Raw genomic sequence first — 72,089 nt, 5'->3', positions numbered from 1 at the left:
TGGTGCTTGCCTACGGAGCCGTGAGGGGAACGGCACCTCCGTACCTTCAGGCTCTGATCAGTCCCTACACCCAAACGAGGGCACTGCGCTCATCCACCTCTGGCCTGCTGGCCCCCCTACCTCTGAGGAAGCACAGTTCCTGCTCAGCCCAGTCAAAACTGTTCGCTGCTCTGGCACCCCTATGGTGGAACAAGCTCCCTCACGACGCCAGGACAGCGGAGTCAATCACCACCTTCAGGAGACACCTGAAACCCCACCTCTTTAAGGAATACCTGGGATAGGACAAAGTAATCCTTCTAACCCCCCCCCCCCCCTAAAAGATTTAGATGCACTATTGTAAAGTGGTTGTTCCACTGGATATCATAAGATGAATCCACCAATTTGTAAGTTGCTCTGGATAAGAGCGTCTGCTAAATGACTTAAATGTAAATGTAAAACCCCAACGGAAAAACAGGCACTTATGTGTAACTCCCAATCAGCAACAACATTCTACAGCTGTGCCTGATTGGAAGCCACACGGCCAAAATCAACGAAACAAACCCACATAGAAAAATGCACATAGAACGCCCACCCAATGTAACACCCTGGCCTAACCAAAATAACGAACAAAAACCCCTCTCTATGGCCAGGGCGTTACACTATGTCAGTTAGTGGATAAAGTGCCCGTCACGACTTCCACCGAAGTCGGCTCCTCTCCTTGTTCGGGCGACGTTCGGCAGTCGACGTCACCGGCTTTCTAGCCATCTCCGCTCCATTTTTAATGTATCCATTTGTTTTGTCTTGTTCCCTGCACATCTGGTTTTCATTCCCCAATCAAACTACATGTATTTATTCCTCTGTTCCCCATCATGTCTTTGTGAAAGATTGTTTGTGTTACGTGTTATTTGTTGACGCGCCAGACTGTTTTTTTTTATTGTTAAACATAATGCTTAGGACTGTTTTGCGCGTTTTGCACTTTTACCTCAATAAAGTGTGCGCCTGTTCACAAATCTCTGCTCTCCTGCACCTGACTTCGCTACCAGTACGCACACGCTTGACAGCGCTGTTACCCTCCATTCTATTGGCGAATGTGCAATCACTGGAGAATAAACTGGATGAGCTCCGTTCTAGACTATCCTATTCACGTGATCTGAAGAACCGGTCTCTGATATTAAGGAAGTCTCAAGATACTGCTCGCCTGAGTTAGAATACCTCATGATAAGCTATAGTCCATACTATTTACCAGGAGAGTTTGAATCTATATTTTTCGTAGCAGTCTATGTACCACCACAAACCAATGGTGGCACTAAGATTTCACTCAGCGAGCTGTATAGGGCCATAAGCAAACAAGAAAATGCTCATCCAGAGGCGGGGCGCTGCTAGTGGCTGGTGATTTTAATGCAGAAAAAACTGAAATACATTTTACCTCATTTCTACCAGCATGTCACCTGTGCAGCTACAGGCAAACAACTCTAGATCATCATTACTCCACACACAGAGACAGATACAAAGCTCCCTCGCCCTCAATTTGGGAAAATCTGACCATAACTCTATCCTCCTGATTCCAGTGTACAAGCAAAAACTCAAACAGAAAGTGATCTGATGAAGCGGATGCCAAGCTACAGGACTGTTACGCTAGCACAGACTGAAATATGTTCCAGGATTCATCCGACGGCATTGAGGAATCAGTGACCGGCTTCATTAATAAGTCCATTGAAGACGTCATCCCCACAGTGACCGTACGTACATATCCAAACCAGAAGCCATGGATTATAGGCAACATCCGCACTGTTCTAAAGGCTAAAGCTACAAGTAAGCAACACTGAACAACACATGAAAGCAAAAGCTGTTCCGGAGGACTGTGTGATCACGCTCTCCGTAGCCAATGTTAGTAAGACCATTAAACAGGTCAACATTCACAAGGCTTTAGGGCCAGACGAATTACTAGGACGTGTACTCAGAGCATGCGCTGACCAGCTGGCAAGTGTCTTCACTGACATTTTCATCCTCTCCCTGACCCAGTCTGTAATACCTACATGTTTCAATCAGATCACCATATTCCCTGTGCTCAAGAACAGCAAAGTAACCCGTCTAAATGATTATCGAAGGTAATTAAATAACATTATGAGAACATGATTCAATAAGTCTTTTAATAACACTATTATCTTTTCTTGGGTTAACTGTTTTGAACTCCTAACACAGATAGGACACATGGAAATTAATTTGCTTAGGCACTAATCATGAAAACACTTTTTTTTGCACACCGTAAGCTAAACTTTCCCTTCCGTTCACAGAACGTTTTAAAAAGCTTTCGATTTGGATGAGGACGTCAGGCTTGGTTCCCAGAATCAATGGGAAACCCCCCAAAAAATGTACATTCCCCTCATCTTACAAGGAACCAAATGTGCTAGCTGGGACACACATACACATGCCAATACACACATCCTAGATCTGGGTGAGCCCCGGTGAAAAGACGAGAGAGCATGTGATAAGCCCTCAGGGTGGCTGTCCTAGTTTCACATACTGCAGCAGATTCATCATACACACACACACACTCAGACACACACACACACACACACACACACACACACACACACACACACACGCACACACACACACACACACACACACACACACACACAGACATTCATCATACCAGAGAAGGAGGAATATGATGATTCATGGAATGAAATGATCCTATCGCGTTGAATCAGATCATGGATTATCGGCAGACGCTGAAGAACAACATTCATTTACTTGTGTCACTGCCAACATTGGCTCCATATACCGGCTACAGTACATGTGTTTCATTCAAAACTCGTGGTCTGGTGATTTCATATTCTACTTTCCTCACTTACTCACTTATTCACTCTATCACTTATTCACCCTATCACTTATTCACTCTATCACTTATTTAACCTATCACTTATTCACTTATTCACTCAATCACTTATTCACTCAATCACTTATTCACTCTGACTTGTTCACTTATTCACTTATTCACTCTATCACTTATTCACTTATTCACTCAATCACTTATTCACTCAATCACTTATTCACTTATTCACTTATTCACTTATTCACTCTATCACTTATTCACTCAATCACTTATTCACTCTGACTTATTCACTTATTCACTTATTCACTCTATCACTTATTCACTTTTTCACTCTATCACTTATTCACTTACTCACTTATTCACTATATCACTTATTCACCCTATCACTTATTCACTCAATCACTTATTCACTCTATCACTTATTCACTCGAACTTATTCACTTATTCACTATATAACTTATTCACTTATTCACTATATCAGTTATTCACTTATTCACTGTATCACTTATTCACTGTATCACTTATTCACTGTATCACATATTCACTATATCACTTATTCACTTATTCACTGTATCACATATTCACTATATCACTTATTCACTTATTCATGTATTCACTCTATCACTTATTCACTTATTCACTTATTCACTCTATCACTTATTCACTTATTCACTCTATCACTTATTCACTTATTCACTTACTCACTTATTCACTTATTCACCCTATCACTTATTCACTTATTCACTTATTCACTCTATCACTTATTCACTTATTCACTATATCACTTATTCACCCTATCACTTATTCACTCTATCACTTATTCACTCTATCACTTATTCACTCTATCACTTATTCACTACTTCACTTATTCACTCTATTTTTAACAAGTGCTTAGTTTATATGGGGCGGTGCCAACTCATCTTAGATACAACAAGGCCCTGTTTGCATGTTCACAGTTGGGCGTGTCCTTAGGGATACCTGAGTAAAACTCCAGTCCCCAAGCAATGGAACATTAGGACCGCTGCTGGTTTTTCATACGTTAATTCATGACGAAAGACGAGTGATTCTTCTTTCTTCAAACGTATTTTGAAGAAATACTAACCAAACTTTGTGCTTGCATCAACATCGTTTTTTTATTCGAAAAATACCCCCCAACTCAAACAACCTTTATGTAAAACCAGGAAAATCTAAAATGATTCTCCCTCTGTCTTCAGTAGCAGCTGCCTCTGACTCCTCAGCATCGTTACACAAACCAAAGAACACTCATATTCAGAGAGGGAGAGGGAGAGACAGAGGGGGGGAGGGAGGGAACGGAGAGGGAGGGAGGGAGGGAGGGAGAGAGAGGGGGAGGGAGAGAGAGACAGAGAGAGGGAGGGAGGGACGGAGAGGGAGGGAGGGAGGGAGAGAGAGAGGGAGGGAGAGAGAGAGGGAGGGAGAGAGAGACGGAGAGACAGGGAGAGGGAGGGAGGGAGGGACAGAGAGGGAGAGAGGGAGAGAGGGAGAGACGGAGAGGGAGGGAGGGAGGGACGGAGAGGGAGGGAGGGAGGGAGGGACAGAGAGGGAGAGAGGAAGGGAGGGAGAGACGGAGAGGGAGGGAGGGCGAGAGAGAGGGAGGGAGAGAGAGAGGGAGAGAGAGAATACCTGACTACTGTGACTGACCCAAAATGAAGGAAAGCTTTGACTATGTAGAGACTCAGTGAGCAGAGCCTTGCTATTGAAGAAGGCCGCCGTAGGCAGACCTGGCTCTCAAGAGAAGACATGCTATGTGCACACTGCCCACAAAATGAGGTGGAAACTGAGCTGCACTTCCTAACCTCCTGCCAAATGTATGACCATATTAGAGACACATATTTCCCTCAGATTACACAGACCCACAAAGAATTCCAAAACAAATCCAATTTTGATAAACTCCCATATCTCTGGGTGAAATACCACAGAATTCCATCACAACAGCAAGATTTGTGACCTGTTGCCACAAGAAAAGGGCAACCAGTGAAGAACAAACACCATTGTAAATACAACCTATATTTATGTAAACACATGTTTCCCATGCCAATAAAGCCCCTGAAATTGAAATTGAGAGAGAGAGAGAGAGATAGATGTGATAAACAAGAGAAAGGCAGAGAGAGAGAGGTGTGCAAAACAGGAGAGAGAGAGAGAGATGCAAGAGAGAGATGGAGAGAGAGAGAGAGAGAGAGATGCAGAGAGACAGATGCAGAGAGAGAGAGAGAGAGATGGAGAGAGAGAGAGAAAACAGAGAGATAGAAGCTGGGGGGGTAGTGTGTGTGTTAAAGAGCTAAACAGGTGTGACAGAACAGAAAGGTTCCTGTGTCCTCGTAGCGATGCTAAACTAAGCATGACCCCTCTCCTGACCCTGGCTAGTGCTCTCACTGCTATGCCTTTTTGTCCTTCAGTGGGAGGTAAAGGGGAAGACTGTGCTTATTCTTTATTTTTCATACAAATTTCAAATTCAAGAACATTAACTTTTCCGTCTGCCTCCTAGCACCCTTGCTGACTTCTCTGTGAGGACCTAATTTACAGAGTGAAAGGGAGTGAAAGAGGATCATTAAGGGCAGACTGAAGTCAAAGGAGAGATTTATCTGATTTTGGGACTGCACCCACCTGCCAAGAAAAAGTAATTCCTCGTTTTATGAGCCAATTGAAATTCAGTTCCAGCCCAGGCCACCCGTGATACAAGGAAGACCGGACTAATAAATCATAACTCCCCCACCCCTCCTCACGGAACACCATAACAGTCTGTAAACAAATCTGTGTCCCAAAATGTATTTTGATGCATGGTAAATGTAGCAGTTGAATAAAAAGCCCCTTTATAATAAAACCATAGTAACATGTGTAATGTGACATAGCCTACAGTTTTTAGGATTTCCACACATGAGCATTTTAAAGACATTTACATTTTACATTTACATTTAAGTCATTTAGCAGACGCTCTTATCCAGAGTGACTTACAAATTGATATCCAGTGGAACAACCACTTTACAATAGTGCATCTAAATATTTTAAGGGGGGGGGGGGGGGGGGGTTAGAAGGATTACTTTATCCTATCCTAGGTATTCCTTAAAGAGGTGGGGTTTGAGGTGTCTCCGGAAGGTGGTGATTGACTCCGCTGTCCTGGCGTCGTGAGGGAGCTTGTTCCACCATTGGGGTGCCAGAGCAGCGAACAGTTTTGACTGGGCTGAGCGGGAACTGTGCTTCCTCAGAGGTAGGGGGGCCAGCAGGCCAGAGGTGGATGAACGCAGTGCCCTTGTTTGGGTGTAGGGCCTGATCAGAGCCTGAAGGTATGGAGGTGCCGTTCCCTTCACAGCTCCGTAGGCAATCACCATGGTCTTGTAGCGGATGCGAGCTTCAACTGGAAGCCAGTGGAGAGAGCGGAGGAGCGGGGTGACGTGAGAGAACTTGGGAAGGTTGAACACCAGACGGGCTGCGGCGTTCTGGATGAGTTGTAGGGGTTTAATGGCACAGGCAGGGAGCCCAGCCAACAGCGAGTTGCAGTAATCTAGACGGGAGATGACAAGTGCCTGGATTAGGACCTGCGCCGCTTCCTGTGTGAGGCAGGGTCGTACTCTGCGAATGTTGTAGAGCATGAACCTACAGGATCGGGTCACCGCCTTGATGTTAGTGGAGAACGACAGGGTGTTGTCCAGGATCACGCCAAGGTTCTTAGCACTCTGGGAGGAGGACACAAGGGAGTTGTCAACCGTGATGGCGAGATCATGGAACAGGCAGTCCTTCCCCGGGAGGAAGAGCAGCTCCGTCTTGCCGAGGTTCAGCTTGAGCTGGTGATCCGTCATCCACACTGATATGTCTGACAGACATGCAGAGATGCGATTCGCCGCCTGGTTATCAGAAGAGGGAAAGGAGAAGATTAATTGTGTGTCGTCTGCATAGCAATGATAGGAGAGACCATGTGAGGATATGACAGAGCCAAGTGACTTGGTGTATAGCGAGAATAGGAGAGGGCCTAGAACAGAGCCCTGGGGGACACCAGTGGTGAGAGCGCATGGTGCGGAGACAGATTCTCGCCACGCCACCTGGTAGGAGCGACCTGTCAGGTAGGACGCAATCCAAGCGTGGGCCGCGCCGGAGATGCCCAACTCGGAGAGGGTGGAGAGGAGGATCTGATGGTTCACAGTATCAAAGGCAGCAGATAGGTCTAGAAGGATGAGAGCAGAGGAGAGAGAGTTAGCTTTAGCAGTGCGGAGAGCCTCCGTGACACAGAGAAGAGCAGTCTCAGTTGAATGCCCAGTCTTGAAACCTGACTGATTAGGATCAAGAAGGTCATTCTGAGAGAGATAGCAGGAGTGTTGGCCAAGGACGGCACGTTCAAGAGTTTTGGAGAGAAAAGAAAGAAGGGATACTGGTCTGTAGTTGTTAACATCGGAGGGATCGAGTGTAGGTTTTTTCAGAAGGGGTGCAACTCTCGCTCTCTTGAAGACGGAAGGGACGTAGCCAGCGGTCAAGGATGAGTTGATGAGCGAGGTGAGGTAGGGGAGAAGGTCTCCGGAAATGGTCTGGAGAAGAGAGGAGGGGATAGGGTCAAGTGGGCAGGTTGTTGGGCGGCCGGCCGTCACAAGACGCGAAATTTCATCTGGAGAGAGAGGGGAGAAAGAGGTCAAAGCACAGGGTAGGGCAGTGTGAGCAGGATCAGCGGTGTCATTTGACTTAGCAAACGAGGATCGGATATCGTCAACCTTCTTTTCAAAATGGTTGACGAAGTCATCCGCAGAAAGGGAGGAGGGGGGGGGGAGGGGGAGGAGGATTCAGGAGGGAGGAGAAGGTAGCAAAGAGCTTCCTAGGGTTAGAGGCAGATGCTTGGAATTTAGAGTGGTAGAAAGAAAGACATTAGCAGATTGTTTTTTTTTTTGACCATACGATGAGAGGCTATTCTGAGAAACTGAGATCAATCTGGTCTTGAATTCAAACAAACAGTAGCCCAGGATAATAAAGCGGCGCACTGATTGTACAGTATCCAGAGGCAATATGCTGTGTATACAGTAGCAGTCAAAAGTTTGGACACACCTACTCATTCAAGGGTTTTCCTTTATTTTGACTATTTTCTACATTGTAGACTAACAGTGAAGACATCAGAACTATGAAATAACACATATGGAATCATGCAGTAACCAAAAAAGTGTTAAACATAGCAAAATATATTTTATATTTGAGATTCTTCAAAGTAGCCACCCTTTTCCTTGATGACAGCTTTGCACACTCTTGGTATTCTCTCAACCAGCTTCATGAGGTAGTCACCTGGAATGCATTTCAATTAACAGGTGTGCCTTTTTAAAAGTTAATTTGTGAAATTTCTTTCCTTCTTAATGCTTTTGAGCCAATCAGTTGTGTTGTGACAAGGTAGGGGGTGGTATACAGGAGATAGCCCAAATTTGGTAAAAGACCAAGGCCATATTTTAGGGCTCCCGAGTGGCGCAGCAGTCTAGGGCACTTCATCTCAGTGCAAGAGATGTCCCTACAGTCCCTGGTTCGAATCCAGGCTGTGTAACATCTGGCCGTGATTGGGAGTCCCATAGGGCAGTGCACAATTGGCCCAGGGTTGTCCGGGTTTGGCCTGGTAGGCTGTCATTGTAAATAAGAATTTGTTCTTAACTGACTTGCCTAGTTAAATAAAAAATATGTCAAGAACAGCTCAAATAAGCAAAGAGAAATGACAGTCCATCATTACTTTAAGACATGAAGGTCAGTCAATCAGGAACATTTCAAAAACCTCAGGTGCAGTCGCAAAAACTATCAAGCGCTATGATGAAACTGGCTCTCATGTGGACCGTCACAGGAAAGGAAGACCCAGAGTTACCTCTGCTGCAGAGGATACATTCTTTAGAGTTACCAGCCTCAGAAATTGCAGCCCAAATAAATGCTTCACAGAGTTCAAGTAACAGACACGTCTCAACATCAACTGTTCAGAGGAGACTGCATGAATCAGGCCTTCATTTAATTAGAATTCAATGCACATTTAACCAGCATGGCTACCACAGCATTCTGCAGCGATACGCCATCCCATCTGGTTTGCATTTTGTTGGACTATCATTTGTTTTTCAACAGGACAATGACCCAACACACCTCCAGGCTGTGTAAGGGCTATTTGACCAAGAAGGAGAGTGATGGAGTCTTGCATTAGATGACCAGTAGCCTACAGTAGGTTACAGTAGGTTACAATAGGCTAAATTAGATTACAGTAGGCTACAGTTGGCTACAGTAGGTTACAGTAGGCTAAAGTAGGTTACAGTAGGTTACAGTAGGATACAGTAGGTTACAGTAGGCTAAAGTAGGTTACAGTAGGTTACAGTAGTCTATAGTAGGTTACAGTAGGCTAAAGTAGGTTACAGTAGGTTACAGTAAGTTACAGTAGGCTACAGTAGGCTACAGTAGGCTACAGTAGAACACAGTAGGTTACAGTAGACTTGGGTTGGTTACTGTAAGTTACAGGCTACAGTAGATTACAGTAGAACAAAGTAGGCTACAGTAGGTTGCAGGAGGCTATAGGCTACAGTAGGCTACATGAGGCTACAGTAGACTACAGTAGGATACAGTAGAACACAGTAGGCTACAGTAGGCTGCAGTAGATTACAGTAGGCTACATGAGGCTACAGTAGGCTACAGTAGGATACAGTAGGTTACCGTAAGTTACAGGCTACAGTAGGTTACAGTAGGATACAGTAGGCTACAGTAGAACACAGTAGGCTACAGTAGGCTGCAGTAGATTATAGTAGGCTACAGTAGGTTACAGTAGGTTGCAGGAGGCTATAGGCTACAGTAGCTACATGAGTCTACAGTAGTCTACAGTAGGATACATTAGGTGACAGTAGAGTAGTTTCATGGTCCACGAGCACAAGGAAGACAGGACAATGCCAAAGGACCAGCCATCCCTTCCCCCTCTGGGGGGCTAAAATGTATCTCTCTGTTACAGTGTCCAGAGGACTGACTATTGAACGGGTGATAGAATAATACTGCAGTATCCATGTTTAGCATCTATCCATGTTTAGCATCTATCCATGTTTAGCATCTATCCATGTTTAGCACCAATCCATGTTTAGCACCAATCCATGTTTAGCATCTATCCATGTTTATCATCTATCCATGTTTAGCATCTATCCATGTTTAGCATCTATCCATGTTTATCATCTATCCATGTTTAGCATCTATCCATGTTTAGCATCTATCCATGTTTAGCATCTATCCATGTTTATCATCTATCCATGTTTAGCATCTATCCATATTTAGCATCTATCCATGTTTAGCACCTATCCATGTTTAGCACCTATCCATGTTTAGCATCTATCCATGTTTAGCATCTATCCATGTTTAGCACCAATCCATGTTTATCATCTGTCCATGTTTAGCACCAATCCATGTTTAGCATCTATCTATGTTTAGCATCTATCCATGTTTAGCACCTATCCATGTTTAGCATCTGTACATGTTTAGCACCAATCCATGTTTAGCACCAATCCATGTTTAGCACAAATCCATGTTTAGCATCTATCCATGTTTAGCATCTATCCATGTTTAGCACCAATCCATGTTTAGCATCTATCCATGTTTAGCATCTATCCATGTTTAGCATCTATCCATGTTTAGCGTCTATCCATGTTTAGCACCAATCCATGTTTAGCACCAATCCATATTTAGCATCTATCCATATTTAGCATCTATCCATGTTTAGCGTCTATCCATGTTTTGCATCAATCCATGTTTAGCATCTATCTGTATCCATGTTTAGCATCTATCCATGTTTAGCATCTATCTGTATCCATTTTTAGTGTCATCTGTATCCATGTTTAGCATCTAGCTGTGTCCATGTTTAGCATCTATCTGTATCCATGATTAGCACTTATCTGTATTCATGTTTAGCATCTATCTGTATCCATGTTTAGCATCTATCTGTATCCATGTTTAGCATCTATCTGTATTCTTGTTTAGCATCTATCTGTATCCATGTTTAGCATCTATCCATGTTTAGCATGTATCTGTATCCATGTTTAGCATCTATCTGTATCCATGTTTAGCATCTATCTGTATCCATGTTTAGCATCTATCTCTATCCATGTTTAGCATCTATCTGTATCCATGTTTAGCATCTGTCTGTTTCCATGTTTAGCATCTATCTGTGTCCATGTTTAGCATCTATCTGTATCCATGTTTGATATCTATCTGTGTCCATGTTTAGCATCTATCTGTATCCATGTTTAGCATCTATCTGTATCCATGTGTAGCATTTATCTGTATTCATGTTTAGCATCTATCTGTTTCCATGTTTAGCATCTATCTGTGTCCATGTTTAGCATCTATCTGTATCCATGTTTGATATCTATCTGTGTCCATGTTTAGCATCTATCTGTATCCATGTTTAGCATCTATCTGTATCCATGTTAAGCATGTATCTGTATCCATGTTTAGCATCTATCCATGTTTAGCATCTATCTGTATCCATGTTTAGCATTTATCCATGTTTAGCATCTATCTGTATCCATGTTTAGCATCTATCTGTATCCATGTTTGATATCTATCTGTATCCATGTTTAGCATCTATCTGTATCCATGTTTAGCATCTATCTGTATCCATGTTCAGCATCTATCTGTATCCATGTTTGATATCTATCTGTATCCATGTTTAGCATCTATCTGTATCCATGTTTAGCATCTATCTGTTTCCATGTTTAGCATCTATCTGTGTCCATGTTTAGCATCTATCTGTGTCCATGTTAAGCATCTATCTGTTTCCATGTTTAGCATCTATCTGTGTCCATGTTTAGCATCTATCTGTATCCATGTTTGATATCTATCTGTATCCATGTTCAGCATCTATCTGTATCCATGTTTAGCATCTATCTTTATCCATGTTTAGCATGTATCTGTATCCATGTTTAGCATGTATCCATGTTTAGCATCTATCTGTATCCATGTTTAGCATTTATCCATGTTTAGCATCTATCTGTATCCATGTTTAGCATCTATCTGTATCCATGTTTAGCATGTATCCATGTTTAGCATCTATCTGTATCCATGTGTGATATCTATCTGTATCCATGTTTAGCATCTATCTGTATCCATGTTTAGCATCTATCTGTATCCATGTTTAGCATGTATCCATGTTTAGCATCTATCTGTATCCATGTTTGATAGCTATCTGTATCCATTATAGCATCTATCTGTATCCATGTTTAGCATTTATCTGTATCCATGTTCAGCATTTATCTGTATCCATGTTCAGCATCTATCTGTATCCATGTTTGATATCTATCTGTATCCATGTTTAGCATCTATCTGTATCCATGTTTAGCATCTATCTGTATCCATGTTTAGCATCTATCTGTATCCATGTTTGATATCTATCTGTATCCATGTTTAGCATCTATCTGTATCCATGTTTAGCATCTATCTGTATTCATGTTTAGCATCTATCTGTATCCATGTTTAGCATCCATCTGTATCCATGTTTAGCATATATCTGTAACCATATTTGATATCTATCTGTATCCATGTTTAGCATCTATCTGTATCCATGTTTAGCATCTATCTGTTTCCATGTTTAGCATCTATCTGTGTCCATGTTTAGCATCTATCTGTATCCATGTTTAGCATGTATCTATATCCATGTTTAGCATCTATCCATGTTTAGCATTTATCTGTATCCATGTTTAGCATGTATCCATGTTTAGCATCCATCTGTATCCATGTTTAGCATCTATCTGTATCCATGTTTAGCATGTATCCATATTTAGCATCTATCTGTATCCATGTGTGATATCTATCTGTATCCATGTTTAGCATCTATCTGTATCCATGTTTAGCATCTATCTGTATCCATGTTTAGCATCTCTCTGTATCCATGTTTGACATCTATCTGTAATCATGTGTAGCAATCTATCTGTATCCATGTTTAGCATCTATCTGTATCCATGTTTAGCATCTATCTCTATCCATGTTTAGCATTTATCTGTATCCATGTTTAGCATCTATCTGTTTCCATGTTTAGCATCTATCTGAGTCCATGTTTAGCATCTATCTGTATCCATATTTGATATCTATCTGTATCCATGTTTAGCATCTATCTGTATCCATGTTTAGCATCTATCTGTATCCATGTTTAGCATCTATCTGTATCCATGTTTATCATGTATCCATGTTTAGCATCTATCTGTATCCATGTTTGATATCTATCTGTATCCATGTTTGACATCCATCTGTATCCATGTTTAGCATCTATCTGTATCAATTTTTAGCCTCCATCTGTATCCATGTTTAGCATCTATCTGTATCCATGTTTAGCATCTATCTGTATCCATGTTTAGCATCTATCTGTATCCATGTTTAGCATCTATCTGTATCCATGTTTGATATCTATCTGTATCCATGTTTAGCATCTATCTGTATCCATGTTTAGCATCTATCTGTATTCATGTTTAGCATCTCTCTGTATCCATGTTTAGCATCCATCTGTATCCATGTTTAGCATATATCTGTAACCATATTTGATATCTATCTGTATCCATGTTTAGCATCTATCTGTATCCATGTTTAGCATCTATCTGTTTCCATGTTTAGCATCTATCTGTGTCCATGTTTAGCATCTATCTGTATCCATGTTTAGCATGTATCTATATCCATGTTTAGCATCTATCCATGTTTAGCATTTATCTGTATCCATGTTTAGCATGTATCCATGTTTAGCATCCATCTGTATCCATGTTTAGCATCTATCTGTATCCATGTTTAGCATGTATCCATATTTAGCATCTATCTGTATCCATGTGTGATATCTATCTGTATCCATGTTTAGCATCTATCTGTATCCATGTTTAGCATCTATCTGTATCCATGTTTAGCATCTCTCTGTATCCATGTTTGACATCTATCTGTAATCATGTGTAGCAATCTATCTGTATCCATGTTTAGCATCTATCTGTATCCATGTTTAGCATCTATCTGTATCCATGTTTAGCATCTATCTCTATCCATGTTTAGCATTTATCTGTATCCATGTTTAGCATCTATCTGTTTCCATGTTTAGCATCTATCTGTGTCCATGTTTAGCATCTATCTGTATCCATGTTTAGCATGTATCTATATCCATGTTTAGCATCTATCCATGTTTAGCATTTATCTGTATCCATGTTTAGCATGTATCCATGTTTAGCATCCATCTGTATCCATGTTTAGCATCTATCTGTATCCATGTTTAGCATGTATCCATATTTAGCATCTATCTGTATCCATGTGTGATATCTATCTGTATCCATGTTTAGCATCTATCTGTATCCATGTTTAGCATCTATCTGTATCCATGTTTAGCATCTCTCTGTATCCATGTTTGACATCTATCTGTAATCATGTGTAGCAATCTATCTGTATCCATGTTTAGCATCTATCTGTATCCATGTTTAGCATCTATCTGTATCCATGTTTAGCATCTATCTCTATCCATGTTTAGCATTTATCTGTATCCATGTTTAGCATCTATCTGTTTCCATGTTTAGCATCTATCTGAGTCCATGTTTAGCATCTATCTGTATCCATATTTGATATCTATCTGTATCCATGTTTAGCATCTATCTGTATCCATGTTTAGCATCTATCTGTATCCATGTTTGATATCTATCTGTATTCATGTTTCGCATCTATCTGTATCCATGTTTAGCATCTATCTGTATCCATGTTTAGCATCTATCTGTATCCATGTTTATCATGTATCCATGTTTAGCATCTATCTGTATCCATGTTTGATATCTATCTGTATCCCTGTTTGACATCCATCTGTATCCATGTTTAGCATCTATCTGTATCAATTTTTAGCATCCATCTGTATCCATGTTTAGCATCTATCTGTATCCATGTTTAGCATCTATCTGTATCCATGTTTAGCATGTATCCATGTTTAGCATCTATCTGTATCCATGTTTGATATCTATCTGTATTCATGTTTAGCATCTATCTGTATCCATGTTTAGCATCTATCTGTATCCATGTTTAGCATCTTTCTGTATCCATGTTTAGCATGTATCCATGGTTAGCATCCCTCTGTATCCATGTTTAGCATCTATCTGTATCCATGTTTAGCATCTATCTGTATCCATGTTTTGCATCTATCTGTATCCATGTTTGATATCTATCTGTATCCATGTTTAGCATCTATCTGTATCCATGTTTGATATCTATCTGTATCCTTGTTTAGCATCTATCTGTATCCATGTTTAGCATCTATCTGTATCCATGTTTAGCATCTATCTGTATCCATGTTTAGCATCTATCTGTATCCATGTTTAACATCTATCTGGATAACTCTGGTGCTATCTACGGTATATGGATTTATGATCTCTGTGGTTACTTGTATCTGTACAGAGTGTACTCTGAATTAGTATATGCAAGATGTTTTATGGTCATCTCAGGAATTCTGTCTTATTTACATTGGTCTCATCCCCTACACAATCCTTTAAATGCTGTGACGCTATAGGTTTCGGTTGTGTGTCAGCAATATTTTTGCTATTTTCAGCATCATAATTATCGGCGTACTTGCTGGCGTTGGTACGAAAAGGCTGGGTTTTGATGAATTAACAAGTTGTCTGTGTGTCAAGTCTTGGGCCTCTCACTGGCCAATCAGAATGTGCTCCACGGCGAAATGTGTGGTTGCTTCAAGTTGTGTACTTACTGTGTTTTATGTAATACATTGGAATCAACTCCCATTCCAATGTTATTCAGTTATAGTTTGTTAAATGGCTTACTGAAACAAAATAACAAAATGTAGACCTATCTTGGCTAAATACAATAACTTGAACCCATTTGCAGTCCACATTGTTCTTAGTTGTTAGAGATAGGCAACTTTGATGGAGGTTGGGGCCACAAAAAAACCCAAAAAACAACGTTGTGAGCAAAACAGTTTACCACACTGGTCGGTAATTCGACCATGCTTACTACAAGTTTAGATAGCTGGCCGCTAGTCTAACTCACCAATCAAAATATATATCTCACTGGTCATCCCCAAAGCCAACACCTCCTTTGGCCGCCTTTCCTTCCAGTTCTCTGCTGCCAGTGACTGGAACGAATTGCAAAAATCGCTGAAGCTGGAGACTTACATTTCCCTCACTAACTTTAAACATCAGCTATCTGAACAGCTAACCAATCGCTGCAGCTGTACATAGTCCATCTGTAAATAGCCCACCCAATCTACCTACCCCATCCCCATATTGTTTTTATTTACTTTGCTGCTCTTTTGCACACCAGTATCAGAACTTACATCTATTGGTCTGGGGGTGTTTCCAAGGGTATGGAAGTCGGCCATAATAACGGCCATCTTTAAATCGGGCGACCCTACTGACGTGAGTAACTACAGGCCCATTAGTATACTACCTGTTTTGTCGAAGGTTGTTGAAAAGTGTGTAGCAGAACAACTGATTGCCCACCTCAACAACAGCCCCTTCACATTACACTCCATGCAGTTTGGCTTCAGAGCGAAACACTCCACAGAAACGGCCAACTGCTTTTTTCTGGAAAATGTGAAGTCCAAGATGGACAAAGTGGGTGTTGTTGGGGCTGTGTTTCTAGACCTAAGGAAGGCTTTTGATACTGTAAACCATGAGATTCTCATCACAAAATTGTCCAAGTTCAACTTTTCCCCCGATGCCTTGAGATGGATGAAATCATACCTTGAAGGCAGAACTCAGTGTGTCAGAGTGAGCAATGAGCTGTCGCCCACTCTTAGCTATGATGTGGGCGTGCCCCAAGGGTCAATACTGGGGCCCCTCCTGTTCAGCCTGTACATTAATGATCTGCCCTCTGTCTGTACTGGGTCTGAAGTTCAAATGTATGCAGATGATACAGTGATATATGTGCATGCAAAGAGCAAACAACAAGCTGCACAAGAACACACTACTGTAATGGTCCAGGTTACAAAGTGGCTCAGTGACTCCTGTTTGCATCTCAATGTGAAAAAAACTGTTTGCATGTTCTTCACAAAGAGGGCAACAGATGCTACTGAGCCAGATGTCTGTGTATCAGGGGAGAAGCTCCAGGTGGTATCTGATGCTACTGAGCCAGATGTCTATGTGTCAGGGGAGAAGCTCCAGGTGGTATCTGATGCTACTGAACCAGATGTCTGTGTATCAGGGGAGAAGCTCCAGGTGGTATCTGATGCTACTGAGCCAGATGTCTATGTGTCAGGGGAGAAGCTCCAGGTGGTATCTGATGCTACTGAACCAGATGTCTGTGTATCAGGGGAGAAGCTCCAGGTGGTATCTGATGCTACTGAACCAGATGTCTGTGTATCAGTGGAGAAGCTCCAGGTGGTATCTGATTTGAAGTACCTTGGCATCATACTTGATTCCAACCTCTCTTTTAAAAAGCATGTGAAAAAGGTAATTCAAATAACCAAATTCAACCTAGCTAATTTCCGATTTACACTAAATTGTTTGACTACAGAGGTAGCAAAACTGTACTTCCAATCTACGATACTCCCCCACTTAACATACTGCTTGACTAGTTGGGCCCAAGCTTGCTGTACAACATTAAAACCTATTCAGTCTGTCTGCAAACAGGCTCTCAAAGTGCTTGATAGGAAGCCCAATAGCCGTCATCACTGTTACATCCTCAGAGAGCATGAGCTCCTGAGTTGGGAAAATCTTGTGCAATATACCGACGCATGTCTTGTATTCCAGATCCTAAATGGCCTGGCTCCGTCTCCACTCAGTATTTTTGTTAAACAGAAAACCCAAACATATGGCAGCAGATCCACAAGGTCTGCCATGAGAGGTGACTGTATAGTTCCCTTAAGGAAAAGCATCTTTAGTAAATCCGCTTTCTCTGTGAGAGCTTCCCATGTCTGGAATACGCTGCCATCAGACACACATAACTGCACCACATATCACACTTTCACAAAATGCATGAAGACATGGCTAAAGGCCAATCAGATTTGTGAACATAATCCCAAGCTGTGTATTGCTGCTTTCCATGTTGTCTGTTGTCTGTAGCATATGAGGTGTGGAAACACTTTGTTGCTTTTATGGGTTTTGTCTTGTTGCTTTTTGTGCTGTGATGCTCTGTCTGCATGCTATGTCTTGCTTGTCCTATGTTGCTCTGTCTGTATGCTATGTCTTGCTTGTCCTATGTTGCTCTGCGTGCCCTCACTGCTCAATGATTGTCTGCATTTTAATTGTTTTTAATAACCTGCCCAGGGACTGCGGTTGAAAATTAGCCGGCTGGCTAAAACCGTCACTTTTACTGAAACGTTGATTAATGTGCACTGTCCCTGTAAAAATAAAATAAACTCAAATAAACTCAAACTTACACACCATCGTCTGCTCATCATCATCTGCTCATCTATCACTCCAGTGTTAATCTGCTAAATTGTAATTACTTTGCTACTACGGCCTATTTATTGCTTTACCTCCTCACGCCATTTGCACACACTGTATATAGACTTTCTATTTTCTTTTTTTTCTATTGTGTTATTGACTGTTCGCTTGTTTATTACATGTGTAACTCTGTGTTGTTGTTTTTGTCGCACTGCCAGGTCGCAGTTGTAAATGAGAACTTGTTCTCAGCTAGCTTACCTGGTTAAATAAAGGTGAAATCATTTTAAAAAAATTTGTCATTGCCGACATGGGCTAATTGAGTGAGTGCTGATGTACAACCAAATGTCAAAATGGCGCCTTGTGTATTCTAGTATTCTACCTCTCAACAGGAAGTTGAGACCCCGGCTGAGTTCAAAAACAAAAACAAAAATGCCTTGGCAGCAGCTAATGGGGATCCTTAATAAAATACAAAGTTGCCTATCCCTGTTCTAAGTAATTGCTTGGCTTCAATAGCATTCACAGTGATATAAGGGCTAGGCCTACTGTAAATTGCATTATGGCTGAGCATGGACATGTAAAAACATTGTCAATAAGCAAGATTAAATTCATTATTGATTAGTCCTAAAAAGTGGACGAATAATTCTAAACAAAACAAAACTACAACTTCCCCCTCGAGACTGAAAAGATTTGGCATGGGTCCTCAGATCCTCAAAAGGTTTTACAGCTGCACCATCGAGAGCATCCTGACGGGTTGCATCACTGGCAACTGCTGGACCCTCTGACCGCAAGCTGGACAAAGATCCAGTATAAAGAGGAAGGGAGAACGTCCACTCCCCGGTATTTATTATTTAACTAGGCAAGTCAGTTAATGACAAATTCGTATTTTCAATGACAGCCTAGGAACAGTGAGGTGTTCAGGGGCAGAACAACAGATTTTTACCTTGTCAGCTCGGTGATACAATCTAGCAACCTTTTTGGTTACTGGCCCAACACTCTAACCACTAGGCTACCTGCCGCCCCATTATACTGCTCCCCAATAGGCCTGTGTTGTATAAATACAGGAGAGCGAGAGCGAGAGTGAGAGAGAGATCTGATCACATTCACACTTCTCCATACGTTGCATTGCGAGCGCTCCACGGACGTTGTCACCATAATACCAGGAAGGTGATTCATTCTAATTGCACTGGTGTTGGAATTCCCTCCAAGCAGACCTAAAACTACAGGACCTGGTGTCCCTGGACGAGTTCAAAGAACAAATACATCAACGGGTTGTTGAGACATGTAGCTGTTTCTAGTTGTCACTAGTTTGCGTTGCCTTATGTAAGGAAGCATGTTGTTTTACTTCTCTCTCTCTCTCTCACACACACACACACACACACACACATCCACTGTTTGTTTCCTGTTGTATTTGTGCAGTTGTCTTCTGTTCGCTGCTCTGGCACCCCAATGGTGGAACAAGCTCCCTCACGACGCCAGGACAGCGGAGTCAATCACCACCTTCCGGAGACACCTGAAACCCCACCTCTTTAAGGAATACCTTGGATAGGATAAAGTAATCCTTCTAACCCCCCCCCCCCCCTTAAAAGATTTAGATGCACTATTGTAAAGTGGTTGTTCCACTGGATATTATAAGGTGAATGCACCAATTTGTAAGTCGCTCTGGATAAGAGCGTCTGCTAAATGACTTAAATGTAAATGTAATGTCTTCTGTCTGTCTTGTCCATTTGTCTTACGTTGTTTTTATTTTTTTTTAATTGTTTTTTTTTTATCCCAGCCCCCGTCCCCACAGGAGACCTTTTGCCTCTTGCCAGGCCGTCATTGTAAATAAGAATTTGTTTTTAATTGACTAGCCTGGTTAAATAAAGATTACATTCAATTAAATGTAACTGGGGAGTAATGACTGTTTTGACCACACAGTGGCAGCATGCATTCTAAAATGAATTTTGTTTGAGGCTTCCTGGTCAGGCCCCCAGTAAAACTGTAGCCTACCTTGACAACACGCTTATTATCTATTTCACTTGTTTTGACAATGTTAACATATTTTTCCCATGCTAATAAAGCCCATTGAATTGAATTGAGAGAGAGAGAGAGAGAGAGAGTGAGAGAGAGAGAGAGAGAGAGATTGAAAGAGAGAGAGAGATTGAAAGAGAGAGAGAGATTGAAAGAGAGACAGAGGGAGACTGAAAGAGAGACAGAGGGAGACTGAAAGAGAGAGAGAGAGATTGAAAGAGAGAGAGAGATTGAAAGAGAGAGAGATTGAAAGAGAGAGAGATTGAAAGAGAGAGAGAGAGAGAGAGAGAGAGAGAGAGAGAGAGAGAGATTGAAAGAGAGAGAGATTGAAAGAGAGAGACAGAGAGAGAGAGAGAGAGAGAGAGAGAGAGAGAGAGAGAGGAGAGAGAAAATTGTTCTGAGAGAAGGAAATATTTGAAATGTTCTAAATGCTGCACATGCCTAAACACCCCCCAAGGCATTCAGAGCCCTATATATACAATCAATGTTTGACTTGAGCTGAACCAAGGTGCTAGGTCCATCCTGAGGAGCTGCTCTCTGAGTATTCCCTGGACCTGACTGTGACATTAGAGTTGACTTGTGGCTTGGAGGTAGAGTTGACCAGTGGCTTGGAGGTAGAGTTGACCAGTGGTTTGGAGGTAGAGTTGACCAGTGGCTTGGAGGTAGAGTTGACCAGTGGCTTGGAGGTAGAGTTGACCAGTGGTTTGGAGGTAGAGTTGACCAGTGGTTTGGAGGTAGAGTTGACCAGTGGCTTGGAGGTAGAGTTAACCAGTGGCTTGGAGGTAGAGTTAACCAGTGGCTTGGAGGTAGAGTTGACCAGTGGTTTGGAGGTAGAGTTGACCAGTAGCTTGGAGGTAGAGTTGACCAGTGGCTTGGAGGTAGAGTTGACCAGTGGTTTGGAGGTAGAGTTGACCAGTGGCTTGGAGGTAGAGTTGACCAGTGGCTTGGAGGTAGAGTTGACCAGTGGTTTGGAGGTAGAGTTGACCAGTGGCTTGGAGGTAGAGTTGACCAGTGGTTTGGAGGTAGAGTTGACCAGTGGCTTGGAGGTAGAGTTGACCAGTGGCGTGTATTCATGCTTCCCCAAAAAATAATTTCTGTGATGTATCTCACCAAAGAACGCATCCGATCGAGCGAAACAGCGCCCCTCTCTCTGTATGTGTAGGACATCTATCTGATGCTGTCTGGTCAAAATGAGTATGTTACATTCAATATGTTTTCTGGACTTCACGGACAGAGGTTGCTCTCCGGTTTGGTTGAATTTATTCTGCCACTTTGTCTTCATATTGTCTCATGGTGTAAGGACAGACGCTGGGAGACGAGAAGCAAGTACAGGGAGTGAACATTTAATGGATAATAGACAAGAAACAAACAAGGACAGCGTCTGGACAGGGTAAAACATAACGACATCAATGCTGACACAGGGATGAAACACAGGAACAGACAGATATATGGAAGGCAATCAAAATGTGAAGGAGTCCAGGTGAGTCCAATGATGCGCTGATGCGCGTACCGAAAGTGACATGGGTGCGTAACGATGGGCAGCCTCATTCAAGTTAATTTCTTTATTTTTATTTGTTTTACTATTTTCCCCATTGTATAATAATATTGAAGACGAGGTAAAGGGTAGCTACTTTTTAAAGAATCTCAAATATAAAATATATTTTGATTTGTTTGTTTGAGAGAGAGAGAGAGAGAGAGAGAGAGACTCTTCTTCTTCCCACCCACCTCCCTATAGGTAGACCATGAACTATATAGACTACGACTAGGCTACCTGACCATCTCCACTGGTCAGGTGTAGGTTGTACCAGACTCGAAAGCCATAAATAACCATTATCCCACAACCTATGAAGCCATAAATAACCATTATCCCACAGCCTATGAAGCCATAAATAACCATTATCCCACAGCCTCTGAAGCCATAAATAACCATTATCCCACAGCCTCTGAAGCCATAAATAACCATTATCCTACAGCCTCTGAAGCCATAAATAACCATTATCCCACAGCCTCTGAAGCCATAAATAACCATTATCCCACAACCTCTGAAGCCATAAATAACCATTATCCCACAGCCTCTGAAGCCATAAATAACCATTATCCCACAGCCTCTGAAGCCATAAATAACCATTATCCCACAGCCTCTGAAGCCATAAATAACCATTATCCCACAGCCTCTGAAGCCATAAATAACCATTATCCCACAGCCCCTGAAGCCATAAATAACCATTATCCAACAGGCTCTGTGTAGAAATTACCTTTAAAAATTGACATATTTATTCTAATAGAGACTCCCGAGTGGCACAGCGGTCTAAGGCACTGCATCTCAGTGCTAGAGGCGTCACTACAGACCCTGGTTTGATTCCGGGCTGTATCACAACCGGCCGTGATTGGGAGTCCCATAGGACGGCGCCCAATTGGCCCAGCATCGTACGTGTTAGGGTTTGGCCGTGATATGCTGTCATTGTAAATAAGAATATTTTCTTAATAACTGACTGTCCTAGTTAAATAAAGGTTAAATAAAAAATGTAAATAAACAGACACCTTATTGCATACATTGAAATTATATTAGGCTATGTAAGCTGAATATACAAGTAAAACATATATTAAACAAATATCCTAAAGTATAATCTTTTCGAAAGTACTAAAGTTACTTAAATCCATGTAATGTTGTCCTTGAGACATTTAAATGAACCGCTGTAGAAGTCCATTCATTCCTATGGGACTGTGGGACTGTGTTTCTGAGGAGTGACAATATGGCCGTCGACTGGGTTTAAAGCCTCTCATTGGCCAATACACGAAATCAGCAACCCATGGTTTATATACATCATTGGCTGCATCGCGCTGAGCTCACTTCCGTGTATTCTTTATTCCACGGGCGCGTGCTTCCGTGTCCATTTTCACAAGTCAAGGCGCCGCGACAGGAGCACTCATCCGCCGTCGTCCGTAGCCGTGCGGTATAGCAGCGAGAGCTCTACATGCGAAGAAGTGGACATTTACACACTTTTGCGTACACAACTGGACTATTTCTTCTTCTGTTTATTTGTATTTTTTCTATCCACTCAAAGCTTGATTTTTAATTGCACATTTTGTATTACGAACTGATTTAAACGCCAAAATGGAGAATCAAGAAAGCAAGTATCTCCCGGAGCTTCTCGCGGAGAAGGACAGTATGGACGTGTCGTTTACGCACGCTATGAAACTTTTATCTGCAGGTAAAAACACGTTTTATTGGCAAATGTCCTGCCTCGACCAAAATGATTGATATTTTAGCCATTGCGATAAGATATTATTTTTTTATTCGTGCGTTTTGAAAACGACGCACATTGGCTAGACGGGACTGCTAACGTGGGTCTGCAAACAGACCCTTTTCATGGTCTGTGCTACGACCCGTCACCCCACTGCACCTACACGGTCTAGACACGGTTTAACAACCCCGTTGAATGAAACCGTGAAATACTAGCTCTCATTATCGAGTTTGTGGATTTCCATGCGCACATGGTAACCTATCTGAAATCTCTCCCTATCGCATGCTCCAAGCTGCCACCGCTGTATTGTCATAGTGGTCTTTCTGTGCCCTCAAACCAGAGAGAGAGAGAAACCAGAGAGAGAGAGAGAGAGAGAGAGAGAGAGAGAGAGAAACCAGAGAGAGAGAGAGAAACCAGAGAGCGAGAGAGAGAAACCAGAGAGAGAGAGAGAGAAACCAGAGAGAGAGAGAGAGAAACCAGAGAGAGAGAGAGAGAAACCAGAGAGAGAGAGAGAAACCAGAGAGAGAGAGAGAAACCATAGAGAGAGAGAGAGAAACCAGAGAGAGAGAGAAACCAGAGAGGGAGAGAGACCCAGAGAGAGAGAGAAACCAGAGAGACAGTGAGAGAGAGAGAAACCAGAGAGACACAGTGAGAGACAGTGATAGGACGTTCTGGCGTCTTTGTGTGGCAGATAACTCCCTTATTGTGTGGTCGTTGCCCCCCAGTAAACAAGCACAAAATACCATGTTTTCTGTCCCCTCTGCAGGCTGTCCAGAAACCCTTTGTATTTCCAATGTGGGTGATTGCACAGAGGGAGAAACTAATCCTAGTTGCATGTAGGTCGCTTTAAAACGTAATGTATGTGATTTATAAAAAAACAATTGTGATGGGTTTATTTTGTGTAGCCTACTATGGAAGCAAAAGTTGTGGGTGTGGTGAGACAAGCACGTTTTGTTCTGACTAGCAAACAACCGCACAAGGGTAGATTTATTCAAGTTTACCCCGTAAGAGAAGAAAAATGAAAAAAAGCATTTCAAATATATTTCTGGAATGTATTTTACATTTAAAAATGATTAAAAACATATGTTAATACTTGACGTACATCTGTAAATGTATTTGGAATACATGTGTTTGGTATGGAAATGTATCATTTGTTTTACAACGGCAGGGTTCGAGGACAGTTTAATACAGTGTAACTGTGTGACGATACCAGTGTAAGAATTAAGCAGTTTGTCTACCTGAACACGGTTGTTGTAGTTATTCGGTCAGTTTCGAGATGCTACCATTTCTGGGTTTATTTTTTTTTATTATTTTGTCTTTTTTTTGGGGGGGGGGGGGGGGGGGTGCTGGTTTCACGAACACATTTTAAGTCTAGTCCTGGACTAAATAGCATGCTCAGTGGGGATTCTCCAAGGAAATAACGGTTAATCTGTGTCCAGGAAACGGGCCCTTTTCAGTTCAGTCAAATGTGTAAAATATTACAGCTAAATTCTATTTTGAAAGGCAGAAATCCGGAGAAGCACAGCGATCAGTGGTTTAACATGTCTGAAATGTGTATAGTCTGGTGTTCCAGCTGGATCTGATACACTTTTCCATGGTGAAATTTGTTTTTATCCTTGGTCCTTTCCACCCATGTGTTTTGCATTCTAATACAGACCTCCTGGAATGGAAATCTAGTACAGTACCGTAACCTACCACTTGGTGGCGGTAGTTCATAGATATTGTTTAGCCATCTGACCTTATCAAGACCTTTTGGTGGCTGACAGTCAGTCAGTGCCTTTTTGAGATCACAGATGAAGGAATTTTATTTTTATTTATTTTTTATTTCACCTTTATTTATCCAGGTAGGCCAGTTGAGAACAATGTCTCATTTGCAACTGCGACCTGGCCAAGATAAAGCATAGCAATTTGACACATACAACAGAGTTACACATGGAATAAACAAAACATACTGTCAATAATACAGTAGAACAAAAGGGAACAAATAGTCCATATACATTGAGTGCAAATGAGGTAAGTTAAGGCAATAAATAGGCCAGGGAGCGTTTGACAGTGATGAGGGATGGTTGTTTGGTCGAAGACTTATTACGGATGCAGGCAATGAGGCAGTGATCGCTGAGATCTTGGTTGAAAACAGCAGAGGTGTATTTGAAGGGTGAGTTAGTTAGGATGACATCTATGAGTGAGCCCGTGTTTACGGATTTGGGGTTGTACCTGGTAGGTTCAATGATAATTTGTGAGATTGAGGGCATCAAGTTTAGATTGTAGGATGGCCGGGGTGTTAAGCATGTCCCCGTTTAGGTCACCTAGTAGCATGAACTCAGAAGATAGATGGGGGGGCAATCATTTCACATATGGTATCGTGGGCAGAGGGAGGTCTATAGCAAGTGGCAACAGTGAGAGATTTGTTTCTGGAAAGGTGAATTTTTAGAAGTAGAAGCTTGAATTGTTTGGGTACAGACTTGGATAGTAATACAGAACTCTGCAGGCAATCTTTGCAGTAGATTGCAACACCGCCCCCTTAGGCAGTTCTATCTTGGTGGAAAATGCTGTAGTTAGCGATGGAGATTTCAGGGTTTTTGGTGGTTTTCATAAGCCAGGATTCAGACACAGCTAAGACATCCGTGCTAAAGCAGTGAGTAAAACAAACAACCTAGCGAACCTCTGGCTCCCGGCTGCTAGCGAACCCTCTGGCTCCCGGCTGCTAGCGAACCCTCTGGCTCCCGGCTGCTAGCGAACCCTCTGGCTCCCGGCTGCTAGCGAACCCTCTGGCTCCCGGCTGGTAGCGAACCCTCTGGCTCCCGGCTGCTAGCGAACCCTCTGGCTCCCGGCTGCTAGCGAACCCTCTGGCTCCCGGCTGCTAGCGAACCCTCTGGCTCCCGGCTGCTAGCGAACCCTCTGGCTCCCGGCTGCTAGCGAACCCTCTGGCTCCCGGCTGCTAGCGAACCCTCTGGCTCCCGGCTGCTAGCGAACCCTCTGGCTCCCGGCTGCTAGCGAACCCTCTGGCTCCCGGCTGCTAGCGAACCCTCTGGCTCCCGGCTGGTAGCGTAGTTGACACGTTTGCACGTGGCATTCTGAGATGCTGTCATGACTTAAGGCTCTTTCATGTGTATGACTTCTAATGCTAACTACATTGTAGCTCAGTTGGTAGAGCATGGTGTTTGCAACGTGTTTGCCATGCCAGGGTTGTGGGTTCGATTCCCACGGGGGGCCAGCACAGAAAAAAAATTGTGAAATGTATGCATTCACTACTGTAAGTCGCTCTGGATAAGACCATCTGCTAAATGACTAAAATGTAAATGTGTAACATGGTAAGATTTTGTGTTTGAATCAATTGAATTCTCCCTTGTAGAAATCGAGAGAATCCAGAAAGGTGAGCCCAAGAAGGAAGGAGGAGATGCGTACCTGGACCTTTTCACCGTCAAGAATATCAAACTGAAGGAACGCGTGCTCATACCTGTCAAACAGTATCCGAGGGTAAGTCTTTTTCCCCTTTTACTCCTGTCCTTCATTCAGCAGCAGGGCTTAAATTACATGGGTGTCTGGGAGTATGCAAGCTCTCAGCCATGCTTTAGGAGACTCCAAATCAAACTTTATTTGTCACATGTGCCGAGTACAAGTGTAGACCTTACCGGGAAATGCTTACTTACAAGCCCTTAACCAACAGCTCTGTTTTTAAGACGAGTTAAGAAATGACACTGTTGGTTAAGGGCTTGTAAGCATTTCAGGGAGGTAACACATGTCACAGTAAAATGTTTCTCCCCGAGGGACAATGATCAGCGTTTTTAATAGATTTCCTCCACCCTCATTATTTAAAGTGGTACTAAAACCTCTGTATTTACATGGTGATTACACGGCTGGCAGAAACTTTAGTGTGTCCACAACCCTTCTACCAGTCTGCCGCTTGCATAATTGTTTCCGTTATAGCTGCTTCATGTTTCAAGTACTTTGATTGCCTAGTTCCTTATACTAGTGAAGGTCTTCCACATTTTGTATTGGGAAAGGCGACGTGACCCACTCTGAAACACTGTGCTTTAAGCAACAGGTACAGAAACAGTACAGCATCTTTTCAATACTCTAGAAGCCTTATTCACAGTGACCCATCCGCTGGACCCCCCCCCCCACACACAAAAAAAAACGGTTGAATCAACATTGTTTCCATGTCATTTCAACAAAAACATTCAATGTGCTGACGTTGAATTAAATTGGAAATCTGATTTAGATTTGAAGAAAGTCATCAAACTAAGGGAATTTAGTATTGTTTTCCCCCAAGTTAACTAGAAAATCCAATGATGTGAAATATTTTGTTGATTTCACATTCAATTCACGTTAGTTGACAACCAAATGTGTAAAAAAAAATACAAAAGTTAAAATGACGTCTGTGCCCAGTGGGATGTAGAAATCACATTGTTAGTCTATGATTCATTTTTTTTGGGGATGTCCTGTAATGTTTAAACTGGTTTCATTTGTTGGCTGACCTGGTCTTGTTTGTCCTGTCCCAAGTAACATACCTCATACCTCAGACTTTTGAAGCCGTATGCTGTTACACAAGGAACCATGTTCTGTAGTATAAAGCTGTCTTGTTTTCCTGTTTCCAGTTCAACTTTGTGGGAAAGATACTTGGCCCTCAGGGCAACACAATCAAACGCCTTCAGGAAGAGACTGGGGCCAAGATCTCTGTACTGGGCAAAGGCTCCATGAGGGACAAAGCCAAGGTGAGAGAGCTGGCATATATATACTTCGCACATCTGCTATCCACCTGTTACGCGCGCACGTTATCCACCTGTTACGCGCGCACACACATTATCCACCTGTTACGCGCGCACACAAATTATCTACCTGTTACGCGCACATCTGAGGGAGGGGGTCTGGCCACAGCTGTCCTACAGCGGAGGGAGGGAGGGGGTCTGGCCACAGCTGTCCTACAGCGGAGGGAGGGAGGGAGTCTGGCCACAGCTGTCCTACAGCGGAGGGAGGGAGGGAGTCTGGCCACAGCTGTCCTACAGCGGAGGGAGGGAGAGAGTCTGGCCACAGCTGTCCTACAGCGGAGGGAGGGAGAGAGTCTGGCCACAGCTGTCCTACAGCGGAGGGAGGGAGGGAGAGAGTCTGGCCACAGCTGTCCTACAGCGGAGGGAGGGAGGGAGGGAGGGAGAGAGTCTGGCCACAGCTGTCCTACAGCAGAGGGAGGGAGGGAGGGAGGGAGGGAGAGAGTCTGGCCACAGCTGTCCTACAGCGGAGGGAGGGAGGGAGGGAGGGAGGGAGAGAGAGAGTCTGGCCACAGCTGTCCTACAGCAGAGGGAGGGAGGGAGGGAGAGAGTCTGGCCACAGCTGTCCTACAGCGGACGGAGGGAGGGAGGGAGGGAGAGAGTCTGGCCACAGCTGTCCTACAGCAGAGGGAGGGAGGGAGGGAGGGAGGGAGAGAGTCTGGCCACAGCTGTCCTACAGCGGACGGAGGGAGGGAGGGAGGGAGAGAGTCTGGCCACAGCTGTCCTACAGCAGAGGGAGGGAGGGAGGGAGGGAGGGAGAGAGTCTGGCCACAGCTGTCCTACAGCGGAGGGAGGGAGGGAGGGAGGGAGGGAGGGAGAGAGTCTGGCCACAGCTGTCCTACAGCAGAGGGAGGGAGGGAGAGAGTCTGGCCACAGCTGTCCTACAGCGGAGGGAGGGAGGGAGGGAGGGAGAGAGTCTGGCCACAGCTGTCCTACAGCGGAGGGAGGGAGGGAGGGAGGGAGAGAGTCTGGCCACAGCTGTCCTACAGCGGAGGGAGGGAGAGAGGGAGAGAGTCTGGCCACAGCTGTCCTACAGCGGAGGGAGGGAGGGAGGGAGGGAGTCTGGCCACAGCTGTCCTACAGCGGAGGGAGGGAGGGAGAGAGTCTGGCCACAGCTGTCCTACAGCGGAGGGAGGGAGGGAGAGAGTCTGGCCACAGCTGTCCTACAGCGGAGGGAGGGAGGGAGGGAGTCTGGCCACAGCTGTCCTACAGCGGAGGGAGGGAGGGAGGGAGTCTGGCCACAGCTGTCCTACAGCGGAGGGAGGGAGGGAGGGAGTCTGGCCACAGCTGTCCTACAGCGGAGGGAGGGAGGGAGGGAGTCTGGCCACAGCTGTCCTACAGCGGAGGGAGGGAGGGAGTCTGGCCACAGCTCTCCTACAGCGGAGGGAGGGAGGGAGTCTGGCCACAGCTCTCCTACAGCTGTATGAAGGGATGGTTAGTTGCACCTGCCTCGCCCTGAAAATGAGGGTAGATTTATCTCACCTAGTTGACACCTTTTTTAGATTTTCAACTGTCCGTGGTCACCTGATAAAGGCCATGTTGACTAAAAGACTGTCATAGGTTACATAGACCCAGACCAAGGTGCCTTGTCTTCCTCAATAAGCTCTCTAACTGTCCTGTGTTGTGTTTCAGGAGGAGGGTCTGAGGAAAGGTGGTGAGGCCAAGTACGCACACCTGTCCATGGAGCTGCATGTCTTCATTGAGGTGTTTGCCCCCGTGCCCGAGGCTTACCTACGCATGGCACACGCCATGGAGGAAGTCAAGAAGTTCCTGTTTCCTGTGAGTGGATTAGACTCTTAAGTGTGGTGGTTCTGTAAGATGCTGTGTTGTATTTTTTTTTATTTTAATTTTTTATTTTAATTTTTTTCCTCTGAAGAAGCACGAATTGTGCGCAACGTCAGGAATTTTTTCTTCCTAAATTTTAACATGTGTTTCATGTCCTTGTCCGACCCTGCAGTACACTCTCTTAAAAATAAAGGTACAAGTTGAAACCAAATAGGGTGCTGAGAGCGATGCCTTAGGGAACAATTCTTAGGCTCTCCGAAGAACCATAAATAGGATGGTTCTTTTGAAGAACCATAAAAATAAACGTTTCTGCCCTCCGGAATTGAATAGCCCTGCTGTAGGGTTTTTAGTCTTATTTGCATATTTCCCAGGGTGCCTTTGGAGTGAATTTTAGAGGTACCAGTCTTGACTGTGTTTGTAGAATTCATTCATTTTCAGTCCTGGTGCTTCACCAAGTGAGATCCTAAGTGAATGTTATCATTAAACTGACATTCTTTAAGACGATACAGTACATCTCATAAGGCCCTCTTTTGAGGGTGTAGTTTTACCCTAATACAGTGGCATAAAACTGATTAGTTTACAGGCCACATCAAACTACAAGTCCCATTATGCTTGCTTATACAGTGCTCTGTGATTCCTGTTGGAATCCGGCCAGACTGGGGATATTAAACATTTAGACTTTTCATTCACCTGCATCCTGCATTCAGAATTACTGCCAGGATTAGGAAGACTAATGTATGAAACGAACTAAACCATATCATCTGGAACAAACATTTCAGAATGATTTAGATAAATGTGTATTATTTATATTTGAGTAGCATAAGATGGCTCTAGCAATCAATTTCCATGCAAACAAAAATAAAATATTGAAACAAACAATTCAAAATATCTACCTGCAATAGATAATGCTGGGAAATATAATAATGATGGGTGTTGGTTTTGTTTGACCACTGGTTATTAACATCAACACCGGGGCTATTTTACACCACTGAGTGTTAATGTAACTAAATCCACACTAGAAAAATGACACAGAAAAATCAACAATATTTTACACTGACCCAATATGCTGTGTGCTATGAAAGAAACACATCTGCATACTTCTGAAGAACTGTAGATTCCACGTCAAGAACCTCACACTTAACTAAAAAAAAAGGTTCTTTATCGGGCAAGAATTTTCGAAGGAACCTTAAGAGCAGAAGAACCCTTTAAGAACCTTTTTTTTTATTTATTTTTTTCAGTGTACCTTGTCATGGTTGTGATCAGTTGAGGAAACTAGCTTTTATTTTGTATTAGGAAAATGCAAGTTATTTTTCAGGACACAAATATATATATATTTTTTGTCATGGTATTGATTGGTCTGTTTGAACAATACACCAAGCAAGCACCAAGTCAGTAGATAGACTGGCCGACGGTGCTTGTTTACATGGAATAAACAGTTTGGATAGGGCAGCGAGCCTAATAAGCAATCAGCTTAAGAAGAATTGGGTGACTTTCCCAGTGCCAGCAGGGTGGCACCCATATTGCTCTAAATGTCCGTTAGCCTCCTGCGTTAAACGAGGACGAAGAGGCGTGAGATGCTGCCCCCAGACACTCATCTAACTGCTGTGGTACACTGTGGCATCGGAAAAACAGTAGGTGAATTGCTTCAATGGACTCGTTACTACGCCAGCATGAGCTGAATTCTTGAAAATAGAATGGAGTGTAATTTTCCACTGAGCAGTGTGAAACTGCTCTGCCTACCTCCACTTTTCTACCCTGGGACAGGGGATCTATAGAGTGTGTAGGTTTTTGTTCCAGCTCAGCATGAACACAAGTCAGGTCTGCAGATGGCGGTAGTGTTGGGACCTAGAGAATGTGCAGGCTTTTGTTCCGGCCCAGCACTTAATTTTGTCGTGCACCAATAGAAAATGGTATTGGTGCATGTCCTAAGTTTAAAAAAATTTAAAAAAATTATTTAGCAAAGGTTTTTCATATAGAGGTTGCTACAGATCTGTACCTGAGGGAAACCTCGAGCTACAGCATTCTAGGGTCACCAGCTCAACTCTGGTGGCCCTTTCCTAGAGCATTGGGGACTGCCATGTGGCCTCTAATGCATTGGAGGGATACAAAGTTTGGTAAATTAATAAAACTGAGTCGGATTTTACTGAATTCTGTTACCAAACTTTGCATCTGTGCAGTTTTTCCAGTAAATGTTTTTATTTTATTTATGTAAATTGTTCATAGTAGTCATTGTGCATAGAGTTGTGATTCATTAAATGTTTTTTGTTTGACTTACATTCTAAAGTGAAATATTTGAGAACTCGTAATTCTGTTACTGTGTAATTATTCTAATTGCTATACTAGCCACTCCCTCAGATGTCTGGTTGGTAACGGCAACAATGGCTGACTGTAAAATACTATGACGTTGTGCACTGCAACATGCCATACCATACCGCAGCATCCCGCTAGCTGTGCTGCCGTACTTCCATTTATTATGGATCCCCATTAGTTCCTGCCAAGGCATCATCTGCTCTTCCTGGGGTTTATTATGGATCCCCATTAGTTCCTACCAAGGCAGCAGCTACTCTTCCTGGGGTTTATTATGGATCCCCATTAGTTCCTGCCAAGGCATCATCTGCTCTTCCTGGGGTTTATTATGGATCCCCATTAGTTCCTACCAAGGCAGCAGCTACTGTTCCTGGGGTCCGGTAATATTAAGGCAACATTTTATTTTTTTTTTTAAATGTAATGTTACATTCATAACAGATTTTCACAACACTAAGTATGACGCATCTTTTTAAATGAGGACCCACTGTATGCAGTATTTCCATAAACTGTTGTGGTGGGTTACCTACAGTACTATATCATCGGCAGGACTTGTTTGGTTATTGCTTGTCTAGCTATGAAGTAATTGCAGCACTTAATTTCCCTGGAAAGACTATGCATGAATCATGGAGGTTAGACTGGTTTGTTTGGTTCGTATGGGTCAATGTAAATCAGTGATTTTGTTTGTGATTTTTCACCAGACAAACCTGTTTAGAAGTTATTGTAGTGCTCTGTATTACAATCATTTTCCCCCAAAAAAAATAATTCTAGGTTAGCGAGCTTCATTTGTCTGGGTTGATTTTCCTAAGCTGGGGAATGTGTTTTGATATGGCTGTTGCTCTGCAAGGCAGTCTGTTCTTCTCCTTGGCCCCCAAAAAATCTTTCCATGTTAGTTGGCTTAGGTAGGAATGGTTTAATGTTTAGCAGCATATTAACGGTCTATCTTGTTAAACGAAGGCGACGCCGTGTTGCTCTTGCTGATTGCATTAATTACGGAATCAGACTAAAGGTTGTTATCTGCGCGTTGTCACTCTAGAGATGAATGGACGCCAGCCAACCTGCCTGCGCTGCATATTATATAGTGCTCTACTTTATACTCGATCTCTATGGGAAACAGGGTGCCATTTGGGACAGAACACTGAATATTTCCTTTTGGCTGTCGGGATCACTAGAGGAGAGTCAGGCTCTCAAATAGCACCCTATTCCCTATTAAATAGTGCACTACTTTAACCCAGGGGCCCCTGCATCGGAACAGATTTATGAAAAGCAATTGATCGGGGTCACGGTTTAACATCCAGGCTGTATCACATCCGGCTGTGATTGAGAGTCCCAAAAGGGTGGCATACAATTGGCCCAGTGTTGTCCGGGTTTGGCCGTGGTAGGCCGTCATTGTAAAATAATAATTTGTTCTTAACCTTTCTAGCGCAGGCATTCCGCTAGCGACCTACCTCGACAACATCCGGTGAAATTGCAGAGCGCGAAATTCAAAGTACAGAAATATAAATATTTAACCTCTATGGGCTAGGTGGGACGTTAGCGTCCCACTCTATTCAACAGCCAGTGGAATCGGGCGGTGCGAAATACAAATGCCTCAAATGCTATAACTTCAATTTCTCAAACATAGGACTATTTTACACCATTTGAAAGATAAGACTCTCGTTAATCCAACCACATTGTCCGATTTCAAAAAGGCTTTACATCGAAAGCAAAACATTAGATTATGTCAGGAGAGTACCCAGCCAAAAGTAATCACACAGACATTTTCAAAGCAAGCATATATGTCACAAAAACCCAAACCACAGCTAAATGCAGCACTAACCTTTGATATTCATTAGATGACACTCCTAGAACATTATGTTATACATGCATGTTTTGTTCAATGAAGTTCATATTTATATCAAAAACCAGCTTTTTACATTAGCATGTGATGTTCAGAACTAGCATACCCACCGAAAACTTCCGGTGAATTTACTAAATTACTCATAAACGTTGACAAAATACATAATTATTTTAAGAATTATAGATACAGAACTCCTTTATGCAATTGCTATGTCAGATTTTAAAATAGCTTTTCGGCGAAAGCACATTTTGCGGTATTCTGAGTACATAGCTCGGCCATCACAGGCTAGCTGTTCAGACACCCGCGAACTTCGGGGCTCACTAAACTCAGAATTACTATTAGAAAAATTGGATTACCTTTGCTGTTCTTCGTCAGAATGCACTCCCAGGACTTCTACTTCAACAAATGTTGTTTTGGTTCCAAATAATCCATAGTTATATCCAAATGCCTCAGTTTTGTTCGTGCGTTCAGGTCACTATCCAAAGGGTAACGCGCAAGCGCATTTCGTGACAAAAAAATTCAAAATGTTCCTTTTACCGTACTTAGAAGCATGTCAAACGCCGTTTAAAATCAATTTTTATGCTATTTTTCTCGTAAAAAAAGCGATAATATTCCAACCGGACAACGTTGTATTCATTCAGAGGGAAAGAAAAAAATGGTGAGGTCTCGTGAAGCGCATCTCCAGTCTCTGTCACCAGGCAGGCCACTGACAAACTCTGCTGCTGTTATCTGCCCAGAGACAGGAGACGCGTCAATCCGGTTTCTGAAGGCTTTAGAGAGCCAATGGAAGCCTTAGAAAGTGTCACGTAACAGCACAGATACTGTAATTTTGATAGAGATGCAACAGAAGGACTACAAATTGTAAGACAGGCCACTTCCTGCTTGGAATCTTCTCAGGTTTTTTTGCCTGCCATATGAGTTCTGTTATACTCACAAACACCATTCAAACAGTTTTAGAAACTTTAGAGTGTTTTCTATCCAAATCTACTAATAATATGCATATTCTCGTTTCTGGGCAAGAGCAGTAACCAGTTTAAATCGGGTACGTTTTTTATCCGGATGTGAAAATACTGACCCCTAGCCCAGACAGGTTAACATTCATGTGTAATACATCAAAATAAAGCTTAACTTCTTGTTAATCCAGCCACTGTGTCAGATTTCAAAAAGGCTTTACGGTGAAAACACACCATGCGATTATCTGAGGACAGCGCCCCACATACAAAACCATGAAACATTTTTCAACCAGGCAGGTGCGACACGAAAGTCAGAAATAGCGATATAATAATGCCTTACCTTTGAAGATCTTCTGTTGGCACGCCAAAGGTCCCAGGAACATCACAAATGGTCCTTTTGTTCGATAAAGTCCTTCTTTATATCCATAAAAACTCAGTTTAGGTGGCGCGCTTCAGTCAATAATCCACTGGTTTCCCTCCTTCAAAATGAATCACAAACGTAACCAATAAACTTATCCAAACAAGTCAAACAATGTTTATAATCAAACCTTATGTTCCCTAGTACGTAAATAAATGATAAAATTTAAGACGGAGAATAGTATGTTCATTACTGGAGATAAATAACAAAAAATGTGCTTTCCTTCACGCGCATGGAAACACTACAGCCAAAATGGGAGCCACTTAGAAAAACTACAATTCTAGCTCATTTTTCCAAAAACCAGCCTGAAATTCTTTCTAAAGACTGTTGACATCTAGTGGAAGCTCTAGGAACTGCAATCTGGGAGGATTTCGCCTCATAATAAAAGTGACAGCCATTGGAAACAGTGGTGGGTTTTTTTGGGGGGGGGGGTGGCTTCGCCTGCCATATCAGTTCTGTTATACTCAGACATTACTTTAACAGTTTTAGTAACTTTAGAGTTTTCTATCCAAATCTACAAATTATATGCATATCCTAGCTTCTGGGCTGAGTAACAGGCAGTTTACTTTGGGCACGCTTTTCATCCGGATGTCAAAATACTGCCCCCTAGCCCAAAGAGGTTAACTGACTTGCCTTTAAAGAAAACATTTTTACCCCCAAAAAGAGAAAGACTGTTTGATGCTGGGTGTTGCTGGTTGTCCACTGCAGGAGTCTGTCATTATGTATCTGTCGTGGTCCCGTGTGGCTCAGTTGGTAGAGCATGGTGTTTGCAATGCCAAGGTTGTGGGTTCGATTCCCACAGGGGACCAGTATGGGAAAAAAAAAGAAATGTATGCATTCACTACTGTAAGTCGCTCTGGATAAGAGCGTCGACTAAAATGTAAATGTAAAATGTCCAACCTCTCCACTAAACTGAGGAAGATTTACCATTAGGGTACATGCACTAGGTATTTTACCTGCTTGCATACGTAAAGACTAGGGAGAGACACACACACACACACACTGTTTTAAGGGCTTTTTGAGACTGTCTCTCATTGCCTTGCTCTTATAGTCATTAGTGAAATGCTTTGTGGCTCAGTATACTGAACACAGGGCTGTGGGGTGAAACAGGGATGCAGCTTGAGCCCCACCCTCTTCAAAATAAATATATTATTATAGAACCAAAACATAAACACAACAGGCAAAGTGTTGGTTTCATGAGCTGAAATAAAAGAACAGAAATGTTCCGTACCCACACAAAGCGTATTTCGCTCATATTCTGCATGCAATTGTTTACATCCCTGTTAGTGAGCATTTTATCCTTTGTCAAGATATTCCGTCCACCTGACAGGTGTATCTAGAAGCTGGTTTTAACATGGTCATTACATAGGTGCACCTTGTCATGCAACACAATGCCACAGATGTTTTGAGGGAGTTGGCATGGTGACTGTTGCCAGCTCTGGTCACTGATGTACAGTTGAAGTCAGAAGTTTACATACACTTAGGTTGGAGTCATTTAACTTGTTTTTCAACCACTCCACAAATGTCTTGTTAACAAACTATAGTTTTGGCAAGGCGGTTAGGACATCTACTTTGTGCATAACACAAGTCATTTTTCCAACAATTGTTTACAGACAGATTATTTCACTTATAATTCACTGTATCACAATTCCAGTGGGTCAGAAGTTTACATACACTAAGTTGACTGTGCCTTTTTAAACAGCATGGAAAATTCCAGATAATGTCAGCTTTAGAAGCTTCTGATAGGCTAATTGAGTCAATTGGAGGTGTACCTGTGTATGTATTTCAAGGCCTACCTTCAAATTCAGTGCCTCTTTGCTTGACATCATGGGAAAATCAAAAGAAATCAGCCAAGACTTCAGAAGAAAAAAAATTGTAGACCTCCACAAGTCTGGTTCATCCTTGGGAGCAATTTCCAAACACCTGAAGGTACCACGTTCATCTGTACAAACAATAGTATGCAAGTATAAACACCATGGGACCACCCAGCCGTCATACCGCTCAGGAAGGAGACGCATTCTGTCTCCTAGAGATTAACGTACTTTGGTGCGAAAAGTGCAAATCAATCCCAGAACAACAGCAAAGGGCCTTGTGAAGATACTGGAGGAAACGGGTACAAAAGTATCTATATCCACAGTAAAATGAGTCCTAAATCGACATAACCTGAAAGGCCGCTCAGCAAGGAAGAAGCCACTGCTCCAAAACCGCCATAAAGAAAGCTAGACTACGGTTTGCAACAGCACATGGGGACAAAGATTGTACTTTTTGGAGAAATGTCCTCTGGTCTGATCAAACAAAAATAGAACTGTTTGGCCATAATGACCATCATTATGTTTGGAGGAAAAAGGGGAGGCTTGCAAGCCGAAGAACACCATCCCAACCGTGAAGCACGGGGGTGGCAGCAGCATGTTGTGGGGGTGCTTTGCTGCAGGAGGGACTGGTGCACTTCACAAAATAGATGGCATTATGAGGTAGGAAAACTGTGGATATATTGAAGCAACATCTCAAGACATCAGTCAGGAAGTTAAAGCTTGGTCGCAAATGGGTCTTCCAAATGGACAATGACCCCAAGCATACTTCCAAAGTTGTGGCCAAATGGCTTAAGGACAACAAAGTCAAGGTATTGGAGTTGCCATCACAAAGCCCTGACCTCAATCCTATAGAAAATTTGTGGGCAGAACTGAAAAAACCATGTGCGAACAAGGAGGCCTACAAACCCGACTCGGTTACACCAGCTCTGTCAGGAGGAATGGGCCAAAATTCACCCAACTTTTTGTGGGAAGCTTGTGGAAGGCTACCTGAAACGTTTGACACAATATAAAGGCAATGCTACCAAATACTCATTGAGTGTATGTAAACTTCTGACCCACTGGGAATGTGATGAAAGAAATAAAAGCTGAAATAAATAATTCTCTCTACTATTATTCTGACATTTCACATTCTTAAAATAAAGTGGTCATCCTAACTGACCAAAGACAGGGACATTTTTACTAGGATTAATTGTCAGGAATCGTGAAACTGAGTTTAAATGTATTTGGCTAAGGTGTATGTGAACTTCCGACTTCAACTGTATGTTAATTTCTGTACCATAAGCCGAACATCGTTTTAGAGAAGTTGGCGGTACATCCAACCGGCCTCGCAACCGCAGACCACATGTAACCACGCCAGCCCAGGACCTCCACATCCTGCTTCTTCACCTGTGCGATCGTCTGGGTCCAGCATCCAAGACGACTGATGAAACTGATGCGTATTTTCTGTCTGTAATAAAGCCCTTTTGTGGGGAAGCACTCATTCTGATTGGCTGATTGGCTGGCCTTTGCTCCCCAGTGGGTGGGCCTATGTGAAATCCATAGATTAGGGCCTAATGAATTTATTTCCTTATGAACTAACTATGTAAAATTTTACCGCGTTGTGTTTTATATTTGTTCAGTATAATTACCTTTTCCCTCCTTCCCTATCCTCCCATCTTTACTACCAACCCTCATCCTTTTTGTCTGTCCTCTCTCTCTCTTTCTCTCAGGACATGATGGATGACATATGTCAGGAGCAGTTCATGGAGATGGGTTATTTGAACGGGGGCCAGGAGCACGGGCCAGGGGCCCCACGAGGCAGAGGAGGACCACCGGGCCCTAGGGGCCGAGGAGGGCCTCCGGGACAACCAGGGGCACCCAGGTAAACAGACTGAGGATGAAATTAATCAAGGTGGCTGAGTTATTGTCTGGCTGAGTTATTGTCTGGTCTATCTGCAGTATGTCTGTTCAAATAACACTTCACCCTCTGTCTCCTCTGTTTCTCTGTATGCATTGTCTTCAACCTCAATCTCCTTCCTCTTTTCTGTCTGCATTATCTTCACCCTCTGTTTCTGTCTGCATTCTCTTTCTCTACTCTCTCTTGCTTGCTCTGTCTCTCTTCCTCCATCTTTCCAGGGGTAGGGGTATGCCCCAACGTGGAAGTACCACCAGGGGAGGTCCAGTCAGAGGCGGGGTAGCGAGGGGAGCACCAGCAGGAAGAGGAGGACCTCCAGCAACCCCTGCCAGAGGGGCAACAGCGCCCCGAGCCAGACTCACTGCCCCTGGTGGGCCTCCGAGAATGCCCCTTCCACCCCCCCACCAACACGCCCCAGCACCGGAACAATATGAGGAATATGTAAGTTAAAATAACTTTATTATTCCGTGATGTTTTAAGTTAAAATAACTTTATTATTCCGTGACATTTTACCTTTTTTTTTTTTTTTTTTTTTTTTTTTTTTTTGAATCTTAAACATCTCTTCTATGTTTAATATTATCCAGCTAATTTGAGTTTTTATGTTATAATGATCAAGTTACATTGTAACAATGCCCATGCTGGAATTCAGAGAACACGTAGGGTCAAACCGTCATCGTGTAACGCTTTGAAGCCTGTAATTAACAATTTAATAGTCCAGTCTGGTTATTTATTTAACCATTAATTTATCCCGGTTAGTTCTCTATTTCACCAGGGAGATCAGATCTAGGTCAAGACAGCAGCAGTAGCTGGAGCCGACTAGTAATGTGTTATTGTAGAGAGCAACAGCGTTGCTAGGTCTACCTCTTCATAAGACATTTATATAAAGGAAATTTTAATGAAATTTTTAAGAACTACCCCTGTTTTATAATTGGATTCACCTTTATTTTATGGGTTAAGGGTTGGTAACGGCGGCTCAGTACCTCCCGGGTTAAGGGTTGGTAACAGGGGCTCAGTACCTCCCGGGTTAAGGGTTGGTAACAGGGGCTCAGTACCTCCCGGGTTAAGGGTTGGTAACAGGGGCTCAGTACCTCCCGGGTTAAGGGTTGGTAACGGCGGCTCAGTACCTCCTGGGTTAAGGGTTGGTAACGGCGGCTCGTGGTACCTCCTGGGTTAAGGGTTGGTAACGGCGGCTCGTGGTACCTCCCGGGTTAAGGGTTGGTAACAGGGGCTCAGTACCTCCTGGGTTAAGGGTTGGTAACAGGGGCTCAGTACCTCCTGGGTTAAGGGTTGGTAACAGGGGCTCAGTACCTCCCGGGTTAAGGGTTGGTAACAGGGGCTCAGTACCTCCCGGGTTAAGGGTTGGTAACGGCGGCTCAGTACCTCCCGGGTTAAGGGTTGGTAACGGCGGCTCAGTATCTCCCGGGTTAAGGGTTGGTAACAGGGGCTCAGTACCTCCCGGGTTAAGGGTTGGTAACGGCGGCTCAGTATCTCCCGGGTTAAGGGTTGGTAACGGCGGCTCGTGGTACCTCCCGGGTTAAGGGTTGGTAACGGCGGCTCAGTACCTCCCGGGTTAAGGGTTGGTAACGGGGGCTCGTGGTACTTCCTGGGTTTGGTAACGGTGGCTCGTGGTACACAGCATTGCAGCTCTTCAGTTAATGAAAGTTCTTCCTTTTGTTGCCAACTTATTTGCAGTCTAGATCTCACACATCAATTGGTGAATGAAATTCACTTCACAGGCCGAGGATGACCTCTCACGTTTATTTTGTTCTCTCTCTCTCTGCTCCTCCTTCTGACCCCCAACCTATTCTCCCTCTCTCTTCTCTCTCACTCTCTCTCCCCTTCTCACTAGGCCTATGATGAAAGCTACACTGAGCCAGCGTACGAGTCATACGACAGTTACTACAGTCAGCCACAGGCGTGAGTCACCCGTCTCTCCATCTATTGGCAACAAACCACACACACACCACGCATTGGCTGTCACATCCTTGCTCTTCACGGTTACACATACCCTACTTATTAACTGGAGTATCGAGTTATGGAGAATGTTGGGACTGAAATAGTTCTGAATTCATAAGGATAAACTTTCCCTGTGGTAGGATTGTTTTGAGTCTGTTTTTTTAAGTTGGTTAGTTCAGCTAACCTTCGCTACGTTTGAAATCGGATGACATCAGTTATTAAAGGTATTATTTTATATTTTTGTATTAATTTGTTTGTTTATCTTATCTATTAAGTGAGAGCATATTTTATTAATGGGATGTATATTGAACATGACTACTGGTAGGCTTGGTTTGCTGGCTGGGTAGGTTTTTCTGCTTAGCTTGGTTTGCTGGCATGCAGCAATTTCAACAATTTTACTGAGTTACAGTTCATATAAGGAAATCAGTCAACTTACATGCATTCATTAGGCCCTAATCTATGGAGGGGTTGGTCTGGAAGGGCGTAGGCCCACCCACCTGGGAGCCAGGCCCACCCACGTTTTTCCCCACAAAGGGGCTTTATTACAGACAGAAATACTCCTCAGTTTCACCTGCTGTTCCGGGTGGCTGGTCTCAGACGATCCCGTAGTTGAAGCCGGATGTGGAGGTCCTGGCCTGGCTTGGTTACACTTGTTCTGCAGTTGTAAGGCCAGTTGGACGTACTGCCAAATTCTCTAAAACGATGTTGGAGGCGGCTTATGGTAGAGAAATGAACATTAAATTATATGGCGACAGCTCTGCTGGACATTCCTACAGTCAGCATGCCAATTGAACGCTCCCTCAAAACTTGAACGATCTGTGGCATTGTGGTGTGTGACAAGTGCACATTTTAGTGGCCTTTTATTGTCCCCGGGACAAGGTGCACCTGTGTAATGATCATGCTGTTTATTCAGCTTCTTGATATGCCACACCTGTCAGGTGGATGGATTATCTTGGCGAAGGAGAAATGCTCTCTAAAATGGATATGAACAAATTGGTGCACAACATTTGAGAGAAATAAGCTTTTTGTGCGTATGGAACATTTCTGGGATATTTTGTTTCAGCTCATGAAACATAGGACCAACACTACTAAGTTACGTTCATATTTTTGCTCAGTATATATTTGTCATTTATCAGACGCTCTTATCCAGAGGGACTTACAGTAGTACGTTTTTCATACTTATTTTCCTACTTTGTTAGCTTGTTCTAATTTGAAATGTTTTTTCTCCTCTGTTCTGCTCTTAGAGAGCCAGAGTACTACGACTACGGACATGGAGAAACACAGGAAGCATATGAACCCTACGGTAAGACGTCAACACTCCACTCTCAAGCCAAACCTCTCGTCCTAGCGCTCACCCTTTATGATGTGGGATATCCTTATTCTGGCTTGATTATTGCTTCTGTAACTGGTAAATTACATGACTAATGCTGATAGCAACATGTCTTCAATACATCCTTGTTGAAATGCTTGGGAAACAGAATTCTGAGTTTCAAACGGAAATTGTGTTGGTTGGAGATTTCTACTTGTCATCCAAGCTCATTTTGTAATGACATTTTATGTTTGTCTGATCTGTTCTGTCCGTCTCTGTCGTGTGTGTGTTCACCCCTCTAGCCCAGGACGACTGGAACGGGACCCAGAGAGCGGCACCGGGGGGAAAGGCCCCCCCTGCCAGAGCGGCTAAGGGCCCTTACCGAGAACACCCCTATAGACAATACTGAACTCACCATGCCAACGCCTAGCGACCAACGCTACCACTGTTAACGCGTTGCCCCGACAACCAACCACCAACCTGTCTACCACGGCAGCTCTTGCTCTAAGCAACCCTCGACAAAAGTAATTGTCCGTTTTGGTTTGGAATTTTTTACTACACTGGACTTTTACGAGCCGAAAATCATGATCATAACTGATCGAAGCTGATTTGATATATAATTCAGACCTTAAAGCGTTTTTTGGGGGGAATTTGAAGTTTTAGTTGATTTCTGTTTTTTTCCTCTCTGACCCTGTCTCCCTCTTGGCTTTTTTTTGCACTGTTGATCGTAAAAGGTTTTTTATTTTTAATGTTTGGATTTAAACTCACTTCTAGCGGAGTTAGACTACTTATCCACTTGTTATCGTCTTTAAAGGGAAATTTCCCCCAAAAAATCTACTTCATATTCATTATCTCCAGTACAACATATGTGAACACGGTGCGTTTCTACGTTTTGTAGTTAAACAAAAAAATACAAATAGTTTTTAAATGTTTCCCACGACGACATCGGTGTGCAACTAATTGACTACTAATTGGTTGATTTCATTGGAAACACTTATCTTCATCTGGTTTACTACAAAACATATAAACGCACCATTTTCACAAGCATTGTTGTTGGTTCTGGAGATGATGAATATGAAGGAGAACCGTTCATTATTTTGTTTAAAACTATACTTTGAGGGACAGTTGCAGATTCCCATTTAGGCTACATTTCAAAATTCTTTTTTTATTTTTTATATAGCAAAGTAAAAGAAACTTAAACACTGTTTCAATTATGTAATATAGACCAAACAAAAACGCCAAGTCAAAGGAAACAGTAAAAACAAACAAATGTTAATGGAATTTGATTTAGTATTCCCATTTGTTTTAAATAGTCTTTAATTAAAAGTTGTCAATGTAGACTTAGGCAGCAGCGATTCTTTATTTTTTTTAATTTTATTTGTAATTTTTTTAATATAATGACATTTTCTCATTGTACATTTAGAGTTTTGAAATATAGCCCTGATATCCCCTGTTGAGATGGACTGTCCTCACATACTTCATTGGTTTTTATTAAAGTTGGTTCAACAGTAAGTTAATTTTATTATGTCTCTACAGTCGATGTCTTTTTATAAGTAGAATATGGTCTTAGATCGGGCCTCATGTCATGCTAAATAATATCACCTGTCAGTACAGGATCTTATTGGTTGAATCTGATTCTATAAACTGCATGTAAAAAAAAAAAAACGATGCAATGAAGGATTGGGACAAAAATCTCCACATGAAGGGATCCTGCAGCTTTTCAATCTGATCTCTTGTACATACTTTTAAATCGTCCAAATTGCACATCTACTATTCTGCCACTGGTATATGTACCCTCCACATTAAAATGCATTATGCTCCATGTGTAAGGCTTGCATAAATAGGTAACTACTAAATCTGTCCAAAAGATGTTTTGCAGCAATTTGTCAATAAAGACTAGTTTGTTTTTCTATGAAACTTCCGTAACTTGGTTTATTTCTTTTCCTGTCCTAGTTAAATTTGAAATGTCATTTTTAAATAGCATTTAACAGGCTGCTAGTTAGAGGTGTTTTTCTTGTTATTTCTCTTCAAAAACACATTTTAAAAAATTTAAATGTATTGTAATCTGAAGACCTTAACGTATACTAAATGATGTCTTGACTGATTATTTAAAAAAAAAAAACAGCACGACTTATTCTTTCTCTCTCTTTCTATACTTTTAAAAAGGAACCAGAGGTAAAACCTGTAAAATAACCTGGATAGCTTCCTAATGTGTTTAAAGCTCTAAAGCATTGAGTGCCTGGGTATGTATAAAGACTTTTTCAATCCATCTTACCTGTGGTCGTAGAACAACTTTAATGAGAAATGCATTGCTAGACTCTTGTTAGTAAATTTAACTGAACTCCAACCATTTTAGGTTTCAGGGTTTGACCTCGATGTTCTTGTCATGTGTAGTGGCCGACGCGGTGGCTAGTTTAGTAAAGAGAGTAATGGCAGTGCAATGGAGAGGATGGTTTTAACCGTAATCGCTCCACTATAAAGGTAACCCTAAATGAGTAATTTGATTGTGTGTTTACACAGTGAATTAAACTGCTGGTAAATGCGTGCAATTTAGTAAAAGAAGAATTCTAGTCATGCAAAATAAAAAAAGACCAAAAGTACAACAAAAAAATGGAACTTCAAATATTATTGCACTTGTAAGATTTTTAATTTACTAAAATAACTTTGCTGTGTACTTTACAAAATATCCTATAATAGTTTTATTAATGCAACTCTTGCTAAAATGAAAATCTGCAAAGCCGAATCTCTAATATCTTCTGAACCAGTTTGAGCTGCTGCTACTTTTTCTTTGGAAATATGTTTTGTAAACGTTGCATATTACTGTAATGGTGAACGTCTCTGACATCTTGTAGAAAGTAATGGACAAAAAGCTTGAGTTGCATGACTACTACTACTTTAGACTTTGCATGATTTTTAATTTTTTTTTAACTGAACTATCCACTAGTGTTTTTTCATTGGTTATTGATTTAATATCTCTTCCATCAGGTCCAGCTATTAGTCAGTGAAGAACCAATCAGAGGTCGGCTTAGTGGAGAGATGAAACCATGCCTACCTCAGGTAGGAATTTGTATTTTTTGCTTAAGGGGGTTTTGCAACAATATTTGCCAAGGCCGATATTCATAAACCATCTCAGAGTAGCATTGCTGATCTGAGGTCAGTTGTACCTTTTAAAAAAAATTATAAATGTGATTTTATACGGACAGGAAGGACCTGATCCTAGATCAACAATCCTACTCTTAGACTCTTTATGAATACAGACCCAGATTTATAGCCATACTGGAAATTCACATTCCAGGAGTGTGTGGCTGATAAACCAATAGTCAAGTTACTACTTATGTAGAACCATACACACTGGCCAGAGCCATATAGACTGGCTGGCAGTCTTTATTTTATAAGGCTCTTGTGGGGGTTAGGTTCTAAGCTGTCACAGCCAGGTTAGCATGTTACAATTATAATTTTGGTACAATTTGTAACAAGCCACCCTTTAGAGCCAAGGATCACGCTTCAATCAGTCAAAGCAGAGGCCCCGGAGGGTTGGTTGTGACAGGACGGTAACCGTGGAGCCCTGGAGGGTGGGTTGTGACAGGACGGTAACCGTGGAGCCCCGGAGGGTCGCGACAGGACGGTAACCGTGGAGCCCCGGAGGGTCGCGACAGGACGGTAACCGTGGAGCCCCGGAGGGTTGTGACAGGACGGTAACCGTGGAGCCCCGGAGGGTCGCGACAGGACGGTAACCGTGGAGCCCCGGAGGGTCGCGACAGGACGGTAACCGTGGAGCCCCGGAGGGTGGGTTGTGACATGACGGTAACCGTGGAGCCCCGGAGGGTGGGTTGTGACAGGACGGTAACCGTGGAGCCCTGGAGGGTGGGTCGCGACAGGACGTTAACCGTGGAGCCCCGGAGGGTGGGTCGCGACAGGACGGTAACCGTGGAGCCCCGGAGGGTGGGTTGTGACAGGACGGTAACCGTGGAGCCCCGGAGGGTCGCGACAGGACGGTAACCGTGGAGCCCCGGAGGGTCGCGACAGGACGGTAACCGTGGAGCCCCGGAGGGTCGCGACAGGACGGTAACCGTGGAGCCCCGGAGGGTAGCGACAGGACGGTAACCGTGGAGCCCCGGAGGGTTGTGACAGGACGGTAACCGTGGAGCCCCGGAGGGTTGTGACAGGACGGTAACCGTGGAGCCCCGGAGGGTTGTGACAGGACGGTAACCGTGGAGCCCCGGAGGGTTGTGACAGGACGGTAACCGTGGAGCCCCGGAGGGTTGTGACAGGACGGTAACCGTGGAGCCCCGGAGGGTTGTGACAGGACGGTAACCGTGGAGCCCCGGAGGGTCGCGACAGGACGGTAACCGTGGAGCCCCGGAGGGTGGGTTGTGACAGGACGGTAACCGTGGAGCCCCGGAGGGTGGGTTGTGACAGGACGGTAACCGTGGAGCCCCGGAGGGTCGCGACAGGATGGTAACCGTGGAGCCCCGGAGGGTGGGTTGTGACAGGACGGTAACCGTGGAGCCCCGGAGGGTCGCGACAGGACGGTAACCGTGGAGCCCCGGAGGGTCGCGACAGGACGGTAACCGTGGAGCCCCGGAGGGTCGCGACAGGACGGTAACCGTGGAGCCCCGGAGGGTCGCGACAGGACGGTAACCGTGGAGCCCCGGAGGATTGTGACAGGACGGTAACCGTGGAGCCCCGGAGGGTCGCGACAGGACGGTAACAGTGGAGCCCCGGAGGGTGGGTCGTGACAGGACGGTAACCGTGGAGCCCCGGAGGGTGGGTCGTGACAGGACGGTAACCGTGGAGCCCCGGAGGGTGGGTCGTGACAGGACGGTAACCGTGGAGCCCCGGAGGGAGGGTCGCGACAGGATGGTAACCGTGAAGCCCCGGAGGGTTGTGACAGGACGGTAACCGTGGAGACCCGGAGGGTTGTGAAATAGAACCTGCAGGTAGTGAAGGGTTACTAGGTGATGATAACATCAGAGCTATGTTGAGAAGCTAGTTCTTCTTAACTGGGTTTGGTGATTTTAAATGAGCTCTACTTCAGTCCTTCCTAGTATAGCCAGATAGATGGCTGTTAGTGGAGGAGTGACCAACCATCCTCCTGGTGAGATCAAGGCTTTCCTTCCAGCCTTGATCCAAAGCTCGTTTATACTGCCAATAATGATCCTGGTCAGCTAGTAGTCTAAGACTTGAGTGTAGGGGAATGTTGAATATATCAAATTGAAATTATAAAGGGATGTTCAGGACAGCAGCTTAATTCCCTTTAGTTATATATATTACTGATGTATTTTGGAGCTAACTCCTTCTTCAAGGCATGTAAAATATATCAATGCAGATTGGTTTTGGTTCTCCTTTCTCATTGTGTTGAATTTACCAATGCAGATTGGTTCTTGTAGAAATGAATGCTGACATGATTGATTGGTTATGTTTTCTGTGTTCCTCCTCTGCAGTGAGGTGGTGCAGCAAGCTCCTACATGACCGAGCCCCATTAGGCTCCACAGTGAAGGACCGACCCAGTGGAGAGCACCAATCCTGGGGGGAGGGCAGGCTGCCAAGAGGACCAGAGAACAGAAGGAGCCTACTAGGGAGTGAGAAAGGGTGCCTTGACCCTGCTAGAAGAAAAGGGGTGGATTCTAGCTACAGGCTCTGTATGAGGGGAGAATAGTCTGGCTCAAATGACTGCAATGTGGACTATGACACGAGCTGCGACTCTATGACACGAGCTGCGACTCTATGACACAAGATGCTGCGACTCTATGACACGAGCTGCGACACTATGACACGAGCTGCGACGCTATGACACGAGCTGCGACACTATGACACGAGCTGCGACTCTTATGACACGAGCTGCGACGCTATGACACGAGCTGCGACGCTATGACACGAGCTGCGACACTATGACACGAGCTGCGACTCTTATGACACGAGCTGCGACGCTATGACACGAGCTGCGACGCTATGACACGAGCTGCGACGCTATGACACGAGCTGCGACTCTTATGACACGAGCTGCGACTCTTATGACACGAGCTGCGACTCTTATGACACGAGCTGCGACTCTATGACACGAGCTGCGACTCTATGACACGAGCTGCGACTCTATGACACGAGCTGCGACTCTTATGACACGAGCTGCGACTCTTATGACACGAGCTGCGACTCTATGACACGAGCTGCGACTCTATGACACGAGCTGCGACTCTGACACGAGCTGCGACTCTTATGACACGAGCTGCGACGCTATGACACGAGCTTCGACTCTATGACACGAGCTGCAACGCTATGCAAGAAGGCTTTCTATTTTTGGTCTGTCTACGTGTTTGACTGTGGCGTTTTTTGATATTGCACTGCTTATGTATTGTATAGAACTTTTGTATTGGTTTCTAATGTGAACCATCAAACGTTAGTTTCTAGTAAGTGAATCTTTATTGTTATGAAAATGCCCACCCAGGCTGTAAGGAGCTGTGAAATTTGATGTCTTATCTTTTTATTTTTTTATTTTGAGGTGTTGAGCCCATTTTTACTTTCTGCAAGGCAAGCTGTGTTTTTTTTGTTCACCCTCATAGACATACATTGGTTAATGCAGTCTACAGAATGTTCATTATACTCTTTAACAGATACAGCATGTGTCCATGTCTGTTATTTTTTCTTCATGGTGAATTATACTCTCTGTATCTGTTTTGCTAGAGTCCTCTGCTGCTAGCCACATCGTTCATACACTGAATATCTCACACACACACACACACACACACCCTGGCATAACCCAGTCTATTTTGCTCTGAGGAGATGAAATGCTAATGTGAAATGCATTTGCATGTACTTTTCCCCCCTAAATGTGCAAAGCTTTCGCAACAAATGTTGGCTTGCTCACCTCGGTTTAACGTCCAAGTATGATAATGCTGAGGGAAGTGCGTCTGAGAGCGAGAGTGCCAGCATCTGCTCCCTCCCCCGACTCCCCCGTCTCCCCCCCGTCCCCCCGTCTCCCCCCCCCCCGTCTCTACCCCCCCGTCTCTCCTCCCCCGTCTCTCCTCTCCCCCGTCTCTCCTCCCCCCGTCTCTCCTCCCCCCCGTCTCTCCTCTCCCCCGTCTCTCCTCTCCCCCGTCTCTCCTCCCCCCGTCTCTTCCCCCCCCAACTCATTGCTGTGGATTGGAGCATTTGTCAGCTAGTAGTGGCACGGCCCCCATGTTTTCACACTCGGACTGGTGATGATGATTCTGTGTGTGGGGGGGGGGGGGGGCTGGGAACTAGAGGTGTCTGTGTGGGAAGAGATGGAGAGTGGGTGGAAGACATTAACTTCAGACGGCATCTTAAAGGGAGTGGATGTGTTTAGTGTGGGGCCAGGTCAACAAGCTCTCACAATCTCATTGCAGAATTAGACATTTATCCAAATGTCAAATTTCCAAGTTGCTCCAAATGTCAAATTTCCAAGGGTAAAATAATAAAAAAATGAGTTTTCACCACAGGGATAGAACACACAACCTTCTGATCCAGTGTCAAGGAATTACAGCCATCTGCCACCGTGTGTAAAACGCCCTATCAAAACCCAAGCCTACTTGATTGTAGTACTGCTCACTGTTGCCCCTAGTGACCGGTTTTGAATGCATTTCCTGACGTCCTCCAGATATGGATAGACATCCAATTTCGAAGTCACTCTTGAGTGATCTGTCTGAGCTCTGTCTGGGTAGAATAGCCCAGCTCTGTCTGGGTGGAGTAGCCCAGCTCTGTCTGGGTGGAGTAGCCCAGCTCTGTCTGGGTGGAGTAGCCCAGCTCTGTCTGGGTGGAATAGCCCAGCTCTGTCTGGGTGGAGTAGTCCAGCTCTGTCTGGGTGGAGTAGTCCAGCTCTGTCTGGGTGGAGTAGTCCAGCTCTGTCTGGGTGGAGTAGCCCAGCTCTGTCTGGGTGGAATAGCCCAGCTCTGTCTGGGTGGAGTAGTCCAGCTCTGTCTGGGTGGAATAGCCCAGCTCTGTCTGGGTGGAATAGCCCAGCTCTGTCTGGGTGGAGTAGTCCAGCTCTGTCTGGGTGGAGTAGTCCAGCTCTGTCTGGGTGGAGTAGTCCAGCTCTGTCTGGGTGGAGTAGCCCAGCTCTGTCTGGGTGGAATAGCCCAGCTCTGTCTGGGTGGAGTAGTCCAGCTCTGTCTGGGTGGAGTAGTCCAGCTCTGTCTGGGTGGAATAGTCCAGCTCTGTCTGGGTGGAGTAGTCCAGCACTGTCTGGGTGGAATAGCCCAGCTCTGGGTGGAATAGTCCAGCTCTGTCTGGGTGGAATAGCCCAGCTCTGTCTGGGTGGAATAGCCCAGCTCTGTCTGGGTGGAGTAGTCCAGCACTGTCTGGGTGGAATAGCCCAGCTCTGGGTGGAATAGTCCAGCTCTGTCAGGGTGGAATAGCCCAGCTCTGTCTGGGTGGAGTAGCCCAGCTCTGTCAGGGTGGAATAGCCCAGCTCTGTCTGGGTGGAGTAGCCCAGCGCTGTCTGGGTGGAGTAGCCCAGCGCTGTCTGGGTGGAGTAGCCCAGCTCTGTCTGGGTGGAATAGTCCAGCTCTGTCAGGGTGGAATAGCCCAGCTCTGTCTGGGTGGAGTAGCCCAGCTCTGTCTGGGTGGAGTAGCCCAGCTCTGTCTGGGTGGAATAGCCCAGCTCTGTCTGGGTGGAGTAGCCCAGCTCTGTCTGGGTGGAATAGCCCAGCTCTGTCTGGGTGGAGTAGCCCAGCGCTGTCTGGGTGGAGTAGCCCAGCTCTGTCTGGGTGGAATAGCCCAGCGCTGTCTGGGTGGAATAGCCCAGCGCTGTCTGGGTGGAGTAGCCCAGCGCTGTCTGGGTGGAATAGCCCAGCTCTGTCTGGGTGGAATAGCCCAGCTCTGTCTGGGTGGAATAGCCCAGCTCTGTCTGGGCTGGGCATCTGGCTGTGTGCGTTGGTCAGGGGCAGAATTAGTGCTTTGGAGGCCCCGCTCTGAAAGCACTTCATTGCTGCAGCTTAATTTCAATGAAAGTCACGTTTACGTAAAACAATGCAGGAAACTCTGTCGGGGTGGAATAATCCAACTCTGTCAGGGTGGAATAGTCCATTATTATGAGCCAGTCTGGGGGTGATTAATGACACTTGTTTAGACTATTAGGAGAAACACTTGGATTATATTGATATGAAATATATGTATATAAATAATAAATATGAATTATAATTTGGCTGTATTAATTTACTTTTTGGGGGGCCTTTTTTGTCAACAATGTAGCCTCATTAACCTGGGCCAGTCCAAAAATAAACCTCCCTCCCCATGTCCTTTGCAACTTTGAAACTTCCCTCAGATTTTGCTGCTGCTGAAGCAACCTGCTGAATGAGAGAGATGAGCTGAGCAGCCCACGACAGCAGGTCGTTTGTCGGGGGGGGGGGGGATTGGTGATAGGATGGTGCATTTTATTCCAAAACACATTCACAGCTTGATATTGCACTGAGGAAGAGGACGATGAAGATGTTCAAAGTCACATCTGTTCAGCTCCTCTTCCTCGTGCCTTTTACTCTAGATAAAAACCTACCTTAATCTATGATCAGCTAACCTATCCAAATCCTAACCTAATCCATGAGGGAGGAAATCACAAAACTGACCTCAGATCAGGGACTAGGACAAACTTCATTCTAATCTCCATTTATTTTGTTTATGTTAGCAATAACCTCACCGGTGACTTAACACAGCACAACTTCCACCTAAAGTTATACGTAGAGCAGCGTTTAGATGGTTGTCTTATTGTATAGAACAGGAAAAAACAGCACCTTACCAAGCTACATCTATCAATTATAAACGCCATAGATTACATTTCTATCGCTCTCTGCTGTCTCAACGCGATGACAAAATGCCCTTAAGCTAATAGTCATCTTTTAATTAGGCGAGGCACTGAAGACGCGGAGTCATCTCTCTCTACAGTATACACACAGTCGTCTCTCTACAGTATACACACATACAGTGCCTTGCAGAATTATTCACCACCCCTTGGCATTTTTCCTATTTTGTTGCATTACAAACTGTAATTTAAATAGATTTTTATTTGGATTCCATGTAATAGACTTAGTCCAAATTGGTGAAGTGAAATGAAAAAAGTAACTTGTTTAAAAAATAATAATGGAAAAGTGGTGCATGCATATGTATTCACCTCCTTTGCTATGAAGCCCCTAAATAAGATCTGGTGCAACCAATTACCTTCAGAAGTCACATAATTATTTAAATAAAGTTCATCTGTGTGCAATCTGTCACATGATCTCAGTATATATACACCAGTTCTGAAAGGCCCCAGAGTCTGCAACACCACTAAGAAAGTGGCACCATGAAGACCAAGGAGCTCTCCAAACAGGCCAGGGACAAAGTTGTGGAGAAGTACAGATCACGGTTGGGTTATAAAAAAAATATCCAAAACTTTGACCATCCCATGGAGCACCACTAAATCCATTATTGAAAAATGGAAAGAATATGGCACCACAACAAACCTGCCAAGAGAGGGCCGCCCGCCAAAACTCACGGACCAGGCAAGGAGGACATTAACCAGAGGCAACAAAGAGACCAAAGATAACCCTGAAACCATACACTCCACAGAGTTGGGCTTCACGGAAGAGTGGCCAGAAAAAAAGCCATTGCTTAAAGAAAGAAATAAGCAAACATGTTTGCTGTTCGCCAAAAGGCATATGCGAGACTCCCCAAACATATGGAAGAAGGTACTCTGGTTAGATGAGCCAAAAATTGGTATTTTTGGCCGTAAAGGAAAATGCTATGTCTGGCGCAAACCCAACACCTCCCATCACCCCGAGAACACTATCCCCACAGTGAAGCATGGTGGTGGCAGCATCATGCTGTGGGATGTTTTTATCGACAGGGACTGGGAAACTGGTCAGAATTGAAGGAATTATGGATGGCGCTAAATACAGAGAAATACTTGAGGGAGACCTGTTTCAGTCTTCAAGAGATTTGACCTTCCAGCAGGACAATGAGCCTAAGCATACTGCTAAAGCAACACGAGTGGTTTAAGGGGAAACATTTAAATATCTTGGAATGGCCTAGTCAAATCCCAGACCTCAATCCAATTGAGAATCTGTGGTATGACTTAAAGATTGCTGTACACCAGTGGAACCCATCCAAGTTGAAGGAGCTGGAGCAGTTTTGCCTTGAAGAATGGGCAAAAATCCCAGTGGCTAGATGTGCCAAGCTTATAGAGACATACCCCAAGAGACTTGCAGCTGTAATTGCTGCAAAAGGTGGCTCTACAAAGTATTGACTTTGGGGGGTTGAATAGTTATCCACATTCAAGTTTTCAGTTTGTTTGTCTTATTTCTTGTATGTTTCACAATAAAAAAAATATATTTTGCATCTTCAAACTGGTAGGCATGTTGTGTAAATCAAATGATACAACCCCCCCCAAAAACATTTTAATTCCAGGTTGTAAGGCAATAAAATAGGAAAAATGCCTAGGGGGGTGAATGCTTTCGCAAGCCAATGTAAAGTGCTCATAAGGATCAACATTGCTGTTGTTCGTACGGTTAGTGTTATTAACTGTAAGGGACGATGCTTTCTGTAGGGCTACCTACTCATAACGTGTCTCATAGTAGGAATGCTGATCTAGGATCATCTTTGCCTTTTAGATCACAACAAATAGGATTACATGATAGAGGGGCTCTGATCCTGTCTGCACTCATAATATTCAGAAATACTTTTTGTGAATATGGGTCCAGGCCTTATCAATGCCGATAGCCCAGTCTAGTAGTAGTCTAGTATTAGCCTAGTAGTATATTAGTAGTCTAGTATCCTGGTAGTAGCCCAGTAGTAGCCTAGTGGTCTAGTAGTAGTAGTAGTCTAGTAGTAGCATAGTAGTCTAGTAATAGCCTAGTAGTAAACTTGTAGTAGTCTAGTAGCGCAGTAGTAGTCTAGTATCCTAATAGTATAGTAGTAGCCTAGTAGTAGTCAGGTACTAACTAAGCAGTCTAGTAGCCTAGTAGTCTAGTTGCCAAGTAGTAGCCTAGTAGTAGACTAGTAGTAGCCTAATGGCAAACTAGTAGGGGTCTAGTAGGCTAGTTGCCCAGTTGTAGCCTAGTATTAGTCTAGTAGTAGCCTAGTAGTAGCCTAATGGTAAACTAGTAGTAGCCTAGTATTAGTCTAGTAGTAGCCTAGTAGTAGCCTAATGGTAAACTAGTAGTAGCCTAGTAGTAGTCTAGTAGTAGTCTACCAGTAGCCTAGTAGTAGCCTAGTAGTAGCCTAGTAGTAGCCTAGTAGTAGTCTAGTAGTAGTCTACCAGTAGCCTAGTAGTAGCCCAGTAGTAGTCTAGTAGTAGCCTAATGGTAAACTAGTAGGAGTCTAGTAGTCTAGTTGCCCAGTTGTAGCCTAGTATTAGTCTAGTAGCCCAGTATTATTCTAGCAGTAGCCTAGCAGTCTAGTAGTAGCCTAGTAGTCTAGTTGCCCAGTAGTAGTCCAGTAGTATCCCAGTAGCCAAGTAGTCCAGTAGTAGTCTAGTAGTAGTATCCTAGTAGTAGTCTAGTAGTAGTATCCTAGTAGTAGTCTAGTGGTAGTATCCTAGTGGTAGTCTAGTAGTAGTCTAGTAGTCCAGTAGTATCCTAGTAGTAGTCTAGTAGTAACTTAGTAGTAGTCTAGTAGTCCAGTAGTATCCTAGTAGTAGTCTAGTAGTATCCTAGTAGTAGTCTAGCAGTATCCTGGTAGTAGTCTAGCAGTATCCTGGTAGTAGTCTAGTAGTATCCTAGTAGTATCCTAGTAGTAGTCTAGCAGTATCCTGGTAGTAGTCTAGCAGTATCCTGGTAGTAGTCTAGTAGTATCCTAGTAGTATCCTAGTGGTAGTCTAGTAGTAGTCTAGTAGTCCAGTAGTATCCTAGTAGTAGTCTAGTAGTATCCTAGTAGTAGTCTAGTAGTCCAGTAGTATCCTAGTAGTAGTCTAGTAGTAGCCCAGTAGTATCCTAGTAGTAGTCTAGTAGTCCAGTAGTAGCCTAGTAGTAACTAAGTAGTCTAATAGTAGAGTAGTAGTCTAGTAGTAGTCTAGTAATTGTCTGGTAGTAGTCTAGTAGTAGTCTAGTAGTATTCTAGTAGTAGCCTAGTAGTAGTCTAGTAGTAGGCCAGTAGTAGTCTAGTAGTAGCCCAGTAGTAGTCTAGTAGTAGCCCAGTAGTAGCATAGTAGTAGTAGCCCAGTAGTAGTCTAGTAGTAGCCTAGTAGTAGTCTACCAGTAGTCTAGTAGTAGTCTGGTAGTAGCCTAGTAGTAACTAAGTAGTATACTAGTGCAGTAGTAGTCTAGTAGTAGTAGTCTAGTAATTGTCTGGTAGTAGTCTAGTAGTAACTAAGTAGTCTAATAGTAGAGTAGTAGTCTAGTAGTAGTCTAATAGTAGAGTAGTAGTCTAGTAGTAGTGTAGTAGTCTGGTAGTAGTCTAGTAGTAACTAAGTAGTCTAGTAGTAGTGTAGTAGTAGCCTAGTAGTAGTCTAGTAGTAGCCCAGTAGTAGCCCAGTAGTAGTCTAGTAGTAGCCTAGTAGTAGTCTAGTAGTAGCCCAGTAGTAGCCCAGTAGTAGTCCAGTAGTAGTCTAGTCTAGTAGTAGTCCAGTAGTAGCGTAGTAGTAGCCCAGTAGTAGTCTAGTAGTAGCCTAGTAGTAGTCTACCAGTAGTCTAGTAGTAGTCTGGTAGTAGCCTAGTAGTAACTAAGTAGTCTACTAGTGCAGTAGTAGTCTAGTAGTAGTAGTCTAGTAATTGTCTGGTAGTAGTCTAGTAGTATCCTAGTAACAGTCTAGTATTTGTCTAGTAGTAGCCTTTAAGTAGTCTACTAGTAGAATAGTTGTAGTCTTCTAGTAGAACTCTAGTAGTATCCTAGTAGCCCATTAGTACCCCATTAGTAGCCTAGTACTATCCTAGTAGTAGCCTAGTAGTAGTCTAGTCGTAGTCTGGTGGTAGTCTTGTAGTCTAGTATCCTAGTAGTAGTCTAGTAGTAGCCTAGTAGTAGTCTAGTAGTAGCCTAGTGGTAGTCTAGTAATCTTGTGGTAGCTTAGTAGTAATCTAGTAGTCTATTATTTGCCTGGTAGTCTAGTAGCATAGTAGTAGCCTAGTAGTCCAGCAGTGTCTTGTAGTAGTCTAGTAGTAGCCTAGTAGTAACTAAGTAGTCTAGTAGTAGTCTAGTAGTAGCCTAGTAGTAACTAAGTAGTCTAGTAGTACAGTAGTAGCGTAGTAGTAGTCTACCAGTAGTCTAGTAATAGTGTGGTAGTAGCCTAGTAGTAACTAAGCAGTCTGGTAGTACAGTAGTAGCTTAGTAGTAGTCTACCAGTAGTCTAGTAGTATCCTAGTAGTAGTCTAGTATTAGTCTGGTAGTAGCCTTTAAGTAGCCTACTAGTAGTGTAGGATAGTATTAGTCTTCTAGTAGTATAGTAGTCTAGTAGTATCCTAGTAGTCTAGTAGTAGTCTGGTAGTAGCCCATGAGTAGCCTAGTAGTAGCCTAGTAGTAGTCTTGTAGTATCCTAGTAGTAGTCTTGTAGTATCCTAGTGCTAGTCTTGTAGTATCCTAGTAATAGTCTAGTATCCTAGTAGTATCCTAGTAGTAGCCTAGTAGTAGTCTAGCAGTAGTCTAGTATCCTAGTAGTAGCCTAGTAGCAGTTTAGTAGTAGTCTAATAGTAGTCTAGTAGTAGCAGTGTAGTAGTAGCCTAGTGGTAGTCTTGTGGTAGCTTAGTAGTAGTCTAGTAGTAGTCTAGTATCATAATAGTAGTCTAGTAGTAGCATAGTAGTACCCTAGTAGTAGTCCAGTAGTATCCTAGTAGTAATCTAGTTGTAGTACGGTATTCTAGTAGTAATCTAGTTGTAGCATGGTATTATAGTAGTAGCCAAGTAATCTAGTAGTAGTTGAGTAGTATTCTAGTAGTAATCTAGTTGTAGCATGGTATTCTAGTAGTAGTCTAGTAGTAGTCCAGCAGTATTCTAGTAGTAATCTAGTTGTAGCATGGTATTCTAGTAGTAATCTAGTTGTAGCATGGTATTCTAGTAGTAATCTAGTTGTAGTCAAGTAGTATTCTAGTAGTAATCTAGTTGTAGCATGGTATTCTAGTAGTAATCTAGTTGTAGTCCAGTAGTATTCTAGGAGTAATCTAGTTGTAGCATGGTATTCTAGTAGTAATCTAGTTGTAGTCCAGTAGTATTCTAGGAGTAATCTAGTTGTAGTCCAGTAGTATTCTAGGAGTAATCTAGTTGTAGCATGGTATTCTAGTAGTAATCTAGTTGTAGCATGGTATTCTAGTAGTAGTCTAGTAGTAGTCCAGTAGTATCCTAGTAATAATCTAGTTGTAGTACGGTATTCTAGTAGTAATCTAGTTGTAGTACGGTATTCTAGTAGTAGTCTAGTAGTAGTCTAGTAGTAGTCCAGTAGTATCCTAGTAGTAATCTAGTTGTAGCATGGTATTCTAGTAGTAGTCTAGTAGTAGTCCAGTAGTATCCTAGTAATAATCTAGTTGTAGTACGGTATTCTAGTAGTAATCTAGTTGTAGTACGGTATTCTAGTAGTAGTCTAGTAGTAGTCTAGTAGTAGTCCAGTAGTATCCTAGTAGTAATCTAGTTGTAGCATGGTATTCTAGTAGTAGTCTAGTAATCTAGTTGTAGTACGGTATTCTAGTAGTAATCTAGTTGTAGCACGGTATCCTAGTAGTAGTCTAGTAGTAGTCCAGTACTATTCTAGTAGTAGTCCAGTAGTATTCTAGTAGTAGTCTAGTAGTATTCTAGTAGTAGTCTAGTTGTAGCATGGTATTCTAGTAGTAGTCTAGTAGTAGTCTAGTAGTAGTCCAGTACTATTCTAGTAGTAGTCCAGTAGTATTCTAGTAGTAGTCTAGTAGTATTCTAGTAGTAGTCTAGTTGTAGCATGGTATTCTAGTAGTAGTCTAGTAGTAGTCTAGTAGTAGTCCAGTAGTATCCTAGTAGTAATCTAGTTGTAGCATGGTATCCTAGTAGTAGTCTAGTATTCTAGTTGTAGCCTAATAGTAGTCTAGTAGCCTTGTTGTTGTCTAGTAATAGCCTAGTAGTAGTCTAGTTTTAGCCTAGTATCCTAGTAGTAGTCTAGTTTTAGCCTAGTATCCTAGTAGTAGTCTAGTTGTAGTCTAGTAGCCTTGTTGTTGTCTAGTTGAGAAATATGAAGACAGACACTCTTTTTCAGAACAATTAAAACAGGTAGCTAAATATAATAACAAGATGCAATCATTTGCTGTTAATGAGGAAAAGAGCATCAATTTATTTTATCTTTGCATTTTAATATACATATTGTATAATTAGAAATAGGCATTTTTTTTTAATTATTTATTTAATTTCCATGATCATTGCAAAATAAATTCCTCCTTTTCTGTCCATGATGAGTTCATATTCCCCAAGTAGCCATACAACAAATTAGCATGCGCATCTCATTTAATTGGGCCTATTAGAGAGGCTATTAGCATAAACAATTTTGCTCTATGCATCCGACAGGCAGAATAGTTTAAAACATACTGTCACACCCTGACCTGAGAGAGCCGTTTTTCTCTGTTTGGTTAGGTCAGGGTGGGCATTCTATGTCATATTTCTTTGTGTTTGGCCGAGTGTGGTTCCTAATCAGAGGCAGCTGTCTATCGTTGTCTCTGATTGGGAACCATACTTAGGCAGCCTTTTTTTCCCCACCTTCAGTTGTGGGATCTTGTTTTTGTACAGCTCAGTGAAAGCCTGCAGAACGTGACGTTCGTTTTTCCTTTGTTTGTTGTTTTGTTTAATGTTCTGAGTTATAATAAAATGTATCATGAGCACCTTGGTCTTCTACTTACGACGAGCGTCACACATACAGTAGAATTGAACAGGTGACCAGTTTCTTTAGCAGTGAAGTGTGTAAGCTACTGTATCGCTGTAAGAACTGTAGTACAATGTTTAATAATTTGAGTGCAGTGCAGCATATTTAGTTTCGGTAAAAAGTTGGCCATTGCTATTTCCTTTAAGCTAGATACTGTTTTGACCTTATAAGGGAGTTATTGTCACAATGAAAGGTGAATGATCGGGGGTTTTCAGGCAGAGTTCTAATGCTTGTTCACGGGAGCACAGTACCACCACAGGTCTGATTTAAAATGGAATACGTGGTATGTCTTTTCATAAATGGTGCATGCAGATATTCTGTTGTAAATGTATGCAATAAATGAGGTCCCTGCTGTTGATGGACCCAAGACTAGCCCTGAGCCATGTTAGAGACACTAGGATAGCCCTGAGCCATGTTAGACACTCGGATAGCCCTGAACCATGTTAGACACTAGGATAGCCCAGAGCCATGTTAGACACTAGGATAGCCCTGAACCATGTTAGAGACACCAGGATAGCCCAGAGCCATGTCAGACACTAGGATAGCTTTAGCAAGCAGAAATAATTTGATTGACAGTATGGCATACACTCAAAATACCAACCTTCCTTTTCTCATTCCTAGCCTTGGACTAGAACAAGGAAGGAAACCTAGTGGCAGTACATCAAACTAACGGAGCCACTTCACTGTATGAGGGTTAACCTGTTGATGTGATGAATGGTAATAGTGGTCAGAGAGATTAAGACTCATAGAATGGGTGATTACTTCTTTGTTTGGGTGGAAAGCCAGCGCTTAACGCGTCTGCATACGTAGGTTAGGTTCGCTCCTAGCAGAACTCGGCTAGGCGAAATGAACATCTGTGGTCGCTTGAAAATGAGAAGAAAGCAGGCATATTACTTTGTCCTTCAAGACGCTGTAGCCAGTCCACTTCCTCAAAATAGTCTGAATTAATCTAACAGAACTCAAGAAATCTGTAATTGATTTAGACTCGTTTTTTTCTTTTTTTTGTTGTTGTTGCAATTTAACATCTGAGATTGTTTAGTGCAGTATTTCTCAAGTGAAAACAATTTGTTTGTCGTTGAATGACAACAAATATTTAGTTGAAGAAACACTACTGTTGACGAATCATCGAGGAAAGGGCGTATACGTTGACTACAGAACTTCGACGAGCCTCAAGAAAATATTTGGTGTGTTCGAACAGCCGAAAACAACCCAGCCGAACACCAAATTGGACAAGATAACTATTTCACTAGTTCGGCTTCTCGCCATCTGACGAACAGAACGCAGTGGTGAAGAGTAGTGAATAGAGGTTGAGCTGGCCCTCCTGAGGGTAGGGGTAGTTCCTAGTAGTGAGGTTGAGGGTAGGGGTAGTTCCTAGTAGTGAGGTTGAGGGTAGGGGTAGTTCCTAGTAGTGAGGTTGAGGGTAGGGGTAGTTCCTAGTAGTGAGGTTGAGGGTAGGGGTAGTTCCTAGGGTGAGGTTGAGGGTAGGGGTAGTTCCTAGGGTGAGGTTGAGTGTAGGGGTAGTTCCTAGTAGTGAGGTTGAGGGTAGGGGTAGTTCCTAGTAGTGAGGTTGAGGGTAGGGGTATTTCCTGGTAGTGAGGTTGAGGGTAGGGGTATTTCCTAGTAGTGAGGTTGAGGGTAGGGGTAGTTCCTAGTAGTGAGGTTGAGGGTAGGGGTATTTCCTAGTAGTGAGGTTGAGGGTAGGGGTAGTTCCTAGTAGTGAGGTTGAGGGTAGGGGTATTTCCTAGTAGTGAGGTTGAGGGTAGGGGTATTTCCTAGTAGTGAGGTATAGTGTGTGATCTTCAATATGACAGGAGGGATCCCCTTTTGTTTGCCATGTGTGTCGGTTTGTCTGCGTTGTGTGTGTGTGTGTGTGTGTGTGTGTGTGTGAGAGAGAGATGAGCGAAGAAAGAGGAAGGTCCTGCACATTACTTTATCATTTTTAAAATATTGCGTAAAGTCCTCTCCTCTCCCTTTCTTCTCCTATCCTCTTGTCATGACGTTGGCCTCTTTTGGTACAGGGAGGACAGTTGACCCCCTCCCTTTTGCACCACCACCCAACCTACCTTCCCCCCAACCCAGGCCGTGTGTGAAAGGGTTGTAAAAACTCTAAAATTCCAGGAGAGTGTCTGGCCACATGGCCCATAGAGAGACACAGGAAATTCTTACAACTCACAGAATTGGGGAGCCAAGCGACATTTGTGTTCTGGAGAATGTTTGGAAGATTGGTGAAGAATCCAGCTACGAACTGGTCCGCTTGGTACAATTTTGTGATACTCAGAAGAGACAATATAGCCATATTACCATAAAACTGTTTATATAATAGCCTCAGCTTGAGACTTGCATCATAATGGTTGTATAGAATGTATTAATAAGGATAAGGCTTTTATAATACATTGAGATGCTATGTACTGATGTTAATGTGATAGAATTGTATTTCTGTAACCAAGTCTAACTCAGTCATAGGCACTCCCCCAGGGACACATACAGGACCAGGCGTCATTTGACAAGCCTGTTCAAGGGTCACTATAAAACCCACCCTGATTTACATTTCTTTAGACCAGGCCTCCACTCCATGGCCAATAGGTTTTACCATCCAATTCCTCTACTGAAAGTGAACCATACCACGTGGTTAACTTTTAGACTATTGATACCGACAGAATAAGAACAAGTCTTTGATATTAATTATTAGTTTGCAGCTAAGTAAATTATATCATCGAACGCGAAGACCAACGAAACATCCATTCTATGACGACATTAATGAATGTCGCTTTGAAAGATCCATTCTAACCGAGGAGAGAGAGAGAGAGAGACAAAACTCTCCACAGAACGACGCTCCAACAAAGAACGACGACACACGAGCGTCAATATATATTGATTGCAATTGTTCCCGAATGAGCGAGCCTTCAATTGTCAATTGTTAATATTAATGAACTCTGTGTACCTTCTCAGCTGACCGTTTATGACCCATTGTCTAACAGACCAGCCATGCCTGTTAGCCATTAGCGCACATTACTATACCAATCCTTTGTGACGATAATTACTGTTTGTATGTTTTCTGTTAAATACTTAGTGTAGTAAATAAATGATTTTAAGACAATTGATGTATGGATGATTTTAGTAAAGACTGGGTTCGTGCAGATACAACAATTTACGACGTTTGGAATGAGACTGGACTCGAGGTAAAATACACCATTTAAATCAGAAGATAATCGGCCTATACTATAATAGAATATAATATTATAATATAGGAAAAGTTATATTAGGAAAATTATAGCTTTGTAATCTGAATATTCTCCTTGGTGCCCCGATCTCCTAGTTAATTACAATTAAACGATTAATCAGTTTAATCGCGTGATAATAATTACAGGGAGTTAATTGATAAACATGTCTTCAGTTTAATGGTACCCAAAGACACGACACTCTTTTCCCCTCTCCTCACTCTCTTTTCCTCTCCTCTCCCTCTACACTCTCTCTCTCTCTCTCTCTCGCTCCCCTCTTCTTCTCATCTTCTTCTCCTCTCTCTCCTCCCCTCTCCTCTCTTTCTCTTTTCCCTCTACTCTCCCTTTCTTTTCCTCTCCTCTCCATTTCTTCTCTTCTCCTCTCTCTCTTCTTCTCATCTTCTTCTGCTCTCTCTCCTCCCCTCTCTCTCTCTTTTCCCTCTACTCTCTCTACTCTCTCTCTACTCTCCCTTTCTTCTCCTCTCTCCTCTCCCTTTCATCTCCTCTCCTCTCTCCCTTCCTCTCTTCTCCTCTCTCTGAGCTGTCAGACAGAATAGAGTCTCATCTGTTCCCCTCATCCTCTTCTAGTTGTATGGAGGCAGTGTGTGTTAGGAGGTGTGTGTGTGTGTGTTAGGTGGTGTGTGTGTGTTAGGTGGTGTGTGTGTGTTAGGAGGTGTGCGAGAGAGAGACGGAGGGAGAGAGAGAGACGGAGGGAGAGAGAGAGAGACCGGAGGGAGGGAGGGAGAGAGAGAGAAAGACGGAGGGAGGGAGAGAGACGGAGGGAGAGAGAGAGACGGACGGACGGACGGAGGGAGAGAGAGAGAGACGGAGGGAGAGAGAGAGACGGAGGGAGGGAGGGAGAGAGAGATGGAGGGAGGGAGAGAGAGAGAGACGGAGGGAGGGAGAGACGGAGGGAGGGAGAGAGATGGAGGGAGGGAGGGAGAGAGAGAGAGACGGAGGGAGGGAGAGACGGAGGGACGGACGAAGGGAGGGAGGGAGAGACGGACGGAGAGAGAGAGACGGAGGGAGGGAGAGACGGAGGGACAGAGGGAGGGAGAGAGACGGAGGGAGGGAGGGAGAGAGACGGAGGGAGGGAGAGAGAGAGACGGAGGAAGGGAGGGAGAGACGGAGGGACAGAGGGAGGGGGAGAGTTGGAGGGAGGGAGAGAGAGACGGACGGAGGGAGGGAGAGAGAGAGACGGAGGGAGAGAGATGGAGGGAGAGAGAGAGAGACGGAGGGAGATGAGGAAAACTTTGGTTCTTTCTGTCTTATTCATATCCTACACACACACACACACACACACAAACACAGAGACACACATACCCCCTACCCACACATACACACACAAAAAGAGACACACATACCCACAAACACACCCACCCACAGAGACATACACACAGAGAAACACACCCACCCACAGAGACACACATACCCACAGAGACACACACACCTACAGAGACATACACATCAAGGTGATCCTAGATAAGAAATGTATAAGAACAGCTGTTCTCTTGACCAGAGCTGAAGGAAGCATGAGAGGGAGAGAAACCTGCACAGAGCTGAAGGAAGCATGAGAGGGAGAGAGAGACTCCTTCCAAAACACAGCCTCGCTACACAGCAGCTCCTCTCTCCTCTCCTCCTCTCCTCCCCTCCCCCCTCCTCTCCTCTCTTCTCCTCTACCCTCCCCCCTCCTCCCCCCCTCCTCTCCTCCCTTCCTCGTCCTCTCTCCCTTCTCTTCAGCAGCCTCTCAGCATGTGGCAGGCTCCAGTTCTCTCGTTTCATCCCTCTAAAAGCCCCAGTACGAGATAGAATGAGTGTTACTAAGCCCCCGCACACGGACAATACAGCATCATAAATTAATCATTCCTGTCTTGTCTCGCTACAGAGCTGAGAAGGGGATGAAGGGAGATGAACAGAGAGAGAGAGAAATAGGAGGGAGAGAGAGAGAGGGGATAGGAATTAAAGTCAAATAATAGTTCATTGGTCCCGTACACAGAATTGCAGGTGTTATCACAGGTGCAGCTAAATGTTTCTGTCTCCAACAGTGCAGTAATATCTAGCAAATAAAAACATATATATTATAATACGCAAGTAATCCAGAAAAATCCGGGCAGGGTACTGGTAGGACGGCCGGCTAGCTGTGACTGTGTGGCTTGAAGATAGAAGCTGTGTTTCAGTCTCTCGGTCCCAGCTTTGATGCACCTGTACTGTCTCCGCCTTCTAGATGGTAGCGGGGTGAACAGGCCGGACGGGGGAGTGGGGGGGAGGGGGGGGCATGCTCTCTGTCTCCTGAAATCCACAATCAGCTCCTTGGTTTTGTTGACGTTGAGAGAGAAGTTGTTCTTCCTGGCACCACTCCATGAGGGGCCCTCACCTCTTCCCTGTAGGCTGTTTCATTATTGTTGGTAATCAGGTCTACCACTGTTGTGTCTTCAGCAAACTTGATGAATGAGTTGGAGACGTGCAATCATGGGTGAAAAAGGGAGTACAGGAGGGGGCTGAGCATGCACCCTGTAGGGGCCCCCTGTGTTGAAAGGCACTATGGTGTTGAAGGCTGAGCTGTAGTCAATGAACAGCATTCTTAAATAGGTATTCCTCTTGTCCAGACGGGATAGGGCAGTGCGATGGCGATTGCGTCATCCGTGGATCTATTGGGGCGGTATGCGAACTGCAGTGGGTCTAGAGTGTAAGGTGGAGGTGATATGATCCTTAACTAACTTCTCAAAGCGCTTCATGATGACAGAAGTGAGTGCTACGGGGGCGATAGTCATTTAGTTCAGTTACCTTTGCTTTCATGGGTACAGGAACAACGGTGGACATTTTGAAGCAAGTGGGGTACAACAGACTGGGATAGGGAGAGATTGAGTATGTCCGTAAACAGCCAGCTGGTCTTCACATGCTCTGAGGACATGGCTTGGGATGCCGTATGAGCATCTATTGACTCAGTCATATATCAAGGACCCTCCCTGTCCTGGACCAGACAGGGGACTACACAGGGGGCTACACAGGGGGCTAGACATGGGGCTAGACAGGGGGCTAGACAGGGGGCTAGACAGGGGGCTAGACATGGGGCTAGACATGGGGCTAGACATGGGGCTAGACAGGGGACTAGACATGGGGCTAGACAGGGGGCTAGACAGGGGGCTAGACAGGGGGCTAGACATGGGACTAGACAGGGGGCTAGACATGGGGCTAGACATGGGGCTAGACAGGGGGCTAGACAGGGGGCTAGACAGGGGACTAGACAGGGGGCTAGAACAACATTTTTTTTTTAAATGCATAAAATGTAAGTCGCTCTGGAATAGAGTATCTGCTAAATGACTAAAATGTAAATGTAAAAAATGGGACTAGACAGGGGGTTAGACAAGGGTTTAGACAGGGGACTAGACAGGGGTTTAGACAGGGGACTAGACAGGGGTTTAGACAGGGGTTTAGACAGGGGACTAGACAGGGGTTTAGACAGGGGGCTAGACAGGGGGCTAGACAAGGGTTTAGACAGGAGGCTAGACAGGGGTTTAGACAGGGGGCTAGACAAGGGTTTAGACAGGGGACTAGACAGGGGTTTAGACAGGGGGCTAGACAGGGGTTTAGACAGGAGGCTAGACAGGGGTTTAGACAGGGGGCTAGACAAGGGTTTAGACAGGGGGCTAGACAAGGGTTTAGACAGGAGGCTAGACAGGGGGCTAGACAGGGGTTTAGACAGGGGGCTAGACAGGGGACTAGACAGGGGTTTAGACAGGGGGCTAGACAGGGGGCTAGACAGGGGTTTAGACAGGGGTTTAGACAGGGGACTAGACAGGGGTTTAGACAGGGGGCTAGACAGGGGTTTAGACAGGGGGCTAGACAGGGGTTTAGACAGGGATTTAGACAGGGGTTTAGACAGGGGACTAGACAAGGGTTTAGACAGGGGACTAGACAAGGGTTTAGACAGGGGACTAGACAGGGGACTAGACAGGGGTTTAGACAGGGGTTTACACAGGGGTTTAGACAGGGGTTTAGACAGGGGGCTAGATGGGGTTTAGACAGGGGCTAGACAGGGATTTAGGCACACGCTGCCTACATATCAATACATACACACAAACTATCTAGGTCAAATAGGGGAGAGGTTGTGCCGTGAGGTGTTGCTTTATCTGTTTTTTGAAACCTGGTTTGCTGTTCACTTGTGCAATATGAGATGGAACGGAGTTCCATGCAATAAGGGCTCTATATAATACTGTACGCTTTCTGGAATTTGTTCTGGATTTGGGGACTGTGAAAAGAACCCTGGTGACATGTCTGGTGGGGCAAGTGTGTGTGTGTCAGAGATGTATGTAAGCTGACTATGCAAACAATTGGGGATTTTCAACACAATGTTTCTTATAAAAAGAAATGACTTGCTTTTTGGAGTGTGGGGTCAAAAAAGCAGAGTGTCTCTTTACTACGGACAGACCTCTCCCCATCTTTACAGCCATTGAATCTATATGCTTTGACCATGACATTTTACAATCTAAGGTAACGCCAAGTAAGGGTTTCAGTGACTTCATTAGCTGTGGTTGTTGAGTCGTATGTTGTAGAATCATCAGCATACATGGACACACATGCTTTGTTTAAAATGCCAGTGGCAGACCATTAGTAAAAATAGAAAATAGTAGTGGGCCTAGAGAGCTGCCTTGCGGTACACCACACTTGTTTGACATTAGAGAAGCGTCCACTAAAGAAAACCCTTGGAGTTCTATAGCTCTGAATCCACAATATGGCTGGTTGAAAAGCCATAACACATACGTTTTCTCAACAACAAATTTATGGTCAATAATATCAAAGTCTTCACTGAAATCTAACAGTACAGCTCCCACAATCATCTTCTTATCAATTTCTTTCAACCAATCATCAGTCATTTGTGTCAGTGCAGTACATGTTGAGTGCCCTTCTCTATAAGCATGCTGAACGTCTGTTGTTAATTTGTTTACAGAGAAATAGCATTGTATTTGGTCAAACACAATTTTTCCCAACAATTTGCTAAGAGCTGTTAGGTCTGCTGTTAGAACCAATAAAAGCCGCTTTACCACTCTTGGGTCTGGGTCTTTTTATGCATGAATACAATTGCTCACCGTTCGTTGTTGGCATTTCCTGCTTAAGTTTCCCCACTTTGTCAATGAAGTAATCATTAAAGTAATTGGCAACATCAAATGGTTTTGTGATGAATAAGCCATCTGATTTGATGAAAGATGAAGTTGAATTTGTCTTTCTGCCCATAATTTAATTTAAAATACGCCAATGTTCCCAAAAGCCAAACGGCAAAAAACATGAATTCTTATATCTAACAAAAATAATTATTCTCCAATCAAGCATAGATTACTTGAAATGAAATACAGTACATGCGTAGAACAGCTGACAGGCATATAAGCAGCAATTTTCAATCTCTCCTTGTCCCCAGTCTGTAATCCCAACATGTTTTAAGAAGACCACAATCATCCCTGTTCATAAGAACTCTAAGGCTTCATGCCACAATGATTACCACCCTGTACCACTCACTTCTGAGAGAGAGAGAGAGAGAGAGAGAGAGAGAGAGAGAGAGAGAGAGAGAGAGAGAGAGAGAGAGAGAGAGAGAGGAGAGAGAGAGAGAGAGAGAGAGAGAGAGAGAGAGAGAGAGAGAGAGAGAGAGAGAGAGACTCTTATCTATTGGCGACTTTATCGTGTGTGTGTGAGAATCAGTAATGAAACTGGCATTCAGGAACTGCTGTTAGAGTGATGTCAGAATGACATAACCCTTCATATAACTGGTATGAATCACTGCATAGGTCCAGAAAAGAGATCTGCTTTATAAAGCCAGGCCGATAACTTGGCTCATTGAAGTCTTCATCCCCCTGTTCTGCCGTGTCTTTCTGTGCTGTTCAGTGTAAGGATTTCAGCTGTCATGTTGAGTAGTCCTCCTTCACTGGGTGCTAATGAAATACTTCCCACTGTGTCTGATGTGGAGAGGCCCAGACGGCATCGAGAGCTGGCTGAGGAACACACACACACACACACACACACACACACACACACACACACACACACACACACACACACACACACACACACACACACACACACACACACACACACACACACACACACACACACACACACACACACACACACACACACACACACACACACACACACACACACTCTTCTCTTCTCTTCTCTTCTCTTCTCTTCTCTTCTCTTCTCTTCTCTTCTCTTCTCTTCTCTTCTCTTCTCTTCTCTTCTCTTCTCCAAGGTGGCAGGTAGCCTAGTGGTTAGAGTCGTTGTACTAGTAACCGGAAGGTTGCAAGATCAAATCCCCGAGCTGACAAGGTAAACATCTGTCGTTCACAAAAAACATACAAATTATTTTAAGAATTATAGATACAGAACTCCATTGTGCAATCGAGGTGTCTGATTTTAAAATAGCTTTTCGGTGAAAGCACATTTTACAATATTCTGAGTAGATAGCCCAGCCATCACGGCTAGCTATTTAGACACCCAGCAAGTTTAGCCCTCACCAAACTCCGATTTACTATTAGAAAAGTTTGATTACCTTTGGTGTTCTTCGTCAGAATGCACTCCCAGGACTGCTACTTCAATAACAAATGTTGGTTTGGTTCAAAATAATCCATTGTTATATCCAAATAACGGCGTTTTGTTCGTGCGTTCAAGACACTATCCGAAGTGTAAATAAGGGTCACGAGCATGGCGCATTTCGTGACAAAAGATTTCTAAATATTCCATTACCGTACTTCGAAGCATGTCAACCGCTGTTTAAAATCAATTTTTATGCAATTTTTCTCATAAAAAAGCGATAATATTCCGACCGGGAATCTGCGTTTAGGTAAACAGACGAAAGAAAACAAAGCATGGGGTCGACTCGGGCACGCGCCTGAGTCTCACAGTACTGTGACCAGCCACTATCCAAACGCGCTACTTTTTTTCAGCCAGAGCCTGCAAAGCCACGATTCAGCTTTTTGCCGCCTTCTGAGAGCCCATTGGAGCTGTAGGAAGTGTCACGTAACAGCAGAGATCCTCTGTAATGGATAGAGATAATCAAGAAGGGCAAGAACTTGTCAGACAGGGCACTTCCTGCATGGAATCTTCTCAGGTTTTGGCCTGCCAAATGAGTTCTGTTATACTCACAGACACCATTCAAACAGTTTTAGAAACTTTGGAGTGTTTTCTATCCAAGGCTAATAATTATATGCATATTCTAGTTTCTGGGCAGGAGTAATAATCAGATTAAATCGGGTACGTTTTTTTATCCGGCTGTGAAAATACTGCCCCCTAGCCATAACAAGTTAACTGACTTGCCTAGTTAAATTAAACAAATGTAATAAAGAGACTTCATTAACACAAGTAGGTTCAGATGATTCGGAGCCAGGAAACAATGAACCAGGAAAAACACTCTGTCGCCGATCTCCAGTCTCAACGGGATAGAAAAGTATTTATTTTGTTAATTAATTGTATAAGGTTGTTTTGTATATACAGTAGGCCTCTATGTAAATTGTTTTGTAATAAGATTTATCATGGTACGTGACACAAAATATGTCAGTAATAGTGATTGAATAGGCGCTTGTGTTTAAGTGTTCACTTCAAGTAAAAACTTAAATTTGTTACAAAGCGCTAATTAAAACTTGCTTGTGAAATTTCTCTATATTCCCGTTTACGTAATTGAAGTTGTATGAAAGAAAGTCTGGAGTGAAATAGTTAGAAATACGTCCCAAATGGAACCCTATTCCCTATATAGTGCACTACTTTAGACCAGAGCCATATGGAACCCTATTCCCTATATAGTGCACTACTTTAGACCAGAGCCCTATGGAACCCTATTCCCTATATAGTGCACTACTTTAGACCAGAGCCCTATGGAACCCTATTCCTTATATAGTGCACTACTTTAGACCAGAGCCCTATGGAACCCTATTCCCTATATAGTGCACTACTTTAGACCAGAGCCCTATGGAACCCTATTCCCTATATAGTGCACTACTTTAGACCAGAGCCCTATGGAACCCTATTCCCTATATACTGTAGTGCACTACTTTAGACCAGAGCCCTATGGAACCCTGTTCCCTATATAGTGCACTACTTTAGACCAGAGCCCTATGGAACCCTATTCCCTATATAGTGCAGTACTTTAGACCAGAGCCCTATGGAACCCTGTTCCCTATATAGTGTAGTGCACTACTTTAGACCAGAGCTCTATGGAACCCTGTTCCCTATATAGTGCACTACTTTAGACCAGAGCCCTATGGAACCCTATTCCCTATATACTGTAGTGCACTACTTTAGACCAGAGCCCTATATACTGTAGTGCACTACTTTAGACCAGAGCCCTATGGAACCCTATTCCCTATATATTGTAGTGCACTACTTTAGACCAGAGCCCTATGGAACCCTATTCCCTATATACTGTAGTGCACTACTTTAGACCAGAGCCCTATATAGCTCGTCATTGCTTGTCCCTCCAGCCTGTCAACACTGACAGAGCTGGAGACAAGGAAAGTCCATGTTCACTTCTCTGTCTCTCTCTCTCTCTCTCTCTCTCTCTCTCTCTCTCTCTCTCTCGCTTACTCTCTTTCTCTCACTCTCTCTCTCTCCATCTCACAGCACCTTGAGACGGCATTAGCTATTCCCTATATACTGTAGTGCACTACTTTAGACCAGTGCCCTATATACTGTAGTGCACTACTTTAGACCAGAACCCTATGGAACCCTATTCCCTATATACTGTAGTGCACTACTTTAGACCAGAGCCCTATGGAACCCTATTCCCTATATACTGTAGTGCACTACTTTAGACCAGAGCCCTATGGAAGCCTATTCCCTATATACTGTAGTGCACTACTTTAGACCAGAGCCCTATGGGACTTGGGTACCATTAGAATGTCAATTTAGAATGGAATTTTCATTTCTACTTTATTACGGGATGTCACAATGTAATAAACTAGCTCGTCAGTTAACAGCCTCATAAAACTATAATACGTTATAACACACACACACACACACACACACACACACACACACACACACACACACACACACACACACACACACACACACACACACACACACACACACACACACACACACAAGATAAAGTCGCAAATAGATAACAACACAGAGCTTTTCTTTTTTTTCTCTCTCTCTCTCTCTTTCGTTCGCTCGCTCTCTCTATCGCTCTCTCTCTCTCTTTCACGCTCTCTCTCTCGCTCTCTCTTTCGCTTTCTCTCACTCTCTCTTTCTCTCTATCTCTCTCTCACTCTCTCTCTTTCGCGCTCTCTCTTTCTCACTCTCTTTCACGCTCTCTCTTTCGCTCTCTCTATCGCTCTCTCTCTCTCTTTCGCTCTCTCTCCCTCTCTCTCTCACTCTTTTGCTCTCTCTTTCTCACTCTCTTTCGCGCTCTCTCTCTCGCTCTCTCTTTCGCTTTCTCTCACTCTCTCTCTTTCTCTATCTCTCTCTCACTCTCTCTCTTTCGCTCTCTCTCTCTCTTTCGCTCTCTCTCTCTCTCTCTCTTTCGCGCTCTCTCTTTCACTCTCTCTCTCTCTCTCTCTCTCTCTCTCTCTCTTCCACTCTCTCTCTCTCTCTCCACTCTCTCTCTCTCTCTTCCACTCTCTCTCTCTCTTCCACTCTCTCTCTCTCTTTATCTCTCTCTCTCCCTC

The 72,089-nt window shown here is 43.7% G+C and overlaps 1 protein-coding gene across 1 annotated transcript; it reads left to right on the top strand.

The window, feature by feature from the left end:
• The first annotated feature begins 23,048 nt into the window (after positions 1-23,048).
• Positions 23,049-43,133, top strand: khdrbs1b (KH domain containing, RNA binding, signal transduction associated 1b). The gene is made up of 9 exons (XM_014178759.3): positions 23,049-23,360; positions 26,746-26,870; positions 27,992-28,108; positions 29,792-29,938; positions 38,980-39,131; positions 39,386-39,605; positions 41,014-41,081; positions 42,365-42,423; positions 42,732-43,133. The coding sequence occupies exons 1-9, from the start codon at positions 23,264-23,266 to the stop codon at positions 42,836-42,838; spliced, it is 1,092 nt and encodes a 363-aa protein (XP_014034234.1). The 5' UTR covers positions 23,049-23,263; the 3' UTR covers positions 42,839-43,133.
• Positions 43,134-72,089: the final 28,956 nt, after the last annotated feature.

This window comes from Salmo salar, chromosome 27 (assembly GCF_965601325.2).
Source record: "Salmo salar chromosome 27, fSalSal1, whole genome shotgun sequence".
NCBI classification, from domain to species: domain Eukaryota; kingdom Metazoa; phylum Chordata; class Actinopteri; order Salmoniformes; family Salmonidae; genus Salmo; species Salmo salar.
The sequence above is the reverse complement of the archived record's forward strand: the minus strand, read 5'-3'. Positions and strand labels throughout refer to the sequence as shown.

Excerpts from the sequence above, each read along its gene's own strand:
- khdrbs1b (XM_014178759.3), top strand. The coding sequence starts at position 23,264 with ATGGAGAATCAAGAAAGCAAGTATCTCCCGGAGCTTCTCGCGGAGAAG. Across the intron at positions 41,082-42,364 it reads TACTACAGTCAGCCACAGGC|AGAGCCAGAGTACTACGACT; the intron begins GTGAGTCACCCG and ends TTCTGCTCTTAG. Across the intron at positions 42,424-42,731 it reads GGAAGCATATGAACCCTACG|CCCAGGACGACTGGAACGGG; the intron begins GTAAGACGTCAA and ends TCACCCCTCTAG.